This window comes from Miscanthus floridulus, chromosome 8 (genome assembly GCF_019320115.1).
Source record: "Miscanthus floridulus cultivar M001 chromosome 8, ASM1932011v1, whole genome shotgun sequence".
NCBI classification, from domain to species: Eukaryota; Viridiplantae; Streptophyta; class Magnoliopsida; order Poales; family Poaceae; genus Miscanthus; species Miscanthus floridulus.
This window is the reverse complement of record NC_089587.1, coordinates 151,771,719-151,841,606: the sequence shown is the minus strand read 5'-3', so window position 1 is coordinate 151,841,606 and position 69,888 is coordinate 151,771,719. Positions and strand designations below refer to the sequence as shown.

The window sequence follows — 69,888 nt, the reverse complement described above, 5'->3', positions numbered from 1 at the left end:
ATTAAATATAGATTAATTATAAAATTAATTACATAAATGTGGACTAATTTGTTAGTTGGAATGTTGGATTGGATCTAGACTAAAAACTGGCTCACTTATTAGTCTCCATATTTGGATGGATAAGAACTGTTTTTTTCCTACTCCATTCATTCTAAATTGTAAATCGTTTTTTTGTTTTAAGTCAAATTCTAAAACTTTGTTCGAGTTTATAAATGAGTTCATAAGCATCTACTACATCAAACTATACTTGTTATTAGATACTCCTTCCATTTTAAATTATAATTCATTTGACTTTTTTGACCAAATATTTAACCACTCGTCTTATGCAAAATTTTGTGTAGAATATCATTTCCTTTATTGTGACTTGCTTTATTAATAGAAGTTCTTCAAGTATGACTTAAATTTGCGAATTTTTGCATTTTTTTGAATAAAATGAGTGGTCAAACTTTCAGTCAAAAAAGTCAAACGAACTATAATTTAGAACTGAGGCAGTAGTTCATATAATGTTATTTATAGCAGGGTATATTGTAGGTGCTTCTTTATAAAATTGATCTAAATTAGACAAGTTTGGCTTACAACAAAGTCCAAACGGCTTATGATTTGTAACGTAGGGAGCCAGTCCATATGGTCCAAATAGCCTCTTAACACTATTTTAGATTTGCAACCTTTCAAGGACCTAAGGACGGAGGTAGTAGTAGCTAAATATATCAGTCTAGTCTCCCTATCTAGTAGAGAACTAATGTGCTCGCAAAAAAAAAGTAGAGGACTAATGGTTGGAGTAATTTCCACCAACTAGTTGTTAAAATATATTATAGTTGTCGGTGTTTCGGACCGGGGGGTCCTCAACCGACTAGTGAATTTGTTCTGCGTGCTCCCGATTCCGGATGGTGATGCAAAAAGACACAAGGTTTATACTGGTTCAGGCAATCGGCGCCCTACGTCCAGTCTGAGAGATAGAACTTGTATTCCTTGCACCGAAGTGCTCGTAGTAGGGGGTTACAAGCTAAGGGAGAGAGGGAACTTGTCCCAGGTCTCGGCAGGGTGTCGTGGAGCCAGTCTGAGACGTTGCTCTCAAGCGGCTGGAAGGTGTGCGTGTGTGTGTGTTCTCCGGGCGTCCCCTCTAAGTGGCCCAAGTCCTCTCCTTTTATAGTTGAAGGGGGGACAAGGGCAGTACATGTATTACTATGCGGCGTCGTGCCGACAGGGACGGCATGTCCAAGCCCTGTGGCCTGTTCCTGTGGCGGCGTGGTCGTCGGAGCGGCCCATCCTTGGAGTACTGGGGCGGCGTGGTCGTCCCATCAGGTCCTGTGCGTCGTGGAAGCCCCAGGAATGCCTCGGAGTGGACGTGGCGGCGACCATAAGCCGCTGTGGACGGACTATGCACGAGGCCGAAACTTGGTCGGGGCCGAGGCTGGTACTGCGGTGGGGGGGTCTCGGCGGGCGCGGACCCCAACATTGCCGAGGCCCTGATGTACAGTGCTGAGGCCTTGGTGTACAGCGCCGAGGCCTTGAGCGGGCGGCTGATCGTGGACACAGTGGTAGGACACAGTGGCCAGTAACCCCCGCCACATCCTGTCCTAGGCGCTGACGGCGGCTGATCGTGGTCACAGTGTTTGGACACAGTGGCCGGTAATCCCCGCCGTGCCCTGTCCTGGCCGGTATGGTGCTGATGCGACCTCGGGTCGCGTCGGTCCTTCTCCTGTCCTGTGCGTCGTGGAAGCCCCAGGAATGCCTCGGAGTGGACGTGGTGGCGACCATAAGCCGCTGTGGACGGACTATGCACGAGGCCGAAAACTTGGTCGGGGCCGAGGCTGGTACTGCGGTGGGGGGGTCTCGGCGGGCGCGGACCCCAACATTGCCGAGGCCCTGATGTACAGTGCCGAGGCCTTGGTGTACAGCGCCGAGGCCTTGAGCGGGCGGCTGATCGTGGACACAGTGGTAGGACACAGTGGCCAGTAACCCCCGCCACATCCTGTCCCAGGCGCTGACGGTGGCTGATCGTGGTCACAGTGTTTGGACACAGTGGCCGGTAATCCCCGCCGTGCCCTGTCCTGGCCGGTATGGTGCTGATGCGACTTCGGGTCGCGTCGGTCTTTCTGTGACGTTGAGCCGCTGTCCGGCTGAGATCACGGGAGTGGTTGAAAGCATTAATGGGACGTGACCGGCTGTCAGGGAGGGTCGGCCGAGGCGGGGGGCGATGGACCGCGGGCGAGCCAGCCTCGAGCGACACGGAGAATGGGGCCTCGCGCGAGACGGAGATCAGGCTCCTTGCCGAGGCTCCGCGCGAGAGGCCTCGCGCGGTACGGAGAACGCGCCTCTTGCTGAGGCCTTCTGTGGAGAGCCTCAGGCGAGGCGGAGACGGCGTTTCCTACCGAGGCCTCCCTAGGGAGCCTCGCCAGGCCGTCGAGACCTCCTTCTCGGGGCTCGAGGCGAGGAGGAGGAGGACCCAGTGGGCCTGGTCGCGACGGGGAGGGGCCCACGACTTATCCTTTTGCTTTTATCATCATTATTATTTTTTAGATGGGACTTGGGCAACCCATTTGACGTTTTGCTTGGGGTACCCCATTCTAAGGTACCCGACAGTAGCCCCCGAGCCTCGGGGGGAGTGCGTGCACTCCCCCTGAGGGTTTGCCGAGGCTTGTACTCCCCCGGAGGGTTTGCCAAGGCTTGGTTCATACCTGCCCCGTAGGAATTGGGGTTTGTTTTTTGAGGTTCTGGTGGGTGCGCGCGAGCGCACCCGCCGGGTGTAGCCCCCGAGCCCCTGGGGGAGTGGAGTTACTCCTCCAGGGGCTTTCTTCATTTCCGTGTCTGAACGAGTAGTTCTTATTGCATTTGCCAAGCCCCCAAGCGCAAGTTCGGGTTGCGGGGGTGTCGGCGAGGCTGCAGGGAAAAAAGGCCTCTAGCCTCTGCGCGGAGCAAGAGGTTTGTCAGGGGCCCCCTGACTTTGGGTATGATCCTCACGCTTCCTTTCGCTCGGAAGGAGGGGTGAAACGTGCCATGCTACCCTCGATGGGCACGAGCGTGGACACTTTCGGTGAGCTGTTAGCGGGTAGTCCGAGTGGAGGCCCGAGCCCCGTTCGCTGGGGGACAGCTAGTGGTCCAGGGATGCACTCCAAGAGTACCAGGGGGTTTCTCTAGTGGGTGCCGAGGCCGTTCGCGGGCCTCGGTGGCTCGGTGCCTCCCTACGGTGGGATCCCATTCGGATACTTCCCCGCCGGTCTCGGACACGACTTAGGACGCCCTGAGCGACCGTTCGCTCGGGTCTGGGCCATTCGTAGGCTCGCCCCAATGTCGTCCCTGACTCTGTTGCCCTGGGGCGGCTGTCGAAACCTTTTGGAGGCCCAGCCTTCGAACCCCTGGACCGTAACGGGCTCGGCGCCCTTTTATCGTGTTTGTAGCGAAACCTCTAGCGCGGTTTTGGACCGTTTGTCTTTGTCTTGGGTGTTCTGGCCCTTTCATCTGGTCTTCACGTGTCCTTTTCGTTCGGACAGAGGGTTAGTTTGCCGAGCCCATTCTGGTCTCGGCAAGGTTGCAGGAAGAGCCCCTAGCCTCTGCGTGAGAGGGCCGTCGGGAGTTCTCCTGACTTTTTATACGCCCCTCGCGCGTGAGGGTTTGTTTGCCGAGGCCCCTTTGGGCGCGAGCCCGGGTCGTGAGGTCTCGGCATACTTGCAGGAGGAGCCCCTTAGCCTCTGCATAGGGCGAGAAGGCCGTCAGGGGTTCCCCTGACTTTTTATGCGACCCTCGCGCTTCCTTTTCGCTCGGAAGGAGGGGTGGAACGTGCCTCGCTACCCTCGATGGGCACGAGCGGTGGCACTTCCGGTGAGCTGTTATCGGGTAGTCCGAGTGGAGGTCCGAACCCCATTTCGTTAGGGGATGGCTAGCGGTCCAGAGACACACTCCAAGAGTACCAGAGGATTTCTCTAGTGGGTGCCGAGGCCGTTCGTTGGGCCTCGGTGGCTCGGTGCCTCCCTACGGTGGGATCCCATTCGGATACTTTCCTGCTGGTCTCGGACACAACTTTGGGCGTCCCAGGCGTTTCGCTCGCTTGGGTCTCGGCCCCGTATAGGCTCGCCCGCAGTTGCCCCTGACTCTGTTATCCTGGGGTGGCTATTGAAACCCTTTGGGTCCAGCCTTCGAACCCCTGGATCGTAACGGGCTCAGAGCCCGATTCCTTCCTATGAAAGGAACAGGCCGCGGGAAATGTCCTCCCTATCGGCTCGGCCGCGGGTGGCGCGCCTTTTGAGGCGGTTTCACGGGGAGGCGAAACGACGCCTGCTGCCGTAGTGGGCGAGCGCGACGTGATGGATGGGACGTAACTGTTCACGCATTTAATGCGGGAGACGTGGGCGCGTGGGCCACCGAAATCGGCTCGTGGTTAACCGCGCCGGACGGGGAAAACCTCCCTGATTTCATCGCCCGTTCGTTTCACCTCCTCCCTGCATAAATACCCGAAGAGTCTCGCCCCTCCTTATCTTACCTTGCCTGCCTCCTCCGTCGAGCCGTCGCCAGAGCAGCGGGTGCCGGGAAGAAGAGGAGAGAAGAGCGAGTCTAGGGAGAAAGCGAGAAAAAAGCGAGAGCGTGGAGGGAGGGAGAAAAACTCACCGCCGCGCCCGATTCCTCCATCGCATTTATGGCTGGCAACGTCGTCATTGTCGAGGCGGACCCCTAGGATCCGTCGGATGTCACTAAGGAGATGCTCCAGTCGCTTATCGACGGTGGACTCCTCCGCCCGGTGACAGACCCTAGTAGGCCGGAGTAGATTGCTCCGTACGGCGAGCTGGAGCCGAGGCCCCACGACGGCTACGTCATGAGCTTCGTCTCCTTCCACGAGCACGGCCTCGGTGTTCCGGCGGACCGGTTCATGCAGGCGCTCCCGCATTACTACGGAGTGGAGCTCCACAATTTTAATCCCAACTCCATCGCTCAGGCGGCTATCTTTGTTGCCGTCTACGAGGGGTATTTGGGGATCGCTCCCCATTGGGATTTGTGGCTCCACCTGTTCTGGGCGGGGCATACTACCAAGTGACGGGCACGTCGGGCAAGAGGAAGGCGTCGAGGGCCGGAGGCTGCACTCTCCAAGTGCGTCAGGACTGCCTGCACCTCTACATCCCGGCCCAACTCGTGTCCTCCAACCACCGGTGGTACACGAGTTGGTTCTACCTCCGCAATGACGATGAGGGACTTCCCCCTTATACTGGGCAGATTGTGGGGAGTTGCTCGGAGAAATGGAAATGGGGCGTCCCGAAGGTCGACTAGCCCAAGCTGGAGCCACTCCTGGAGGGGCTAGCGAGGCTGCGGAACCATGGCCTCACCGTCGCTGTGGTCGTGGCCGCCTTCCACCGCCGGAGGGTGCTGCCGCTGATGGCTCAACGGTGGCGGCTGTTCGAGATGAGGCCGGGTGAGCCCGTCGAAGGCACCCGGATGTCTTCCTCCACCCTCTCTAACGAGGAGATTCACCGTCGGGTGGGGGAGATGGTAGATGTGAAGTTGAGGGGCGACAACCTGACCCCCTTCGCGATGCGACCGTCGCGGGGGTTTCTTTCGCTGGTAAGTCGAGTGCCGCTGCAGCCTCTGAGCCTCCTCAATCTCTCTTTATCCCTTGTTTCCTTATGCGCGTTTGTGGTTTGTTCAGGGGATGAGGGACGTGCGCTCCTCCCCGCCGCCCGTTCCCGAGGACGCGGGGCAGCGGGCGATTAACCGCGCTCACGCCGACGCAGCAGAAGAAGCGGAAGGATGCTAAGGCGGCGAAGCGCACAAAGCACATCCTTGCGCGCGAGGCATTGGATAAGCGCCACCGTTAGCAACGGAAGGAAGGTCTCCTGTTGGAGGAGTCCTCGTCGACGTCGTTGTCGACGGAGGCCTCGGACGGGAATGACAAGGGCGTGGTGGGGTGAGGCCCCCTAGACCACCTTCCGGACGTCGAGGAGGTGGCGCCCGGGGCGTCGGTAAGTAGCCCGGCACCCCCGGGAAGGGGAGAGGAAGTGGACCCGGGGCCGGTGGTGGCCCCCTTCGGGGCCGTGGCCGACACGCCGAGGTGCGGGCGTTAGGCAAACGCGCCGTCAGCCCAGTAAGCTCGGCGGTCGCGGTAGAGCCAGCGGTGGTGGAGGCGACGCCACCGGCCCCGTAGAGGGTCGAAGGGGCACCGGGGTCCGCCGAGGACCGACCGGCGCCGGTGGATACAGATGCGACGCCCCTGCCGCCGCCTCTGCCGTTGCGGAGGAGGTTTGCTGTGGTGAAGCTAGGGCTGCCCCGTTCAAAGTAAGTGTGTTTTTGGCGGGGTTATGGTGTCTTCCATTCGCTTTTTTGGTCTCGTGCTGACCCTGTAGGTTGATTTTCTTTAGTCAAAAGCAGCCTGCGGATGACCTCCCCTTGGCGCCCCTTAAAGCGCTTAAGGCGAGCCCCGGCTCCTCTGCCCACTGGGTGGCGGAGGCACAAGCCGCCATCCAGCGCGGCGCGGCATCGGCGAGGGTGGACCCACAGGAACCGGCTGCCCAAGGAAGGGTTGCCGAGGTGGCCCCTACACGGTCAGATGGGGCCGTCGTGCCCTTTGTTGCCAAGGCTCCCGGGGCCTCCGGGGCTGAGGCGATGGGGGCCCCGGCGCCCATGACCACCGAGACTGCAGTGTCCGCGGCCGGCGCTTCTGCGTCTGCCGAGGCCATAATGACGGAGGCCGGAGCCCACGAGACCACCGAGGCCATGACTGCAGAGGCCAGAGCCCCCGAGGTCACCATGGCCATCGTGATGGCAGCGAGGCCGTCTGTGCAGGAGGCGGAGATGTCGACGGCGGAGGCCTCGGCCGTGCCCTTGGCTCAGGGCCCACTGTTGTTGCGGGAGAGTGCCCGGGAGACGGAGGTCTATCTGATCTCCTCCGACGATACTTCCCGGGCACGGGAGGTGGTTGGCGCCGAGGAGACCGACACCGTGGAGCAGCCGGCGCTGCTCTTAGACAAGGGAAGCTTGGCCCTTGTGCGGGTGCGACCCGAGCCCCGTGGGTGGGATCACCCGCGGGTACTGTGGCGGAGCCAGGACGACCCTGAGGGGGAGCCTTTGTTCGCCCTCAAGGACACGGCCGAGGGCAGGCGCTGGAGTACCTTCGAGCAGTACCGCGAGCTGGCGGAACGGTCGCTATGGACGACGCTGTCCGTGGTGGCCGACGACCTGCCCAGAGTCGCTCAGGTTCGTGTTTTCCTTTCTCGCGCGACGTTGTTCTTTCCTTGGTTTTGTCGCAATCGATGACCTCTGCTCTGCCTCCTCAGGAGCTCGAGACCCGGTCCCTCGGGAAGTCGGTCTTCCTCTGGTGGGAGAGGGGAATCTGGGACCAGCTTCAGAGGCAGAGGGGCCTTCTTGCCGATGCTAACGAGCTTCTGTCGGCCCAAAGCGTGGAGGTGGAGGACCTCCGCCTTCGCTGTGCCGACGTGAAGGTCGAGGCGGCCACAGCCCAGACGCAGCTCGCCCCCTTGGCGGTGCGGATCAAGGAGCTGGAGGAGGAGCTTACCCACGCCGTCAGCGACCGGGATGCCTTCAGGTCCCAGGCTGAAGAAGCGACGACCTCGGGCAAGGCCCTCGCCGGGCAGCTGGGGGCAGAGGAGAGTGCGCACCGGCTGACCAAAGGTGCTCTGAACGAGGCCCTTGCTGCGGCTGAGGCCTCGCAATTCGAGGCTGTGGTTTTGAGGGGGACGGTCGAGGGTGAGTTTGAGTCCCCTTGTTTTGTTTTCTTCCCCTTATGTTCGCTTCCTAACTTCCTCGTATGACACAGAGCTGGGGAGTGAAGCCTCCAGGGTGGCCGAGGCCTCTCGAGTCGAGGCCCAGCGGTTGAAGGCGAAAGCCGAGGCCTACCAGGCCGAGACCCGACGCTGGGAGCTGAAGGCCAAGGGTGAGCTCCATGGGCTCCCGTCCCTAACTTAGGTTGTTTTTTCTCTAGCTCGACCTTATTTCATTTTCCGTGGTGCAGAGTCAGAGGCAGAGGTCATTCGGGCCACCGAGGCTTCCAGCGCGGTGCAGATGGTGCTCGAGACCGAGATCAGAGAGCACGAGGCGCTAAAGCGTGCTGCCCTTTCTGCCTATGAGGCCCTGGAAGTCGAGGGGGTTTAGTCGGGTAGCTCCCTGGGGAGCCGCTTGATTGCGCTGAGCAGCCAGATGCGTGAGCGGCTCCGAGGGGCGCTGCACACGGGTGTCAAGCGGGCGATGGCCGTCATCTCCTCTCACTACCTTGGCGTCGACCTCCCGGCCATCAGTGATGGCTACGTTCTGCCTGATGATGACGAGGAGGCCCACGCGGCGGTCGCGAAGCTGCTGGAGGCGGCGGAAGGCCCTGGCACGGCGCTGGCGACGCTCTTTGAAGATGAGGTGGTTCCTCCCCTACCCTCTGCCGGTGCTGGGGGCCCTGAGCCTTAATCTAGGCCCCGGGGGCTATGTAAAGATAGAATAGGGGTTATTTTTGTATCATAACGTTTGTGGCCGTCGAGGCTTTTATTTCTGACGTATTTGTGTTTCTTAGTTGTTTTTCTCATGTTTCCGAGCCTTTGCCCTCTGTTGCTCCTGATCCGACTTCAGTTTGCAAAACACCCCTTTGGGGCCTAAGCCGTCCCTTGAGCGAGAGGTAGTGAGGGAGTGCCAGTAACCCGGGGGCAGTAGGCCGTCTCGCGACTCAGCCGGCCTCTTGCTTAGGAAACAGACCTTGGTCCGAGGAGTCTCTACAAATGATTCGTCAGAGCCTGCTAGAGACTTGGCGTAGGAATTTTTTCGAAAAGCAACTAAAAAAGGCGCGTGGGACCTAGGGGAAGTCCCCCATCTAGCCCCCGAGGGAGGCTTGGTTCTGCTAAGGCAGAGCCGAGTCTCCCTTATTGTGTTTATTGTACTGCCGAGACCTACTGTGGGCTCGGGGGGTTTCTCGAAAAGTAAAGACCAACTAAAGAGCGCTTTTTTAATTGCATTTCGAGAAACGATATATACAATGCTTGGAAATTTAGGGATAAAAGCGACGTAGCTGTTCTATGTTCCAAGCGTTGGTGAAGATTTTGCCCTTCTCGTTGGCCAGCTTGTAGGTCCCGGGCTTCAGGACTTGGGCGATGATGTACGGTCCTTCCCATGGTGGGGTCAGCTTGTGGCGACCCTTGTTGCTCTGTGCTAGCCTCAGCACCAGGTCGCCTACCTTCAGGTCTCGGCCTCGGACGCGTCGGGCCTGATAGCGCCGCAGGCTCTGCTGATACTTGGCCGAGTGTAGTAGCATGACGTCTTGGGCTTCCTCCAGCTGATCGAGGGCGTCCTCTCGGGTTGTGCGGTTGCTTTGTTCGTTATAGGCTTGCAGCCTCGGGGAACCATATTCCAGGTCGGTGGGGAGGATGGCCTCGGCCCCATAGACTAGAAAGAAAGGCGTGAACCCCGTGGCTCGGCTCGGAGTGTTCCTCAGGCTCCAGATGACCGATGGGAGCTCGGCGAGCCATTTCTTGCCAAACTTTTTCAACCGGTTGTGAATTCTTGGCTTGAGGCCTTGTAGGATCATGCCGTTAGCACGCTCTACTTGGCCGTTGGTCCTTGGGTGTCCTATGGCCGACCAGGCCACACGGATGTGGTGGTCATCGCAAAACGTCAGGAACTTTTTGCCGGTGAACTGCGTCCCGTTGTCGGTGATGATGGTGTTGGGGACCCCGAACCGGTGGATAATGTCAGTGAAGAACAGCACCGCTTGCTCGGATTTGATTCGATTGATCGGACAGGCCTCGATCCATTTGGAGAACTTGTCGATTGATACCAGTAGATGGGTGTAGCCCCCGGGGGCCTTTTGCAGAGGCCCGACCATGTCGAGCCCCCACACGGCGAACGGCCATGTGATGGGGATGGTTTGCAAGGCCAGGGCCGGGAGATGTGTCTGCCGAGCGTAGTACTGGCATCCTTCGCAGGAGCGTATTAGCTTGGTAGCATCGGCGACCGCCGTCGGCCAGTAGAACCCTTGGCGGAAAGCGTTCCCTACGAGCGTCCGAGGCGCCGCATGGTGCCCGCAGGCGCCTACGTGTAAGTCCCAAAGCAGGGCTTGGCCCGCCTCAGAACTGATGCATCGTTGAAGGACGCCTGAGGGACTTCGCCTGTATAATTCGCCATTGTAGAGGGCATAGGTCTTGGCTCGGCGTGCAAGCCGTCGTGCTTCAGTTCGGTCATCGGGAAGCTCCCCCCGGTCAAGCCAATCATGGAACGGGACTCGCCAATCCGCGTCCTGATCATTCTGCGGAGGCTCGGTGTTGACTTCCATGACCTCGGGCTTGGTCGAGGGGGTCTCGGCAGCAGAGGGGGTGTTTGGCTTTGCCATGGGTTCCCCAGGTGGGCCCTCCTCTGTTGTCGAGGTGCAGCCGATGGACGGTTTGTGGAGGTCTCTGGCGAAGACGTTCGGGGGGACCGGGGCCCGTGCTGAGGCCATCTTTGCCAGCTCGTCGGCGGCCTCGTTGTACTTTCACGCGACGTGATTTAGTTCGAGACCGTCGAACTTGTCTTCTAGGCGTCGCACTATCTTGCAGTAAGCCCCCATTTTAGGGTCAAGGCAGTTTGACTCCTTCATCACTTGGTCTATGACGAGCCGCGAGTCGCCTCGGACATCGAGGCGCCGTGCCCCAAGCTCGATGGCGACTTGTAAGCCATTGATGAGGGCCTCGTATTCGGCCACGTTGTTGGAGGCGGCGAAGTGGAGCCGCACCATGTAGCGCATGTGTACTCCGAGGGGCGAAATGAAGAGCAGACCCACGCCTGCCCCGGTCTTCATCAGGGATCCGTCGAAGTACAGGGTCCAGCACTCTGTCTGAATCTGAGCAGGTGGCAATTGAGTATCTGTCCATTTAGCCACGAAATCGGCCAAGACCTAAGACTTGATCGCCTTTCGAGGCGCAAAGGTCAAGGTTTCCCCTATAAGCTCGACAGCCCACTTGGCTATCCTGCCCGAGGCCTCCTAGTTATGAACTATCTCGCCTAGGGGGAAGGATGATACCACAGTCACTGGGTGCGACTCGAAGTAGTGGCGCGGTTTGCGCCGGGCTAGGACCACGGCGTAGACTAGCTTCTAGATGTGGGGGTAGCGCGCTTTGGTCTCGGAGAGCACCTCGCTGATGAAATAGACCGGTCGCTGGGTAGGCAGAGTATGCCCTTCTTCCTACCTCTCTACTACTACGGCGGCGCTGACCACTTGGGTTGTTGCGGTGACGTAGAGTAAGAGGGCCTCGTCCAAGGTCGGGGGTATCAGAACGGGAGGATTGGTGAGCAGCCTCTTGAGTCTGTCGAGGGCTTCCTCGGCCTCGGGGGTCCAAGAAAAACGCTCGGACTTTCTCAAGAGTCGGTACAGAGGCAAACCTTTTTTGCCGAGGCGCGAGATGAAGCGGCTCAGGGCCGCAAGGCATCCCATGACCCTCTGTACTCCCTTGAGGTCTCTGATTGGTCCCATGCTGGTTATAGCCGAGACCTTCTCTGGGTTGGCCTCAATGCCACGTTCTGAGACTATGAATCCCAAGAGCATGCCTCGGGGGACCCCGAACACACACTTCTTGGGGTTGAGCTTGATGCCCTTCTCTCTAAGGCATTTGAAGGTCACCCTCAAGTCATTCATGAGATTTTCAGCCTTTTTGGTTTTGACCACGATGTCGTCTACATAGGCCTCGACGGTCTGCCCGATGTTGTCGCCAAAGACCTAGGTCATGCACCGCTGGTACGTGGCACCTGCGTTTCTGAGGCCGAAGGGCATCGTCACGTAGCAGTACATGCCAAACGGTGTGATGAAAGAAGTCGCGAGCTGGTCGGACTCTTTCATCTTGATCTGATGGTAACTAGAGTACGCATCGAGGAAAGACAGGGTCTCACACCCTGCGGTGGAATCAACGATTTGATCGATTCGAGGTAATGGGAAGGGGACCTTTGGACATGCTTTATTCAGACCGGTGTAGTCTACACACATCCTCCATTTCCCGCTTTTCTTTTTGACTAAAACGGGGTTAGCCAACCACTCTGGGTGGGATACTTCCTTGATGAACCCGGCCGTCAAGAGTTTCTGTACCTCCTCTCCGATGGCCCTGCGCTTTTCTTCGTCGAAGCAGCGCAGGCGTTGCCTCGCCGGTCTAGATCTAGCCCGGATGTCCAGGGCGTGCTCGGCGACTTCCCTTGGTATGCCCGGCATGTCCGAGGGACTCCATGCGAATATGTCAGCGTTCGCACAGAGAAAGTCGACGAGCATGGCTTCCTATTTGATGTCGAGGGCAGCGCTGATCCTCAGCGCTCGGTCGTCGGGGCATGCGGGGTCGACCGGGATGAGTTTGATGGTTTCAGCGGGCTCGAACGCCCCTACGCGACGCTTGGAGTCAGGCACCTCACCACTGAGTTGGTCGAGGTGGGCGATGAGGGTCTCGGCCTCTGTAAGAGCCTCAGCGTACTCGATGCACTCGACGTCACAGTCGTATGCATGTTCGTATGTGGACTCGATTGTGACTAGTATGCACTCGTATGCAGTCATATGCCATCCGGAGCCTGCTGGGATGATGAAACTGACACGCAGACGACCCCTACCTGGCGCACCAACTGTAGGTGTTTCGGACCGGGGGGTCCTCAACCGACTAGTGAATTTATTCTACGTGCTCCCGATTCCGGATGGTGATGCAAAGAGACACAAGGTTTATACTGGTTCAGGCAATCGGCGCCCTACGTCCAGTCTGAGGGATAGAACTTGTATTCCTTGCACCGAAGTGCTCGTAGTAGGGGGTTACAAGCTAAGGGAGAGAGGGAACTTGTCCCAGGTCTCGGCAGGGTGTCGTGGAGCCGTCTGAGACGTTGCTCTCAAGCGGCTGGAAGGTGTGCGTGTGTGTGTGTTCTCCGGGCGTCCCCTCTAAGTGGCCCAAGTCCTCTCCTTTTATAGTTGAAGAGGGGACAAGGGCAGTACATGTATTACTATGCAGCGGCGTGCCGACAGGGACGGCATGTCCAAGCCCTGTGGCCTGTTCCTGTGGCAGCGTGGTCATCGGAGCGGCCCATCCTTAGAGTACTGGGGCGGCGTGGTCGTCCCATCAGGTCCTGTGCGTCGTGGAAGCCCCAGGAATGCCTCGGAGTGGACGTGGCGGCGACCATAAGCCACTGTGGACGAACTATGCACGAGGCCGAAACTTGGTCGGGGCCAAGGCTGGTACTGCGGTGGGGGGGTCTCAGCGGGCACGGACCCCAACATTGCCGAGGCCCTGATGTACAGTGCCGAGGCCTTGGTGTACAGCGCCGAGGCCTTGAACGGGCGGCTGATCATGGACACAGTGGTAGGACACAGTGGCCAGTAACCCCCGCCACATCCTGTCCCAGGCGCTGACGGCGGCTGATCGTGGTCACAGTGTTTGGACACAGTGGCCGGTAATCCCCGCCGTGCCCTGTCCTGGCCGGTATGGTGCTGATGCGACCTCGGGTCGCGTCGGTCCTTCTCCTGTCCTGTGCGTCGTGGAAGCCCTAGGAATGCCTCGGAGTGGACGTGGCGGCGACCATAAGCCGCTGTGGACGGGCTACGCACGAGGCCGAAACTTGGTCGGGGCCGAGGCTGGCACTGCGGTGGGGGGGTCTCGGCAGGCGCGGACCCCAACATTACCGAGGCCCTGATGTACAGTGCCGAGGCCTTGGTGTATAGCGCCGAGGCCTTGAGCGGGCGGCTGATCGTGGACACAGTGGTAGGACACAGTGGCTAGTAACCCCTGCCACATCCTGTCCCAGGCGCTGACGGTGGCTGGTCGTGGTCACAGTGTTTGGACACAGTGGCCGGTAATCCCCGTTGTGCCCTGTCCTGGCCGGTATGGTGCTAATGCGACTTCGGGTCGCGTCGGTCTTTCTATGACGTTGAGTCGCTGTCCGGCTGAGATCACGGGAGTGGTTGAAAGCATTAATGGGACGTGACCGGCTGTCGGGAGGGTCGGCCGAGGCGGGGGGCGACGGACCGCGGGCGAGCCGGCCTCGAGCGACATGGAGAATGGGGCCTCGCGCGAGACGGAGATCAGGCTCCTTGCCGAGGCTCCGCGTGAGAGGCCTCGCGCGGTACGGAGAACGCGCCTCCTGCTGAGGCCTTCTGTGGAGAGCCTCGGGCGAGGCGGAGACGGCGTTTCCTGCCGAGGCCTCCCTGGGGAGCCTCGCCAGGCCGTCGAGACCTCCTTCTCGAGGCTCGAGGAGGAGGAGGAGGAGGACCCAGTGGGCCTGGTCGCGACGGGGAGGGGCCCACAACTTATCCTTTTGCTTTTATCATCATTATTATTTTTTAGATGGGACTTGGACAACCCATTTAACGTTTTGCTTGGGGTACCCCATTCTAAGGTACCCAACAATAGTAGTTTGTCAAATCCAACGAATTTGGAGTCCATTTACTACTACTCCCTCCGCTCCTGTTTATTAAGCACTTCATGTATGCCATTAGTCAAATTTTATAAACTTTGATCTATTATTTGGCCAATATTTTTTATTCTACAGTCATCAAACAAATCTCACGTCTATAGTCACAACCTAAACTACGTTCATTCCACGAAACATATACAGATAAAAATTACATTAAAAACGTACGCACCGAATTAACTCTCACTCATCTCTTCTTACCCAACCACATCCGACGGTGCGGCTTCGCCTTGCCCCAGCGACCGCCCGCGCCCAGCCCCACACGCCCGCTCCCGCGCAGCCACAGTTCGATCTAAGCCTGGGCGTTCGGGTTACCCGATTTTTTTCGGGTCGGGTAATTCGGGTAGTTCAAAATTCGGGTAATAAAAATTGCTACCCGATATTACCCCTGAAAAAACACTACCCGTAAATTCGGGTACCCGTAAATTCGGGTTCGGGTTCGGGTATTACCCGATATACCCAAATTTACAGAAAACAACAAACTACACTAAATTTCAGTAGCGATCTATACATAATTTCAGCAGCAATTTGTATAGAATTTCAATAGCAATTTGTAGAGAATAATATATTACAGTCACTCATTCAAATAGAGAGAATTATATTCTAATAAAGTGATAAGTTAAATGGTTCAGCTAACAACACATGATGAATACAAAGATAAAACAAATCTTTGGGTAGTTCGGGTAGTTTGGGTACCGGGGGATATTACCCGAATTACCCAAACTAATTTCGGGTAATCAAAATCGCTATCCGAATTTGGGATCGGGTACCTCGGGTTCGGGTAATTCGGATCCGGGTTCGAGTAATTCGGGTACGGGTAATGGGTATCGAGTATTTTGCCCAGGCTTAGTTCGATCCCCTCCCCCTCCTTTTCACCGGTTGTTTTTTTCAAAAAAAAAAATCTTCCTTGCGCCGCCCCTACCTCCAACCCTCCCCGTCCCGATCCGCGTCGTCACTCCGTCAGGATCCGCGGCCGCCGCCCTGAACCAGGCCCCCGACCTCGCCCTCCCCATCCCCCCCAACGAACGCGCGACAGTCGCCACCGCTCCTTCATAATCCACGCGCGATGCTCGCTGCGGCCTGGAGCGCGGCTCCTGCTGGCGCTGGTCATGTCCGGGCACTGCTCCACTGTCTGGACGCGCACCACCGCGGGCTGGAGCGCCGATGGCGGAAGCAGGAGATCCCTGATGCGCGATCTTGGGACCCGATGTGCTCGCGGCGGCGACGGCGTCGCCGGCCCAGCCGCCACCACTTGGCCGGTATCCTATGGGCGAGGTTCATGGCCACCACCTTCACGCGCATGTGAGTACTCCTTGGCCCAGATCGGTTCAAACTCGTGTGATTCGTGATTATCCATTTTGATGGATTCGTTTCCTTCGTGTGATTCACTTTCCAATCCGGATCAATCTACGTAGGAAGCCCCATGTGAATGTCGGCGCCATTGGGTTGGCAAAACCACTTTCACAATTTCTCTGATTATGCGCTTTTGTTTAGAAATATCTTTTTTATTACTAATCTTGCTAATTGTTTTGATTTCGTGTAGGTCAATATGCAAATTTATTCAGGGAACAGGCCTTTGCTTCTGGGAGTATTCCAGTACACTTTCATCAGCTGATCCACGATGCTGTAATTTGCTCCTCTCTTGCTGCTTCATTTAGTTATGGGCTTATGGCTCTATGCCTGTATGGTTTTTTAATGAGAGGATCCTACTAATGAATATGATCTATTATTTTTTTGCTGGTGCAACTCTACATGTTTCTTGTAGGAACTAATTACAGCTTTGAAATAATTCTGTTTTATATGAAAACAAAATGCTTAATGAAACATTTTCTTTCATTGTTGAACTGTCCTTTGGGTACCATATTTGTATAGATCCCATCAGAGCATCACTTTGCTTGCATTTTTTATCTGTTATCTTTGTCCTTTGGTTGTGCTAACGGGTCATCTTTTCTGATGTCGGTTCTTTCTGTTGGGTTATCCATCATATTGTTGTTAGCGGATGCGGCGGGCCAGCCTGCTCACGCTGCTCGGGATCTGCGCCTCCGCCGAGCGCCGCCGCGTGCTCGCATTTTTTATCTGTTATCTTTGTCCTTTGGTTGTGCTAACGGGTCATCTTTTCTGATGTCGGTTCTTTCTATTGGGTTATCCATCATATTGTTGTTAGCGGAAGTGGCGGGCCAGCCTGCTCGCGCTGCTCGGGATCTGTGCCTCCGCCGAGCGCCACCGCGTGCTCCGGTCCCAAGGGTGAGTTCATCAAAGGCGCCTCTTTTTTTTGACAGTTATGCCCCGGCGTGGGAACTGCTTGAGCTGAAATGTGTCGTTGGTTTACTCTTACATTGACAGTTATGCCAACACTGATGTTGTACTTCACTTTAAGTTAAAAGACAAAATACCTTGGTTAGAATAAGATGAAGGTGTGGGATATATGTTGTTCTGTCTGAACTGGGCTTGAATTCTTGGAGCAAGCTCTAATGGCAATTCATTTCTCTAAGTCCATCAGAATAGTTAAATTATTATTGAATTTGAGAACTTGTCCAGTTCTAAAGATGTTAGCATTTAACAAACACGGTATTAGATTTGGCACCTTCTTCCATTTTATTACTTATACAAATGCCTTCCTTTTCTTATATCTCGTAGATTGGTACAACAAATTATCGATGCTATTTTGGTTCTGGACATTGATGATCCTCCCTGCGCTATTGCTGCAGGAGCTCTTTTATTTGTTTTGGCAAGTGATGTGAGTACCTCTTAATCTCAGTCTAAATCCTGCATGCTGTTATGCTTATTAAATACCTCTCATCTCAAAGTCGCCTTCGCCTAGATGATTACAAGGTGGAGAAAAGCTATTAATTCCCATTGTGTTTTGTCTCTTAGCTGCAACCATTTCTTTCGCACTACAATGCCACTTGTTTCCACATTACGAGGCTGGCATGTCCTATGAGAAACGTTTGAGCTGTTCTATTATCAGGTAGTTCACTGTGTTGTTTCTGAAACAACATTTTTCAGTAACAGCAAAGACAAGCAGCACTCTTTTCTGTTCTTTCTGGTAGATTACCTGTCTGGTTTTTGTTTAATCCTTTTTGGTGTTTTGGGAGCAGTTCGATTTGCAATCTGCTACTATTCCATTTCTATTTCAGAATCAACAACAACAGCTGTATTTTTCTAGCATTTCAGGTTCAGTTCAGTAATGCAGTCTCCTCCTTTAACCTGTTAGGCTGACTGAAAGTTTTGATTCATCGTCTTTCTTCAATGGTTTAAGTTTAGTTTTTTTGCAACAAATTGTTTGGGTCAATTGCGCTTTTCATTGTCGTATGCAATAGCCTGTTCGTAAATTCATTAGCAGCTTATCTCAGTGGACGTCAATCAATAACAGAAGGACCCTAGCAGAAGCATATGACCAACAGGTACCAAGTAAGTGGCAAGGTTCAGTTTTCGTCCAATCAACTATTGCTTTCTTGCTTCACTGACCTGCCGAAGATGAATCCGAGGAAAAGACATTGAAGATGACGATAGCTTTGGAACAGGAAGCCGAGGTGGTGGCGGCTGCATCAAAGGAGAAGGTGTAGCAAGACGAACCGAAAGGTGAGAGGATTTCATTTCCCAGACCGACTTGCTTCTACTGTCAGATTGTTGGTGGACAGCTTTTTATGCTGATTTCGTTATCATGTAGTTGCTATCTCGGATGTGAAATGTGATGAGCCAAAGGAGGAGAAGGTGCAGCAAGAGGAACAAAAAGTTGAGGATTTCACTTCCCCAATTGCTTTGGTTCTACTATTCAATTTTTTTGGAAGGAGACAACAAAGAGGAAGAACTGGAGGAGGGTGAGGAAGGTGAAATTTATTTTTGCACTGTTATCCTGAAAGTTTTAAAGTTCCTTGTTTGCTCTGTAATTCGTAATTTACTGTTAGCATGGGCAAATCACAAGTTTCCATAGCCATCGGCTTCTTATTCCATCAAAAATTAAAGAAGACCACTAGATGGCATTGTCAAGCAGATGGCGGTCCTTTGATAAAATAATAGGAGAGTGAATCTAGAGCTAAGTTCCTTCACTGTTGGAGGACGACGACGATGAATAGTTGTACATTTATACGCTGATTACGTCATCAGTTGATTTATATTTTAGTTTTATGACTTATTTTGTTTAGATGCCACCATAGCGTTAGCACGGATAATATACTAGTTATAGTAGTTTGTCAAACCCAACGAATTTGGAGTCCATCTACTACTACTCCCTCCGCTCCAGTTTATAAAGCACTTCATGTATGCCATTAGTCAAATTTTATAAACTTTGATCTATAATTTGGCCAACCTTTTTTTTACTTTTGTAGTAGAAATTTAATACTATTAGATTTATAATCAAATATACTATCCGATAATTCTAAATTTGTAATAATAAACAAGCAATATAATATCAATGAATGGTTAAAGTATAGTTTAAGAAATCGTTCATGTTAGACTAGGCCTTATAAATCAGACCAGAGAGATTAGTTGTTAGTCCAAACTTTAGCTGACCAGTTTGAACCGAGCAATGACCCTCCACACCGTCCGGGGACCACTGTAAGCCTCATTGTGCGTCCTTTTTTTCTTTTAGCCCGTGTTTGGATACATATGTGCCAATCTCAATCCATATATGTTTAAATGAGTTGAAATGAAATTTAGTTTAAATTTTAACCCAATAAACTTCAACCCACGTTGATTGTAGATGAACCGTGAACCCTCATCCAGCATCAAGCATGCTGCAATTCCAATTTCGCGTTTTTTTCCTCCCTCGTGAACCGTGGCGAATTCTAGAACGGTCGTGGCCCGTGGGTCCTTACGGTTACGCTTACGCGAGGTGATGTGTGTTAGGCAGATGGGTGACACCCGATGGCCCGATCCCCCAGGCCCCCCGGTCGCTCACATGTTCATGTCTCAGGACCGAAGGGAAAGGGGTGAGTTCTGGGTTGCTTTACTTGCCCTGTTTAGTTCCACTCCAAAATGCTAAATTTTTTAAAGATTCTTCGTCATATCGAATTTTTGGATGCATGTATGAAGCATTAAATATAAATAAAAAATAAAATTAATTACACAGTTTAGACGAAATTTACGAGATGAATCTTTTAAGCTTAATTAAACTATGATTGGACATTAATTTTTAAATAACAACGATTAAACTATGATTGGACACTAATTAGTAAATAACAACGAAAGTGCTACAGTTATATCTCGCCAAAAATTTTGCCATCCCGGTACCTTGCTTGGTGCGGTTGTTTCCCCCGACGTCTTGTCCCCCGCGCCGGAGAAGTGCCACGGTTCCTTGGTTTCCTTGTTTTGGTAGGTTTCAGACGGGAGGAAGCCCATGACTGACGGCCCCTTTGTTGCTTAAGTTATGTGTATGGTGTTGGATAGAAATAGTGCCATATTGCTTACCAAAATATGTGTTTGTTCTATCTATTCTATATAATCAACTCATGTGGTTTAATACAGCTCATCTTTCCTGTTCCACGGACAGCATCATCGGATGGCTTGTTGACAATCCAATCGATCCCTGTTTTATTCATTAATTTTTATATTTTTCGCCTTGCGATTCTTCACACGGCCGGCTCTGCTCCCAGCTCGGGTACACGGCCGGGCTCTTTGAAGCTGTACATAGGATAGTCCCAGCTCGGGTATCTCATGGCAGCCGGGCTCTTTGAAGCTGTACATAGGATAGTCAGCCAGAGCTCTCTGACAGCGCAAATAGAGGAACCAAAGTGAGCTTCCTCTGGTGGTTGCTGCTCCTCTGCTCCTACCTGGATAAAAAGTGGTTGCTGCTCCTCACACAGCTGGGGGCCTACGAACCTGGATAAAAAGTATTGTGTTAGAAACATAAGAACTGACTAATATGGAACAAAATGGTTCATGATCTTTCCCGTTGTGCAAAAAAGGGAGTACTTTTGGTCTAAACTCACAGTTGGAAGCGGTATCGCTTGAGCAAATCGTATCCATAATCTACATCTTCGTCTCCTTTGAGCCAAATTTCACAGAGGGCAGTCAACAGATAAGCTATTGCAATTCTCTGCAACCAAGAATACATGGCATCAGTTACATACTTACCAAACACCAATTTTATACATTGTCAATGGACAAATACACAGCTCATAAAAAAACGATGCATTCCATATTCCAATGAGGTGAAGCTCTCTCAGACAGAGAAAGACAAAGAGCAGAGAGAGCAGAGACGAGAGAGGAATTGCAGAGAGAAGAGAGAGCAGAGACAAGAGACAGAGGAGTCTACAAACTTTCGTTTCTCCATCTGTTTACATTATAATTTATACAACAAAAGGGTGTAACTACTATCTAGATACTTCTAGATTGTAAAAGGGCTCTGACTTTGGTAGCAGTGTTTGAGCTCTTGCTCAATCTCAATGTCACCGATGCTTTTTGTGCTTGTCATGGAGGTTCTCAGCCATCTTATCTGTTGGCTGGACGTCCAGGGTTTCCTGTCATCCTTGGGGTCGTTGCGCTGCCTTTCAGGGTCAGCTTGTACGCTGACAACGTCGCCATGTTTGTAACACCAAAACTAGATGATCTGCTCGTCCTAAAGGGGGCGGTGGAGCTCTTCGGCCTGGCGTCTGGTCTGTTCTCCAACTTGAGTGTGGCTACTCCGATTGGCTGCTCGGAGCAAGAGTTAGAACTGGTGCGTGACACTTTATTATGCAAGATCGAGGCCTTCCCATGCCGCTACTTGGGTATTCCACTATCAATTTTCAAGATGAGGAAAGGCGATGAGTAGAAGCTGGTAGACTCTGTCGCGTCCAGGATACCACAGTGGAAAGGAAGATTGCTGAACATGGCCGGGAGGACAGCATTAGCCAGGGCTACGCTCTCGGCAATACCGACCCACATGTTGATAGCATTGTGTCTTTCGCAGTGGGCGATTGAGCAAATTGATAGGTGGTGTAACAGAACCGACCAATTATACGAAATTAAGTAAGAAAATCACCCGCCAGAGCAGACGATTTAGCAAACTTAAGCCCGTATAACCCGGTAGTCCATGAAATCACGAAGAATTTCAAACCAACTCACATACCAGCCAAGATCGTAATAAGTTTAGCGGTCACCATCACATATTACATAAAAGTTCGCATCACAGGTACATTAGAGTTTAAATATAGTTATTACAAAACGAGTTCAAATAGAATTAGCGGAAGTCATTTGTTCAAAACCACACACACTCACACGTAGTTCAAATACAATACCAGCTAATGATCATCTCCAACAAAAGCATTAGACGAGACGTAAGGAATGACCATGCCCATGGTCCTAAGCATCACTCATCGCAGGATAAAGGCAGTTGATACAGTAGCCATAGAACATCTACCCATCTGCAACAAGTGGGAATAAAACCCTGAGTACGAGAAGGTACTCAGCTAGACTTACCCGACATAACCAAAAGTAAAGTGACACCAAGGATTATGAAGGGCCTTATAGTAGGGTAGCTGACTCATTTGCAAAAAGAGGCATTTTTAGTATTTCAAGAACCTTTCCAAAAGCATTATTGTCAAGTTAATTATTATTAACATGTCGAATACATTTGCACCTATACTAGAGCAAGCATGTGATCAAGCAAATAATGATAACCAATGATCATTAACAACTTCCATAATGTCATATTCATTATAACTGTCTAAGTGTTCCATCAACATTACTACGATGAAGTCATTCAAGTCAAGTGCTCACTATCCAGGAGCGATGGCGATTCGAATCAATTCCTAATCAACTGGTGATTTATTCCTTACACAAACCTCACTCACCCGCTAAAGTGAGGTATCGGTCACCGAGTCAACTATCTAGGAAAAATCTCGAGTTTGCCAGGAACCACATGTACCCGGGGGCCGACCGACTGCCTTTCGGTCTTATCATCGCGCCCCCATGTCCTACCACACCTGCTTCGGTACAGTGCGCTGCGGGCAATCTACTCGGCCCGAATAATCTCCCAGTTTTGCGGTCGAAAGTACTTTATTCGGCCAGCTAAATATAAGGCATGCGTTCAACATGACTCGAGGCCCAACAATGGTCGGTCCTTAATCGACACGGACGGAAAGCACTACAGTCCAAAACCTTATAAGTCTCCATCCGGTCTCAACTTCAAATTAACACTTAGTTATACCATGACTACATAGTTATCCAAGCAGATCCAGGTAACCACCTATAGCTCGTAGGTGACAGGAAATCACCCGACTTCTACCGGTCTAAGCCAGCTAAGCATTGACTCGGCTGCGGATACTAGGGTAACAAGGATATAGTATAACAAAGGTAAACAAGGTATAATGCAGCATAGTTTGCAAACAACTCCTGAACGTAATGCATCAATTAAAGTAAAGCATTAATTAATAATCACAACCCGGGGAGAAAAATGCTCCGGAGCCTGCCTCTCTCGAAGGAGCTCGGGCGATGATCGGGGCACTCCGGAAGTTCCTCAACGTCCTCCTCGTCAGCTTTGGTCACTTCTTGCGGCTGCACCTCGAGCTGCTCCTCAGGCTCCTCAGGTATGACGATCGGGCTCTCAGTTTGCGATCCTGTATGATGCAGGTGCGTAAGTGCTTATGCAAAAGGTGCATCGGATGAAATGAACACAATGAATATGCTTGCATGCAAGGTAGTCAACATCATCCAAGAACATGTACTACAAGCACATGTTATCTACTGCATTCTCTTCTACTACTAATATGCTAAGTCAACATATCTCATTAAATGCTTCAAAGATACACCAAAGCTTCACTAATTTCTTAATCATGCATAAAGCAACATTTGATTAAACCCTAATTAATAATAGGTTTGAATAGCAACATCTATTTTTATTGCATATAAAAATCTTAGAAAATTACCATAGCACAGTACTACTCTAAGTAGTCTACCATCAGATTTTTATGGCATTTGGATAAGTGGAATAGCCTACACAAAAATGACAAGCTTGGACCTAATTATGAGCATGAAAATACTTTGTATTATGAAAAGTGTCAAACAATAGATTTAGTATTTTTCCTAGGTTCTAAATAGTAAATATTCACTGTATAAAAATTATCACATGCATGTTTTATACAAATTTTGCTCTCTAGCAAAAATAACAAAAATCAGCCACTAAAAGCACTTGAACTACACCTCATAATTTTTCTACAGGACATGCATGGCATATATTTTTCCTAGAAAGCACATTACACAAGAAGAGTAAAAATCTTGGAATCATATTTTTCTGATACATATAGAATTTACTAAACATTTTACAAGATATCAGCAATATCAAGAATTAAATAAAGTTCTACATTAAAGTATCTCGAAAATGACATGCACTATTTTTATCATGTAGATCTGGTAATAAGAAACCTAGCAAAATTTGTTTCAACAAATTTGGAGCTATTTTGAGCAAGTTATAAATTCCCAAAGCATTTAAATAGAAATCTGAAATCATTTCTTAAATCTTTTCTGAAAATCCATGTTCAAAACTGCTAGATCCACCTGGCTTTCTACCCAGGCTTGCACCCCTATGGCTGACAGTGGCCCCCGCGGGTCAACCGGCCCCACCTGCCAGCCTCTAAGGCAGAGGAGGCTGCGCTGACCGGCGTGAGCTCGCCGTCGGCGACGTGGCCGGCGACGAGGTCACCACCAACGTGACTACCTTGCCAAGGCGGACATGATAGTGCAAGCGGTAGGGTCGGAGGAGCTTGAGAGCGAGCTAGCCGGCGGCCATGGCGGCACGGTGGTGCGGCACACCAACGGCCGACCATCTCCGGCCGAGAAAGGGCGTGAGAAGTGGCGCGGGAGCTTCACCGAGCTCATGCGGTGCTCGTGCGTGTGAAGGGAGAGCGAGGAGGATGGAGGGGCGAGGTCCACGGAGCAGAGCACTCCGGCGAGCTCGGCCATGACTTCGGTGAGAGATTCTCGGGGAAGGGGAGCTTCTCGTGGCTTACCGAGGCGAGCACGAGGTGCTCGAGGAGGAGGTGAGGCTTAGGGCAAGATGGAGATGGCTCAGGCAAGCTAGAGTAGCCAGAACGGCCAACTCTGGTGAGCTGCTGGTGCGGGCAATGGCGGATGCAAGCGCTGCGACTGCTGCTGGTGCTGGCGGAGGCGAGAGGGCGAATTGGACGAGTGAGGAGGAGCGCAGCGCGGTCGGGCAGATGAAGGCGCGATAGGAGGGGCACGGGCAGGCCGACGGTGCCGCGCAGCATGGTCGCCGACGCATGGCGGCCACGCGGCGTGCGCGCCCTGGCGCGGTCGGGTGAGTGTGCGGCGACGGGCGCAGCGCGCGGGGGCAGGGGCGCGGTGCTGAGCAGGCCGGGCCGGCTTGCGCAGCTGGGCTGAAGGCGAGGCGCAAGGCCCATTTAAGGAAAAATGTTCTTTTTCTAATTATTTTCAATTCCTTTTTCTTCAAACGAATTTTTGAACCATTTCAAAGCAGTTTCAAAAGTTGGTGTAAAAATGAAAGTTGTTCCATTTTTCAAGATCTACAACTTTGCTTTTATGACCAAAGTCCAATTCCAAATAGATTTTGAATTACAAAATAAAATCAATATTAATTCAAAACCCTAATTTTAAAGAATTGTTTTTAAAGGCAAAATTTGGTAAAATTTAAATATGAACTTTGCTCCAATTCATATCCTAAATATTTATGAGCTATCTTAGTGATCAAAACAAGAATCTATGGCATCCAAACATGAGCATGACATTTCACATTGTTTTAAACATAATGAATTTCAATCAACTTAAGCACCACATGAAATGATACTTCATTTCTTTCGAAATGATATGCATGAATGATGCTTATGCATGAGGTGATGATGATTATGCTCATGGGATGAAATGGTAATGCATGCTTAACACCAAGGTGTTATAGCCCTCCCCCCTTATAAAAATCTCATCCCGAGATTTGGGTTATGAACCATTTGTTATAAAAATCTTCATAAGCTTTTTGTAGATATTCTCCTGTTTTCCAAGTTGCATCTCCCTCATCACGACGATTCCACTATATCTTGTATGTTTTCACCACACTATTCCGAGTAGCACGCTCTTTAGTGTCTAACACATGGACCGGTTGCTCACGATACACTAAATCTGATTTGAGTTTGATGCCCCGAGGTTCTATTCTTTCCTCCGGAACATGCAAACACTTCTTGAGTTGTGATACGTGGAAAACTAGAAATATGGTACTCATTGTCTTAGGTAACTCTATCTTATAAGCTACTGGACCTCTTCTTTCCAAGATCTTGTATGGTCCTACAAATCTAGCGATAATCTTTCTTCGGACTCCAAATTGTTTCTTCTTCATTGACGTGACCTTCAGATAAACATAGTCACCAACTTCAAACACAAGGGGTCTCCTTCTATCTGCATAACTTTTCTAACATGATTGGGCCGCCTTCATATTTTGTTGAATAATATGAACTTTCTTCTCGACCTCTTCTACAAAGTCAATGCCATAATACCTTCTTTCTCCTGGCTCGACCCAATTCAGTGGTGTTCTACATTTTCTGCCATACAAAGCTTCGAATGGAGCCATCTTGATGCTTTCTTGATAACTGTTATTGTAAGCAAACTCAGCTAATTGTAACCATGACTCCCATGATCCCCTAGAAGACAACACACATGCTCTTAACATATCCTCTAGAACAGCATTAACTCGTTCAGTCTGACCATCTGTCTGAGGATGATAAGCGGTACTATGAATCAAACTAGTTCCCAAGCCTTTGTGTAAATGTTCCCAAAAGTGGGCTGTGAACTGGGGCCCTCAATCAGATACTATAGTCTTTAGTATACCATGCAACCTCACAATTTCTGCAATATACTTCTCGGCATATTGAGGTAGTCGATAATTTGTCTAGACAGGTAAGAAATGAGCGGTCTTGGTAAGACGATCCACAATCACCCAAATCGAATCATGTCCCTTTTGAGTAGTGGGCAAACCTGAGATAAAATCCATACTTATATCATCCCACTTCCAACTAGGTATGGACAAAGGTTGCAACAAACTGGCAGGTTTCATATGAATGGCTTTCACTCTACAACACGTGTCACATCTGGCAACATAGGTTGTAACTTCTTTCTTCATCTTGGTCCACCAATAACGAGGTCTCAGTTCTTGATACATCTTACTACTTCCCAGATGGATAGATAGCTTAGAAAGGTGAGTTTCATCCATGAGTTTATTCTTAAGCTCTCGATCCTCGGGAACCACAAGACGGTCGTCAAACCACAACATGCCCTGTTCATCCACTCTAAAGTGCTTAGATGGCTCTGCTTTTATTTTCTCTTTGATGTGAAATATTCCTTGTCTATTTTCTGGCCTTCTATTATCTTACTCTCCAAAGAGCAACTAATCTGAATACTATGTAACACAGTAGGATGCATCAGATCGAACCCGTCTTCAAGTAATGGCTGCATATTCAAGCAATGTGACTTTCTACTCAAAGCATCTGCCACTACATTGGCCTTCCTAGGATGATACTGCACATTCAAGTTGTAATCTTTGATCAATTCTAACCATCTTCGTTGTCTCATGTTCAGCTCTGGTTGTGTAAAGATGTACTTAAGACTCTTGTGATCTATAAAAATATTGCACAAATTAACAAGTAGATAATGTCTCCAAATTTTTAGGGCATGCACAACTGCAGCAAGTTCAAGATCATGTGTCGGATAGTTGACCTTGTGCTTTCTCAATTGACGTGAGGCATAAGCAATGACTCTTCCTTCTTGCATAAGAACATAGCCCAATCCAGTTTTCGATGCGTCACAAAACACATCAAATGGTTTCTCAATGTCCGGTTGTGCTAGAACAGGAGCAGTGGTCAACAGTTTCCGCAAGGTGTGGAAAGCTGCTTCACGCTCCTCTATCCACATGAACTTATGATCTTTCTATAGTAGACTTGTCATTGGCTTGGCAATCTTCGAGAAGTCTGGTATAAAATGACGATAGTAACCGGCTAATCCTAAGAAACTTCTAACCTCAGGAACTGTGGTTGGTGCCTTCCAATCCATAACCTCTTGCACCTTACTTGGATCGACTGAAACTCCATTTTTTGACAGAATGTGACCAAGGAAATGAACTTTCTTCAACCAGAATTCGCACTTGCTAAACTTAGCATACAACTTATGACCTCTAAGTCTGGTCAAGACAATTCTCAGATGCTCTTCATGATCCTTCTTGTTCTCGGGGTACACCAGAATGTCATCAATGAACACAACCATGAACTTATCCAATTCTGGCATGAAAACTGTATTCATCAAAAACATAAAGTATACAGGAGCATTTGTCAAGCCAAAGGACATGATAAGATACTCATACAACCTGTATTGGGTGGAAAATGTGGTTTTTGGTATATCTTGGGGCCTAATCTTGATCTGATGATAACCGGATCTTAAATCTATCTTGGAGAATACCTTAGCCTTGGCTAACTAGTCAAACAGAACATCAATATGAGGCAAGGGATACTTATTCTTGATGGTTACAATGTTAAGTGGCCTATAATCCACACACATTCTCAATGTGCCCTCTTTCTTCTTCTTCACAAATAAGGCGGGACATCCCCATTCAGACTTGCTTGACCGGATAAACCCCTTTTTCGATAACTCTTCTAGTTGCTTCTTCAGCTCAACTAATTCATTCGGAGGCATCTGATAGGGTCCCCTTGAAATCAGAGCTATTCCGGGGATTAACTCAATTCCAAACTCAATATCCCTATCTGGCGGAAGATCAGGTAACTCATTTGGGAATACATTCAGAAACTCGCACACTACCGGAATCTAATGAATAGGAATAACTTCAGTAGCACATGTCACACTTATAAGGTCTGTTCTCTGAGGCAATAGTACTTGAAAAGTACCCTCACCCAGGGGATCCTTAAGGGTAAGCACCCGACTTCCTGTATCTATAATTGCTCCCCAATCCTTCATCCAATTCATCCCTATAATGACATCCAGAACTAGTTCAGGCATAACTATCAAGTTCACTCGAAACTTTCTGCTACCTAATTCAAGGGTTGCCCCTCGAACCATCTAATTGGTCAAAACATCAGCCCCTGCTGAACTTATACGGTAACCATAACCTAATTCTGTGCATAGTTGTTCATGTTTCTGTGCAAATGCTTGACTCATAAAAGAATGCGATGATCTAGAATCAAATAGAACAACTGTAGGGTGTTTGGTTGATAGGAAACTTACCAACGGTTACGGACTCTCCCTCAGGAATCTCATCCATAGTCGTACTATGCACCCGAGCAGTATAGGTCTGCTGCTTCTTCTTCGACTGATAAGGACAGAACCTTGGGAAGTGGCCGGGTTGATCACAATTGTAGCAGGGTCCCCTCACTATACCAGCAGATCCCACAGCTCCCTTGGAACTACCTTGTACTGCCATTGCGGCTGCCTTGTTGGATTGCACTGCCATCTTGTAAGGCTTCTATGGTCCTCTGAAATTCTAACCACTCTGCTGTGGTGGCCTGAACCTAGCGCCAGGTGTAGATGGACGATAGGGAGGACGACCTCCCGCAGGTGCTCTTGCTTGGGACAGACCACCTTCTAGTGCTCTCTTGCGAGTCTTCGCTGCGGTACTGGCGTTGTTGTTCTTTTCCTGCTTCAGACAATCACTGATAAAGTCATTGAATCTGGCGCGGGTGTTGGTACCCACATGCTTCATCATCTTTGGATTGAGTCCTCTCTTGAAACTAGCGATTCTCTTAGCATCGGTGTCAACCATGTCGGGAGCATAACGGCACAAGTTGTTGAAAGCATGTAAATATTGCGTCACGGTTTTGGTGCCCTGATTCAACGCCAAGAACTCTCCCAACTTCATCTCGGTCAGCTCGGGTGGAATATAAACTCCACGGAAGGCCTCAGCGAACTCTCTCCACGTAATCTGAGCATTTGGAGGAAAGGTGGTGTGATGGTGCTTCCACCACATTCCCGCTGGTCCTTGCAACTGATGTGCAGCATACTCAGTTTTTAATATCTCAGTCATCCTCAACACACGGAATTTATCTTCCATAGTGTTGACCCATTCTTCCACATTGAGTGGTTCTGTTGCTTCCTTGAATATTGGCGGCCTAGTGTCCATAAAATCTTTGAAGCTGTTGTACTGATTCACCCCATTGCCACCACCCTAATTGTTACCGCGCTGAACATTGTTGGCGATGGTACGTAGAAAATCCTCCATGTTCTTCTGGGATTGTTCCATGTTGCGCCGACTTCCGAGCAACTGTGCAAAGAACACCTTTGGGGTGAGCGGGAGAGGAGGAGGTAAATGCGGTTCATGGGGGGCTCATTGTTGTTGACGTGGTTTCCACCACCACCACCAGTCCCAGCACCATTAGCATCGGTCTCAGCGGCCTCATAAGTGGTACGGCGAGTATTTGTCATCTGCATATTTTAGCAACAAGTAATGATTGAGTGAAGTTGTAATAATTGTGAGTGAATGAAAAATTATGCCGTACTGAATTTACTGGAGAGAATAAATTCATACAATAAAACAGAGGCACAATAATCGCATCCCAATTAAAACAACATCACTAATTAAATTACTTCAAAAGCAAACATCGCATCCAATACAACCAAATTGTCAGCATACATACATTGGACTTTTATGCGTTCAAATATCGCATTACTAGTCAAGTTCTAATCACATGCCAAGTCTCATAAGTTCGAAGCAAGATACATTAGGTTACATGCCAACAAAAGAAAGGTCATCGCGATAGGACCTAAACACTAGCGCAAGGCAACTAGCCTACTCCTTGGGGCTGTCGTCGGGGTCGGAGACATCACCATCACCCCTAGGTGAAACTATAGGCTCGTCCTCCTCATCGTCGTCGATGTCCATGCCGGCGTCTGGAGGAGCATATGGGCCAACCCCATTGTAGAGCGCGTGAAACTCCTCGTGCAGGTTGACGTTGTACTCTAGCTCATCGACCCTCTGCAGCAGAAGGTCCCTCTCGTTCTAGGCTTCATTCCTTTCTTGAACCAACTGTCCAATCATGCGGTCTGCATTGTTGTTGGCCTGAGTCAACGTATGCACCCGCTGCATAGCTCTATCACCTCTCTCTACCGCCTAGTCCCGCTGTAAGCTCATATCAGCCAACTGCTCCTGCAAACTAGCTATAGTACGTGCCTGCTTCTTCTTCTGCTTTCTTACCTTGAGCTTATCATGACCACGTAAGCCAGTCAAAGTTCAGTAGGTACACTCAAGACCTTGATATGCTCTGATAGCGGCAAACATAGCACTCATAGCATGGTTGTCGCTAGCCTGTCCCTCAGCTGGACCTCTGACCAAAGCACTCCCCTAAGGCTGAACCCAAATGGCATCACGAGGATCATCCCTAGGAAAGGTGCCAGCTAGAGCTGCTGCAAGCTCACTGGGAAATCTGCTCATGATGTCCCTGATGACACGGAAAGCTGCTCCCTCTACACCCTCAATAGGAGTGCGACCCTCAAACTCCAAGTGCCAACCATCCCACTCTAGAGCATCACCAAGAGCAGGAACTATGATCTCTACCACTGCAAGTCCATCCTCTGCTAACTAGCTCTCATTCTAAGAGTACACCGACTCTTGACCCTCTGGGTACCCCACATCATGGAGCACTCTCCAAAGCAAGGTCGGCATGCCAAACTCGCTCAAGAAGGTGTCTGTGGTGTGGTGCTCCCTCAAGGCCAACTGACATCGAGGTGCCCTTCCTCCAGTGGACTTATGGGTAGTCTGCTTCGTGCGGGCCATCTATAGCAAAATTTCTTTTATTACCCCGTGGGAACATATTTTAGGTGATACAACTTTTATCAAAAGGAGATAATCAATTTATAAGGGGAGGAATGCATGACATGAATGAAATGCACAAGTAATATGATGTATGTACGTGCCGTACGTTCTCACAAACTTATGAAATAAATAATTTCTAGCGACGAATTCGGTGGCATACAATGATCTCTCAAATACGTATCTAATACGTTCTACACGATAACGTTGTTATGTACCTGTAGAAGATTCATTTCAGCCCAATTTCCAATGGATGCATAAAAGCAGTAAATTTTATCTATACGCTCTACACGAATCCCCAGATACATGTACAACGGTAGTAACTACCCGAACCATCGTCCTATTGAAGGCATCGCCTCAACAGACGGAATACCCACACATGAGATACCTTTGTAAAACATACGTAGACATGTCATTACTCCAGCATCATATAAGCATTCACCCTAGATCGGCGGTGTATCCGATCATGCTCTCACAACTCACACTTACCGAGGCGTAGAGGCAAATGATCCATACACTACCACTCAAACAAGTGGCACTCATACAATAGCACGCCGTATGAGTGACGAAAGAGAAATATGATGCAAGAACCCCAAGTCAGTACTTAATTAAGCCGCCTAGAGTTCTTAACTGGGCATAAAGGATATGACCACTGGCACACTTTTTAGTTTGGAACTCACGTTTTTCAAACGCCTTTTTATTTTAAATACACTTGTGAACAGTACCACACTAAACCATGCTCTGATGCCAGCTGTAACAGAATCGACCAATTATACGAAATTAAGTAAGAAAATCACTCGTCAGAGCAGACGATTTAGCAAACTTAAGCCCGTATAACCCGGTAGTCCGTGAAATCACGAAGGATTTCAAACCAACTCACATACCAGCCAAGATCGTAATAAGTTTAGCGGTCACCATCACATATTACATAAAAGTTCGCATCACAGGTACATCAGAGTTTAAATATAGTTATTACAAAACGAGTTCAAATAGAATTAGCGGAAGCCATTTGTTCAAAACCACACACACTCACACGTAGTTCAAATATAATGCCAGCTAATGATCATCTCCAACAAAAGCATTAGACGAGACGTAAGGAATGACCATGCTCATAGTTCTAAGCATCACCATCGCAGGATAAAGGCAGTTGATACAGTAGCCGTAAAACATCTACCCATCTGCAATAAGTGGGAATAAAACCCTGAGTACGAGAAGGTACTCAGCTAGACTTACCCGACATAACCAAAAGTAAAGTGACACCAAGGATTATGAAGGGCCTTATAGTAGGGTAGCTGACTCATTTGCAAAAAGAGGCATTTTTAGTATTTCAAGAACCTTTCCAAAAGCATTATTGTCAAGTTAATTATTATTAACCTGTCGAATACATTTGCACCTATACTAGAGCAAGCATGTGATCAAGCAAATAATGATAACCAATGATCATTAACAACTTCCATAATATCATATTCATTATAACTGTCCAAGTGTTCTATCAACATTACTACGATGAAGTCACTCAAGTCAAGTGCTCACTATCCAGGAGCGATGGTGATTCGAATCGATTCCTAACCAGCTGGTGATTTATTCCTTACACAAACCTCACTCACCCACTAAAGTGAGGTATCGGTCACCGAGTCAACTATCTAGGAAAAATCTTGAGTTTGTCAGGAACCACATGTACCTGGGAGCCGACCGACTGCCTTTCGGTCTTATCATCGTGCCCCCATGTCCTACCACACCTGCTCCGGTATAGTGCGTTGCGGGTAATCTACTCGGCCCGAATAATCTCCCAGCTTTGCGGTCGAAAGGTACTTTATTCGGCTAGCTAAATGTAAGGCATGCATTCAACATGACTCGAGGCCCAACAACGGTCGGTCCTTAATCGACACGGACGGAAAGCGCTACAGTCCAAAACCTTATAAGTCTCTGTCCGGTCTCAACTTCAAATTAACACTTAGTTATACCATGACTACATAGTTATTTAAGCAGATCCAGGTAACCACCTATAGCTCGCAGGTGACAGGAAATCACCCGACTTCTACCGGTCTAAGCCAGCTAAGCATTGACTCGACTACGGATACCAGGGTAACAAGGATATAGTATAACAAAGGTAAACAAGGTATAATGCAACAACGGTTGCAAACAACTCCTGAACGTAATGCATCAATTAAAGTAAAGCATTAATTAATAATCGCAAACCGGGGAGAAAAATGCTCTGGGGCTTGCCTCTCTCGAAGGAGCTCGGGCGATGATCGGGGCACTCCGGAAGTTCCTCAATGTCCTCCTCGTCTACTTCAGTCACTTCTTGCGGCTGCACCTCGAGCTGCTCCTCGGGTATGACGACCAGGCTCTCGGTTTGCGATCCTGTATGATGCAGGTGCGTAAGTGCTTATGCAAAAGGTGCATCGGATGAAATGAACACAATGAATATGCTTGCATGCAAGGTAGTCAACATCATCCAAAAACATGTACTACAAGCACATGTCATCTACTGCATTCTCTTCTACTACTAATATGCTAAGTCAACACATCTCATTAAATGCTTCAAAGATACACCGAGCTTCACTAATTTCTTAATCATGCATAAAGCAACATTTGATTAAACCCTAATTAATAATAGGTTTGAATAGCAACATCTATTTTTATAGCATAGAAAAATCTTAGAAAATTACCATAGCGCAGTACTACTCTAAGTAGTCTACCATCAGATTTTTATAGCATTTGGATAAGTGGAATAGCCTACACAAAAATGACAAGCTTGGACCTAATTATGAGCACTACGGCGAGCTCGGCCACGACTCCGGCGAGAGATTCCCGGGGAAGGGGAGCATCTCGTGGCTTGCCGAGGCGAGCATGAGGTGCGCGAGGAGGAGGCGAGGCTCTGGGCAAGATGGAGATGGCTCAGGCAAGCTGGAGCAGTCGAAACGGCCAACTCCGGCGAGCTGCTAGTGCGGGCGGTGGCGGATGCGAGCGCTGCGGCTGCTGCTGGCGCTGGCGGAGGCGAGAGAGCAAAGTGGGGGAGTGAGGAGGAGCGCAGCGTGATTGAGCAGATGAAGGCGCGACAGGAGGGGCGCGGTGCTGGCCGGCAATGCTGCGCGGCGTGCTCGCCGGCGCATGGCGGCCACGCGGCGTGCGTGCCCGGGCGCGGCGACGGGCGCGGCGCGCGGGAGTAGGGGCGCGGTGCTGAGCAGGTCAGGCCGGCTTGCGCAGCTGGGCCGAAGGCGAGGCACAAGGCCCATTTAAGGAAAAATGTTCTTTTTCTAATTATTTTCAATTCTTTTTCATTCAAACGAATTTTTGAACCATTTCAAAGCAGTTTCAAAAGTTGGTGTAAAAATGAAAGTTGTTCCATTTTTCAAGATCTACAACTTTGCTTTTATGACCAAAGTCCAATTCCAAATAGATTTTGAATTACAAAATAAAATCAATATTAATTCAAAACCCTAATTTTGAAGAATTGTTTTTAAAGGCAAAATTTGGTAAAAATTTAAATATGAACTTTGCTCCAATTCGTATCCTAAATATTTATGAGCTATCTTAGTGATCAAAACAAGAATCTATGGCATCCAAACATGAGCATGGCATTTCACATTGTTTTAAACATAATGAATTTCAATCAACTTAAGCACCACATGAAATGATACTTCATTTCTTTCGAAATGATATGCATGAATGATGCTTATGCATGAGGTGATGATGATTATGCTCATGGGATGAAATGGTAATACATGCTTAACACCGAGGTGTTACAGGCGGCGACGCGCTTTCATTTGGTGCGGCGAGCAGACGGTCACTGCATGCAAAGTGGCCTGGAAATCATGCTGCAAACCACATGATCTTGGAGGGCTAGGCAACATTGATCTGCGGCGTGCTGGGGTTGCACTGAGGGTCCGATGGGAGTAGAAATGTCGGGTTGATCAAAGCCTGAATTGGTCTGGCTTGCATAGGAAAAAAAGAAAAGATGGTGACTGCACTTTTCAAGGCAGCAACGGTGTCCATTGTTGGCTCTGGGGAATCGACTTTCTTTTGGACGGACAACTAGATTGATGGCACACGCATTCAGTCTATGGCGCCTGCGCTCTATTAGGCAGTGCAGCAAGGCGTCGGGGGGCGCTGGTATGTGATGCACTACCGTGTAATGCATGGGTGCGCCACGTCACCGAAGCACATACGGTTCAGGTCATCAACGAGTCCATGCTTGTGTGGCAGCAAGTTCGGCACTTTCAGCCTTGCAGGGAACACCTGATGTGTTTTGGTGGAGGCTCACACCGGATGGAGGCTACTCTTCGTCCTCGGCTTATGGAGCCATGTTCTTTGGAGCTTCAAGGACTCTTGGGGCAAGGGAGATTTGGAAGACCTCGGCGCCACCAAGAGTTTGTGCCTTCTTCTGGTTGGTAATGCACAGGAGATGCTGGACCACGGAACAGTGGTTTCGCCATGGCTTGCAAGACTCCAGCAACTGCATCACCTGTGACCAACTACCGGAGATTATGGATCATATCATCTTGGGTTGTGTTTACAGTAGAGAGGTCTGGGCCATTCTACTGCCAAACTTCATCTCCTGGATGTTGTGCTCGTCAATGAGGAGGATGTCATGGAATGGTGGCTGCGCAACAGAAGGTTCGTTGCCAAACCGGCGAGAAAGGGGTTCGATTCGCTCTTCTTCCAAGTTGGCTGGAGACTGTGGAAGGAGACAAACTCACGCACTTTTGATGGAGTTTCTACTGACGCGGCTGGTCTAGCTTGCTCGATCTTGGGCGAGGCCGAGGAGTGGTGTTTGGTAGGATACAAGCACCTCCTGTCCTTGCTAACACTGATGTAGTCTCCATGGGTCATTCCCGTCGCAAGCATAGTAGTATGTAAATCAAATTCGTTTGTTGCCCGTGGGCCATTGTGCTTTGGTAATCGATGGATTACCATAGCGTTTATTTGTAATTTCGAGTAAACTATCTTCTCCTACTTAAAGAAACACCGTGCCCGAGGCATGTTCGAGAAAAAAGCTCTCGCTCAATCTATAACCACAACATTAATAATATTTTTTTAGAGTTCAAGGGCCAACGCCCCCGTCTTTTAACATTCATTAAAAGACAGTTCGTAATCTCCATCGTACCTCGAAAACCAGATACCAGGACTATAACACTCCAGGCCCGGCATACGGCACATGCCCACTCTACCGAGGGGTGGGCCCCACCTACGTAGCAACCCGCTTGTGTTTTCATCCTCGTTTCACGCAAAACGGTTAACCGAAGGTTACTACGCGCCCTTGGCCTGGCTATTTAAGTCGGTCTGGCCGTCGTAGGATTTGAGTCTTGTTCACACAGTGTTTCACGACGCTACATTCTCATGTGAACAGTGATTGAGTAAACAGTGCTGCTCCGCTACAGGAACCTCAATTTTGGCCTAGCCCCCCACCTCGTTGCTACAGTGCCCCCCCACGGCTACAGCTCGGACCACAGCCCACGCGCGCAGTACAGTGCCTCGGCCCCAACCGGAATTCGGCCCATTTAGGCGGAGATGTTACAATCACCCCCCCTTAGGATTCGACGTCCTCGTTGAATGCCAGACTGGCTTACCCTATTCGGGACAAATGCTCAGGATCGACTCTCTTGGCCCACGTCCATATTCTCAGCTCTCCGGCCCAAGTGCCATGCTCTTGCAGAGCCATGCGTAACCTGTCCGAGCTCCCGAGCCATATGTCCGTGAAACCACGAGAGTTGGCTCTGATACCATTTGTAACACCCCAGGCCCACGATGGCGGCTAAGATCCACTCTACACGTTGAATGGACCACACCTATGTATTAACTCTTTTGCGCTTTTGTCATCGCTTCACGCAAAAAGGTTCGAACCAGAGTTAACATACTTTTCAGGGCAGGCTTTTAAGCTGGTTCGGCACCTCCTCTACTTCCAACGTGGGACTAAAGTCCCATAGCTACAGTACCTTTCGTTGCTACGGTAACCGGCAACCCGAGCTACAGTACTCAGCTGTTCGGCCCAGCCCATCAGACCGGCCCAACTTGGCCCATTTAGCGAGGTCTCACAAGGACTCAAACATATCAGCTACAGACTTGACTGAAAAGAGCAACAGGCCTTAACAGCTATAGACTCAACAAAACCACCTACAAGAACAACCCCATGCATTACATCCGCAGCAGACTGGTTCTCACGCCAGCCTACAGGAGCTCCAGGCTTGAACATCACCAGAAGGAACCAGCACCGGCTTCATCTTCAGCAAACTCTGCAGCTGGTCCACCATTAGCAGCTTATCCAGAGAAACGTCCACACCCATTGCCGTCTTCAGTTGGTGGGAGGAAGCCACAACACCATAGCAGCTTTCTTCTTGATCTCCAGTACAATTCTTGATAAAGTCTGTTTCTTGTTTTCCGGGCACAAAATTAGACAATTTTGCACCGTATAAGCCAGTTTGGTCAGCAGGATATCCATCCCTTTCCAACCTACATTCTGAAAGCAGATGTCATTTCTTAGCTTCCAAATATTCTAAAGAGCAGCAGCAGTAACTATATTCACCACACCGTGTTTTTATTACTACGCCAAAACTGGCCAATGGATTCAAAAGAACCCCCCAGGTTCACTTCCAGAATATTAGAAAGAACACGCCAGAGCTGTGCAGCTACTGCACACTCAAAAAACATGTGTAACACAGATTCCACCTCACAGCAAAACAAGCAAGAGATATCATCCAGCTTTTTCCTTTTCCTCAAGTTATCTCTAGTGAGAAGTTTGTTTTTAGATACCAACCAAAGAAAAAAAATGGATTCTGGGAGGGACTTTAATATCCCATACAGCTGACACAAACACAGGTTGAATACCTCTGAAGTTAATAACTTTGTACAATGATTGAGTAGAGTCTCAGATGCCATTTGAAGTAAACTGCAAAAATCAACAAAAGGATTGAGTACAACATTAATAATATCATCGAACTATTTTTTCTTAAGAAAAGAGTAAGGACTTTGTCTTGTCTTGGTGCAAGATACTAATTGAAAAGACGGTTACTTCTTTTATGATCCATGAAATAGGAGAGCAACAAAGAATGTTCATAACTTTTATTTAAATATGTTTCCCCATACATAGGTTCTGATTGTAAAAATCTTATATTTACCTCAATGATCACCTTTGCTTGGTGAGTAGCATTGTTTCTTTGATTAGTCACGTTGGTAATCAGCAGAGTCAGTCTCATTGGTTTTCTGTTAACAATTTTTTATGAATGATAGCTATTACTTATTATAAAGAAGTCTGTTGTAAGAGCAGCAAAACCATAGAAAAAAGTAGTACTTAAAAGAACTTTGAAAAGATCATGTGTGTTTAGTCTAAAAGTGAACTTAAATCCAATATTATAGACTGAAGATTTTTTTTGCTAGCATCCTAATGAGTATGATCTTTGATATCTTATCACTGAATATTTCCAGGAACTGCTTAAAATTTCACAACACACTTACTGGAAAATCTCTACTGAAAGGCTAAGGCCATGTGTGCCAAAATCATTTTATCATTTTATCCTAAACAATTTTTTAGTGTATGACAGCAAAACCTAGGGGTCAATCAGGCATATTTGGCTTTCATGTTTGCATGTTTTGTGTGCACAGATCCAAGATAAAAGTACTGAAGCAGTTCAATCACATTGACCCGTTCGCTGGTCTGAAACTTGGCTGAAACTGGCTGAAAAACACTGTTCCGGCTGAATTGTTGTGAGAGAAAAACACTGTTCTGGCTGAAAAAAGAAGCCAAACAAGCCGAATATGGGGTAAGCCGAACAGGACAGCAAGTAAAAAAAAATGTTTAGATCACAGTACAAGGCCTGTTACCTTTGTACCCCAATCTCACACAGGGTTTGTTCATAGAAAATCAAAATTGGAGAACTCAAACAATGATGTAAGCAATCATAAGAATCTGGTGCCGTCGCCTTGTTTTCCGTGGAGCCCGTAGCAAAAAACTGTAAAGGTTGGCTTAAAACTAAGCGGAATACAGACAATGATGTAAACAATATGTATCATAGTGAAATGATCATAATCTGTAAGTTTAGGTGTTACATGTTGGGATCAGGATTGTTTTAGGGGCTTGAATATAGCATTGAAAAATCCACACATTTTGTGCAAGCAAGCATCCACAGCAGCTTATACTTAATCAGAAACCAAAAAATATCATTGTAGCTTTGTAAGGCAATCTGGTGTTGCAACCTCTGTGTAGGAGCAGAAAAAATATAGAATCGCAAAATCAACCCAGCGGACTAATTGCGGAACTCATAGGTAACCACAGTCATTCAACTGCGAAGCTGACCTATTCCATAGTTCAGACAAAAATTCAGAGTTCAAGCTATATTGCATAAGATACATCAAGAAAAAGAATAATGAGTTCAGATTTAGATAGTGGAAAATGAACTGTTCCACCAAAAATCTGCGCATGACAACAAAAATGGTCTCATAAACAATTTAAAAACATATTAGGTTTACTGATGAAAACAACAATGATATCATAACAAATAAGCATGTAATGAATGACCATGAAAGCAGCTTCCATTTCCGAAGTGACAATAGCTCATACAAAAAGCAGGAGATGCAGTACTTGTGTTGACAGTTTCTTTATCTACAGCGTTATGGGATCAGAATCACACTCCAAGCATTATGTTCCACCACTAAACTGGAGGTGCCTGAGTATACAAGGGAAGAGGAACAATCTATAAGGATTAAGGAACTCGTTTTCTGAGCATCAGATGATCGAAGAGCAGGAAGTATAATGAAAATGAAGGACCAGAATATTTCCATGCATATCCAGGGAATATATGCATGCCTCCAATGCTCACCTCTGACCTCCCTCCGTGCGTCCTCCGCAACGCCCTTCCCTGATTCCAATACAGCAGAAACAAAATGCATTAATCACCAAAACGGAACCAAAGCAATGGCTGTAAATCGCATTAAAAAAACACGCGAAGTCTCTTTGATTGATGACTGAAACTTGATTAAGAGGAACTGATATATTCGAACGAGAAACTCATATCAATCACCTTTGAAAGCACCATGCAGTAAGGAATCCTTACGAGAGATCCGACGGCCCGGCGGCCGACGCTGAGGCGAGGGCTTAAAGATGAGACGCCGTGATCGAGCGAGTCAGCCACGCAGGCGGAGACCTCCTTCGGGTTGGAGGAGCCTTGGAGCGTAATGCCCGGGACGCACGTGAGACGGGACACTGCCAGGTGGTGCGAGGTGTCAATCCAGCGCCGCTCCGCTCATGTCTCTTGCGACGCACGGAACTGTCACCTGGGCGGACGCGCACGCACCCCCGTCTCTGACCGTCCGGCCATGCGCCGCTTGACTACCTCGGGACCGACGTGTCAGCAGCGAACGTTCTCCACGTTACTCTCATCTCAGGCACGCCGCCGATTAGAGAGACAAAGCCGCAAAGCCAAAGGGACCGCAAGCGGCAAAGCCGTTGGCTGCATCTAACTACCGGCGGGGGCCAACGACCTTTGCTTGCTATTGCTTCTCCTTCCCGCATGTTCTCATCCCCTCTCCTCTCCACTCGTCGTCCACCCCTCGTCCCTCGAGCTCTTCACCTTCAACTCCGGATCTGGAAGGCCGAGGAGCAGTCGCATGGTAGAAGAGAAACAGAGCTTTCGAGTCTCCGCTACAGCTTCTTGGTGAGTGCGAGAATTCGGGACGGAGGAGCCGCATCGCTATAATATAACCGGGAAAGCCTCGAGGAGAATTCAGACATGGATGGGTTGCCTAGAGAACTGTGCCTCAAGATCTTCCACCTCCTGGACCACCAGTCCCTCGCTTCTGCTCCCCAAGGTTTGACGCCTCCTCAAAATTATCGCATCCCAATGAGGAATTGGAAGCACGAGTATTGAAATTGCTCTGTCACCCCCCCCCCCCCCCCCCCCCCCCCCCCAAATTTCAGTTTCTCTGTAATTCTGAACTTCCCTTTGTCGGAATTCTTAATGTCCAATTTAGTATATATTTGGTTTCCGTTGACAATTCAGATTTTGATTGTGTATCTCTGTAGACCTCTTCCAAGTCTTAGATTGTCAAATCGGATCGGTTGTATACCCTGTGTTCTGTACAAGCTGAAGCCTGAAAACGTTCCAGGCGTTGCATCGAGTGATAGCTTCATAGCTGATACTACCAGCAGATAGCATGTACTCCGTAGTACAACGGTAGTGATATCTTTTTCAGGTGAGTTACGATGCTGCTCCTGGCTCAGTTTGCAGGAAATGGAGTGCGTTGACCTCCGACGATGAACTGTGGCGCAAGCTGTTCAACGACAGGTGGGGAGCGGACGCCGCAGCGTTCTACGCGCCGGAGGGCTCCAAGTCTTGGAAGGACGTCTTCGTCGTGCAGGACCGGTGCGACCGATACGGACTGTAAGCGACTCACCTCACCTATCTGTTCCACTGCTTCCGATGTTGCCAATTGGCAATCGCCATGTCGAGCAACAGTTGAGCCGTCTCCTTTATTTGGCCTGTGAGTGTGACCGAGCCGCGTTCTTTCTCAGGGGTGTCAGGATCATCAGGGAAGGGAAGGACTACTACCTGATCTACCAGGGCGAGATCCAGAGGTACTTGGGCTCCCGCCAGGACACGGACGGCGACTGCGGCAAGAACGCGCCGCAGCAGGACGCTGGGGACGAGCACCGGCAGATATCCAACCGGATCCTGTTCTTCCTTGGGGATCTGGAGAAAGCCTGTGCGGACGCCAAACGTGTCAAGGCCTGAGCCTGAACACGTGCTAACCTGTGCCCCTGACCATCAGCACATTGTTCAACGCTGTATGACTGTTGTTAATTTGCATAGCTCGTGCATAGTGTTGCTATACTACATGTTAGTATCTCACCTTCAATTCATGTAAGTTGAGCATCATGTTTACGTCAACCTGAAATTATAATTCGAGTCACAACCTTTGTTTGCATTCATTTTTGTCTGTCAATGCGCACACAGACTCTACCGGGCCACAAATGAATACTGCAAAAATAAAAACATGCTTGAGATATGGATGAGTTGCCAGGGGAGTAATAAGTTCCATCATTTTTTTCTGATAAATTGTCACATTCTAAGCATTACCAGATTCCACGAAACAAAGATCAATCGAGCTCGTCTGTAAGATGAGGATAACAGAAGATCAATGTAAGAATCAATGTCAGCTACAACTACGCGTCAATCACATGGGCCAAGGCGCAATTGCATCCTGTGTTGCTGATGTGTTTACTGAGACAATGGTAACATGGGTAGACTATTACTGGTAAGATGCTTTGGTTGAATCAGCATTTCAGAGCAGCTCTTGCCATTTCCAATGCTCCCTCATAGGTCTTGTTGCCCCCAATGAAGCCACTCATATGGACAAACACACAACCAGGAATGCCGGTTTCTGCAGAAAGTCCGTCGTCTCTCATGCCCCTCCACTTCTCTGGCAGAGCCTTTCGGCTCTCAAACCTGTCAGGAGCAACTCCGACTGCTTGGACTCGCCAACTCTTGCTCCTCTCATCCTGCAATTAAGCAGTGAAAATCAAATACATGTAGCAATGATATTGGGTTTTGAGAAGAAAAGGTAAATAACAAGGCTAAAAAATCTACGGAAGCAATTTAAAATTTTATCAGTTCGGACATAACAAAGGAGATGTTACCTTGCTTATGAGATTGAATATGGAGCTATTAGATCAGAGAATACAAAATGTTGGGGAATTCAGCAACAAGTAAAAAAAAAATGTACACTTAAATAAGAGTAGTCCGCTACCAATAGAAACGAGTATACACTTGAACGGTCAGGAACCAGTAAAAAAGTAAGTATACAAAAGCCTGCTTTCCTTTAGTGGCCGAGAAACAAATCATTTCAGGGTTACAGCATAGACTGCTACAAATTGCATCATGTTTGTCTTTCAATAGCATGAGAACTAAGAAGCATCATGAAATTCATGTTGAATTGTAGTCTAAGAAGGGAAGACTCTTACCTGATACAGCACATACTTGGTCAAAGGATCAGTCTTCAGCTCCTCTTCAAGCTCAAATAGATGAAGTTTCCACTGTTGTTGTAGGATAAATGGTCAGCTTACATGTTCGATATGGCAGTCAATCAAAGCACTTTGATAAGCAAGTTCAAAGATATAATGACTAAATTAAATAGCTTGTTACAATCACCAAACATAGGTCAGCCCAAGTTTGAAGATGGTACCTAAAGCACAAACCATGTATTTTCCCTTTTAGGGGGTGCAACGATTTTCAAATGTCTATTTTTACAACACAAGAGCACATGATCTCAGGTCGACATCACAAAATATCATGCACATGAAAGATGGTAAAATAAAACAACCAGACAAGCATAACATTCATGGCTTCCTTTAAATTTAGAAACCAAGCCGAAAAATTGAGTTGTGAACATTGGTGAGATTCATTTTGATATAACACAAAAAGGTCAAGACTTTACCGGGCAGAATCTATCCAAAACCATGATTTCTCCACTTGGGTCAATATTTCCTCTTGATAACAAACACTCCAGGACAATAGACCTTGCCGGTAACCATGATTTAACATGGAAGCGAACACTCTGGCAATGAAGATAGATAATATTGTCATAACAAAAGAGGAGCGATAGCAAACACACAGTCAACCAAGACAGATACTATTGTCATATAAAAAAAGGAGTGATAGCAAACATACCACATAATCTACTAAGCCACTCAGATGGACATAACCAGACAGATAATATTATCATATAAGAAGTGGAGCGAGAGAAAACACATAATCTACTAATTCCTATGCAGTGAATGAACTTAACACAATATGGCACTAAGGCATGAGTCAAAAATGTCAAATACCTCCATAAATTCACTTCCAGCTAGTATCATTGCCTGTTCAAATGCTGCATTCTCCTTCTCAGGTGACTGGTCTGGATCAGTCCAGTCCGGATTAAGGCGCCCAACGCGTGAAGACAAGTGTGTACTGTTCACATACTTTGGTGGTTGATCTGTGTCATATTGATTGATTCCGTTGTCAATCGCATCAAGTGCCTGTAACATGACCAAGGTATTGGGTACTTTAGCACATCGAACAAAAATTAAAAGAACTCATAAACATGGAAGAGAAAAACAGTACTAGATGTGTCTCAAACAAGATTGATGTCAAAAGATGGTCGAGGGATTGAAGCTAGTTAAAGTGGTAATCGAAGAAGACAACTAATGAATTGTATAATTGGTTCATTAACACTTCCTTTTGGACTGAAGAAGTCGATAAATCTCGTCACCTGAATAAGCTAAAAAAGTTTATTCTAAGTGGGACTTCAATAGACATATGTGCATAAACAGATGATGCGTGTTTTACATTGAATCCATCAAAAATTAATTACTAAGCCCACAATTTCCCAACAATGAGAAAGAATATCTGCTGGTATTTCTTCCATTCATAAGATCCAACCAAAAGAATGAATGCAGAAGGTGGGAGAAAACATAATCTAAAGCCTCAATAAGCAAATGGATGCTACCATAAAATTTCCCAGTAGCCAATGTCAGATAAAAGCTTGGGGTTGATGACAGTCACCAATTTTTTATTAAAACAAATTAAAAAGACAGAACAAGGATTAGCGTAGACGTTTACTCATGATACACCCAAAAAAACTACACTGTCAAGTAATCAGATTCACACCTCAACAAAGCTTTTATATATTGAGAGATACAAACGGTGAACATCTTCATGATCTTCATTAACCCCAAGCTCCTTTGCAATTATCTCCTTACCAAAATGCTGCAAAATTAGAGCAAGTTTCAACTATAAGCATTCCATTTCTGTCAGAAATGAAGATAAAACAACTACAAGAATACTAATAACAATCTCCAATGTGCAACTTGTAAGCCTCAATAACTTAGAACATCAAGGCAATGCTGTGCATACAAAATAAAAGCTGTGCGTCCCGTCAAGGATCCACCAGGTGATGTGGTGCAGTTGAAAACCCAACAGCAGATGTTACTTAACTTCATAACAAAATCTTACTTCTCGGGGGATTATATGCAAGTGTTATTGCTGAGGGCAATGGAACTTTGTAGAAAGAAATTCAAAATTAGCATTGTCCATGGGAAGTACCTTGTAGACAAGTCCAGCACTGCTAAGTTTTGTGTTGAATCCATGTCCAAAAACCTCACTGAAGCCCTTCTGGTGATGATCATAGCGATGCCGACTGGGATCATAGACACCCCCAACATCAAGAACAGCATCCAATGTATCAAGGATCTATATCGAACTTCAAGAAATGGAGGCAAACACATGAGTGCAGTTGCAGGATGCAGCCCTATTATTGCACTTATATACCAACAATAGACTTTAGGTAATGAACAAATGGATTATTTACCATGTGTGCAAAGGCAATTCAACAGTGTATTAAACCAATCGACCCATTTAGCAAAATAGACAGGTTGAATTTATGTCCCAGGTGACAGGACGAAGTACACACATTCACTAAATTTCTAAGGTTTCAATTCAGACCTTGTAATATAGCGGTATGAAATCTAAGGGGGGTGTTTGGTTCAAGGAATGGATTTTGGTGGAATCAATACATAACTCATGCCTCGACTAATTATTAGCTTATGAGGACTAATTATTAGCTTGTGAGGATGAAGTGGTGATAGATCAACCCATCCATTCCTCAAACCGCACAAAAAAGTGACAAGTGAGAAGATCCCCATTCCTCAAACCAATCAACACCTAAGCAAGTGCATGGGTACAGCTGATGTGTTAGGGAGAGGGAAAAAACATCCTTATCGATTATTCTGACGGTATTTTTGCACATGAGCTTACGAAATTTGGAGATATCAACACCATTCAGCAACATAAATTCGCATCTAGGGACGTGTGGATAGTCCACTCAACGTGTAAAGTCTATGAATGCTCGCATACAGACCTCAGAACCAGCCAACACTCACTGTCACCGCCCCAAAGTCATTCGAGAAGTTATTTTTTTTTAAAAAACATGAAACTGGGGGGGAGCACGCAAGAATGCTAGGATAATCGAGCCGGTAGCCGCGAGAAAGTGACCTGGGAGTCGCGGGTGCGGACGACGTCGGCGCCGGCGAACTGGGAGGTGAGGCGGATGAGGAAGCAGCCAAGCGCCTCATCGCAGTGGAAGCTGCCGTTGTGGGTCCCCACGCGCTTGCCGCTCCCCGCGCCGTCGCCGTCGGCGGCGGCGGACGAGTAGACCCTCAGCCTCTTCGGCGAGGCGGCTGCCGGCGAGAGAGACGCCATGGTGGAGAAAGGGTTTCGGATTTGGGATCGCGCGATGCCTAGGAGAGGAGACGTGACGGCTCGCTGCGACAGCCTACAGGCGGCGGCGAGCATACTAGTCTTCCCCGTGAGATGCGAGCGATGGGATGAGGTAGGGTTTTGTAGGGGCTTTTCGCTATGTGCTATTTTGATGTGCTCCCGTTTATTTATTTGTTTATTTTTATTACAGTATTACTAATGCAAATGTCTCACTGTTTGCAATAGAGCTGCAGCGCATGGAAATATTGTATATTTCGAAACAAATAAAAAAGATGATATTTTATCACTGAGTTAGGCATTTCTTCTGCTCAATTTGACAAAGAAATTAGCTAAAAAAGCAAAGGTGTACTGCTTAATTCTTAGAAGAAAGTGTTCAGTTGATTTTGCATGTCGCCATTTCTGCATTGCTAATGTGTTCCCATGTCATTTATTTACAAGAAAAAACAAAATCAGGTTGTCTAAAGCTTATGCAAAAAGAAATTCGTGAAAGCCAGCATTACCCAGCCCAAAAAAGTGTCCGAGCATAACAACCCAACATGAGATTCAAATAAGGCCTATATTCTCATCAATTTCGTGCCTTGTTGTAAATGGGCTTAAGATATGAGGTCCACCCAACCCATTTACATTCCCCTAAAAAAAATACAACCCATTTACATGAAGGTGCATGATCTGTTCGGCCTTGACATGAAGCTGAGGTCCACCCAGCCCATTATCATGAAGGTGCATGATCTGTTCGTCCTTGACATGAAGCTGAAATTAGGTGGGAAAAATCTATCCCACCTATTTGGACTGTCATCGTATTATGATTTTTCTCCTTGAACTCTAAAACACATCTTACTGTCAAGACCATTTAAATTACTTTTCTTTCCTGATTTGGAGTGGTTTTGAAGGTTGTTTGTCTTTTTATTGAAGAAATTCAATAAATACTTGACAAGATCTTTAAAACACAAAAAATATCTCTAAAAAATTCAACCAAAATCTTAGAAAAAGTTTGGAACACGAAATCAAATATATTTTTAGAGCTCATGAAAATATCTCGAGATGCTTCAAAAAAAATATTTAACTCTAGAAAAATGAAAAAATAACAAATATATATATATATATATATATATATATATATATATATATAACATTCTAATTGACATTTAAACGTGTTTTAAAAACTTTAGCAATAAAAAACATAATACGCAACCAGCACTGATGCATATTCGCAAAAAAACTATGCATTCAATATTAATGTATGTGTATTTCATATTTTTGTCGAGCAAAGTTTTAAAACATGTTTATACATATACATCAATTAAAAAAATTGAGAGTTTTCTAGAAACTTTCCTGTTTTCCTAGAGCTTAGTTTTTGAAGTTTCAAAATATGTTTTTATGAGATTTAGATGTTTTTATTTGGATTTATCGTAACCCATTCTATCTCTAGATTTTTTCTGAATTTTTAAATCTTAGAGACATTTTTTGTGCTTTAAATTCTTATCACTTACCAAAGTTTTTAACTAAAAAAGAACAAAACTGCCTTCAAACCTACTCCAAAGAAAGATAATTTGAGGGGTTTTGAGAATCCAAATCAAACGGTAAGATGTTTGGTTTTAGATTTTGAGAAGACAAAATTAGAGTACGACATTAGTTTAAGGAAGACTTTTTCCGAATTAAGGTCACTCGGGTCCAACCGTCCAAGATCCAAACAATGTATGAGCCCTGGTTTAGTTCGCGAAATTTGGATTTCAGGGCTACTGTAGTACCTTCGTTTTTATTTGGCAAATAGTGTCCAAACATTGACTAATTAGGCTTAAAACGTTCGTCTCGCAATTTCCCACCAAACTATGCAATTAGTTTTTCTTTTCGTCTACATTTAATGCTCCATGCACGGCCACAAACATTCGATGTGACAAGTACTGTAGCAACTTTTTGGATTTGGGGTCCAACTAAACAAGGGCTGAGACTCATTCATGCAACACTCGTAACTTTTTCGCGATCGTGTGACTCCTAATTACTTTGATGACCAATGTATCAGGCTAACTGCTGAGATACGCACAAACTGACTTGATGGATCAAAACTTTCTGATTTCTGATTCGGATTCAACTATCCACGATTCGTTATCCCACCAGTGACTTCGATTTTTTGTCGTATACCGCTTCCCTTTTCTCGCCTACCCGGCTGATACTCCGACACTGTGCGTGTGCTACAGTCCGAGATCTAGGCTGGCCTAGGTGTCGGCTACAGTAAGTTGTCAGCCGGCAGCAGCAGCCAGCAGAACAGCGCCTTGTTTAGATGGGGTTAGGAATCAGTATTTAACACTGTAGCATTTTCGTTTATATTTGATAATTATTGTCCAATCATGACCTAACTAGGCTTAAAAGATTCGTCTCGTAATTTATAATCAAATTATATAATTAGTTATTTTTTTATCTACATTTAATACTACATATATATATGTCCAAAGATTTGATGTGATAGAAAGAGTGAAAAAACTTACAATATAGACAAGGCCAGGCTCAAAGGCAAACGATATTGACGGCGACGGACTGACGGGTGACCACTGATTCCGCCTGCTAGCCACTGTTTCTGCCACTGCCGCTGCCACCTTTTCTTTAGTGGAGCAGCTGGAGCCAGTGCACCGGCACGGCGGCACCGACCGGCGCCCGGCCGCTCGGGGTCTCGTCGTGTGTGACCAATCGAGCATATGGCTCGATCTCGGCAGGTCGCACGTCTCCTTTTCTCCGATTAATCATGCACCCGAGCGTGCTGCGCCAAGGGCATGTGTACGCTCGCCAGCATGCATGTCGGCAACTCGGCGTGCACGGGCGGGCGCCTGTGATGCGTTTGGCGGTCCCTCCCGGTTAATGAACAGCTGATGATGCGACGCAAGAATCAAGAATGTAACAGCGGGCCCTGCTCTGTTTTCCCCCAGGCGCGTTTTGTTAGCTGGTTACCGTTCGGCTTGCCCATATTTCGACTTTAATTAGAACAGTGTTTTTCTCTCACAATAATTCAGCCAGAACAGTGTTTTCAGTCAGTTTCAGCCAAAATTCAGATCAGTGAACGGAGCCTGGCTTAGCCGCGTGCTCCCACCAAGCCAATTTTCTGGCTTTTTGGTTGTCTATGCTTTCTACTACGTAGGTCTGACTAGTCTCAGAGTGTGTTTGGTTATCTGGTTTGTTTTTTATACAGTCATCTCTTCTGCGAATTGGTAAGGTTATCCGTTTGAGGCATTTCATCCAACAAGTCACGTTCCTTGTTTTGCAATTCAGTTCACTCAGTAATTCTACACCATGTTTTCACTCACAAAGTAAAAACCTTGCTCCTGTGACCTCCGAGAACGGCATAATGACTGCATAATGTCAAGAGATCGATGCAATGCTGTACAAACTTAAAGACATATGGCCATGTTCGGTTTATCCCATATTCGGCTTGTTCGACTTTTTTTTTAGCCGGAACAATATTTTTCTCTCACAACAATTCAGCTGGAACAGTATTTTTCAGCCAATTTCAGCCAAGTTTCAGACCAGCGAACGGAGCAATTATGCATAATGTCCCCAGGCCGAGGAGCGGGGCGTGGCCAAGGAGGCTGCCGCCATGATTCGTCCTCCTTTGCGTGCCGTGTTGTCGGCCGGTAGGTGAGGGGCGGGGTGGTGAGGAGAACCAACACTGGGCTGGCTCGGGCCTGGCTCTAGAAAAACGCCCGACTCCTATGTTTTTTTTAGCCAGCCAAGACACCCGAGTGACTTGCTAGAGTCTGGCTAGGAGGTATATTCAGCCAACTAAACGGACTGAAATTGGCTCCAGCAAGTCTGGTTAGGGGATGGCCAGTGAACCAAGTGATGCCCCATTTGTTAATAGCAATCGGTTAATTCGTTAGTGATCAGATTGGTCCACGTAGTCTGTTTGCACGAGCCGAATGGATTGAAAATTGAAGGATGATGGTGTCTGAACGGTTAAGTCAAAACTGTAGTGCACGACCAAAATATAAATAGAGTTAAATGCATGGTGGTTCACTTAGGTCCATCAACTTTGAAAGTGGGTTTTTGGGTTCATAAACTTTTAAAATAATTCGATACAGGTCCATAACTATTTATTTAACCTTAAATCCAAAGTACATTTGCAGAAAACCCCTGCCTTTTTTTATCTTCTGACGTGGTCGCCGAACATCGACCGGCCGCTGGTGACGATCTTGTCGGTGTGCGCCTGGACGGGCATCCGGTGCAGCGCGGCCGGGCGTGTGGTCGCCGTCGACATCGCCAACATGAACGTGTCCGCCAGCGGCGCGGCGCCCGTCTCGGTCCACGTGACGGGGCTCGGCGCTCTCGAGAGCCTCTCGCTGGCCGGGAACGGCATCGTGGGCGCCGTCGCCATCGCGTCGCCGCTCCCGGCGCTGCGCCACGTCAACGTGTCCGGGAACCAACTGAGCGGCGGGCTCGACCTCGACGGCGGCTGGGACTTGGCGTCGCTTCCCGTGCTCGAGGTGCTGGACGCCTACAACAACAACTTCTCGTCCCCGCTCCCGCTTGGCGTCGCGGGACTGCCGAGGCTCCGGTACCTGGACCTCGGCGGCAACTACTTCACGGGCGAGATCTCGGCGGCATACGGCGCGATGCCCGTGGTGGAGTACCTGTCCCTCAACGGCAACAACCTGCAGGGCGCATCCCGCCGGAGCTCGGCAACCTCACCACGCTCCGGGAGCTCTACCTGGTGGTACTACAACATGTTCGACGGCGGCATCCCGCCGGCGCTCAGCGCGCTGCGCAACCTCACCGTGCTGGACGTCTTTAACTACGGCCTCACGGGGCGGGAACCCGCGTAGCTCGGCGCGCTCGCATCGCTCGACACGCTGTTCCTCCACATGAACCAGCTCTCCCAGCCCATCCCGCCGGAGCTCGGCAACCTCACGTCGCTCACCGCGCTGGACCTCTCCAACAACATGCTCACGGGCGAGGTCCCTCGCTCGCTGGCGTCGCTCACCTCGCTCAGGCTGCTCAACCTGTTCCTGAACCGGCTCCATGGCCCAGTGCCCGACTTCATCGCCGCGCTCCTCTCGTGACTCGCCCATGTCGCTCATCGTGCTCCAATTGTCGATACGGGACCCACAGGATACCCCACAAAGGAGAGAGAAGATCTAGTCTAACTAGGATTCTTCCCTTGTAATCCTAGTAGTAGTACTATTCAGTAATCCTACTAGAGAACTCTCATTGTAAACCAACTAGGACTCTGGCCTCCTGACTATATAAAGGAGGGCAGGGCTCCTAGGCGGGAGGACGACGGTACAACACAACATATCACAATCAATCCAACGCAAAGGCTAACGCCGATTGGACATAAGGTTATTACTCGATCCACGATCGAGGGCCTGAACCAGGATAAATTGACTGTCTCTTGCGTTAACCATCGAGTTCAGCATACGCCGAAGCCCGAACATACTGCCCCGGGTACCCCCGTGGCAGGCTATCGGTGGTAAAACATCGACAGCTGGCGTACCAGGTAGGGGTTTTTCGGTGACTTTGCATCCGAGAGCTCGATGGACCTCGATAACATGATCTTCCCGACGGGATCAACTTTCATCTTCGGCTCATGGATCTGCGAGGCGGACAACTACGGCAGGCTTCAAAGCCATCTCCTCAAAGATCCAGATCATCATGAAGAATTTCCTATTTCGACAATTACGACGGATCAGCTCACCAGAAGATTCGCGCAGCTCATAATATCCGATTCGAATAAGATTTCACGGCTACGCGCATCCGACTCGAATTCAAGCTCCGTGTCCAAGATGAAGCCTTATTCGAGTGCTTTCAAGAAACCGAGTTCTTTTTTGGCAGGATTCCAGAGCACAACCCAAAACAACTCGGATTACTCTCAGAGTTCTTTCAAAAAGTCGAGTTCTTTTCCATTTGGGCTCGACAACATGACAAAATCCTATCAGGGACAGATCGAAAGGTCTTTCAATCCAATGCTTGGGATACCACTGACAGGAGCCCAGGAGGGTCTCGTGCTAACGATAACATCGCAAGACTGTATCATCCACTGGCCAGGTTCCATTCCTGAAGATAGCGGAACCCAACTAGTTGGCACAACAACAACAGCTATTCTACCTTACCAAGAAGGAGACTCGATCTGCGACATCGAGGCATCTACTGAAATCATCAGCAACTCTATGAAAACTAACACCAATAACAGGATGGCTCACGCACGGGAAGTACTCATGGTTCGACGTCCTCGGTCACCATTAAAACCCCCAGAAGCACCTGATGTCAGGTCGTCAGATGAATCAGAATCCAACATATCACCCTTTGCCTAGGGCTACGATGGAGAAACCGAGAGTCAGAAACAGGCTAGAGAAAGGAAAAACAAGTTGAAGCAAGGGCGCCAAAACCGCGCTAGGCAGCGCAGGGAAGCCTGGATCAGATACGAGTCAGATTTGGCTAAATACGACAAAAGAAAATCACAACAAGAAGTCAAAGAAAGACGCACGGTGAATACGCCTTACGATAAGATTCGAGAAGCATTAGAAGAACTTAGGGCAACTTCACATCACAGAGAGAAGTATGAACAGCTCCAGGACTTGCTCCGGTCGACGATCCCAAGAACGCATGAAGAGAGAGCCCGATCAAGACTACCCGCCAGATCAACAACCCACAGGCAAGAAGATCAAAATCAAAGGAAGTCCGCTTTTGAAAGACTTGGGCCAGGTGGAAGCCATAACGGAGAAAGTAGGAAGGAACATAATCAAGGCCACCAATTTGAACAACCAAGAAAGACCAGGAGTAGGGTGCCTACCCAGACAGCCTCGCAGACTTATTCCCATCAAAACAACACTTGGCCAGAAGAAGGAGCCGAATCCGAATTCAAAGAAGCCGGAACGCACGACAGATTCCCCTGTTTCGCAAACAGGTTGGCATCAGTACGATTACCTCACAAATTCAAACCGTCTAACCACTCCAAGTATGATGGCAAAACCGAACCAAGGCAATGGCTCAGAATATATTCACAATCAATTGAACTAGCCAGAGGAGACGGTGATATCAAAACCTTGTTCTTTCCCATGGCACTAGAAACTATGCCCCTCCAATGGTTCGACAAGTTAAATCCAGGGTCTATCAGAAATTGGGAGGACTTGCAAAGAGCTTTTTGTGAAAATTTTGCAGGAATCATTACACACCCAATCACTCATGCAGAACTGAAAGGACTCAAGCAAAAGGGAGGCGAAAGTCTTAGAAATTACTATCGACGATTCGGCGAATTACGGGCTCAAGTGCATGACATCATCGAACGAGAAGTAATTGAAGCTTTCTCTCACGGAATCATGGCTAGGTGGCAATTTCAAGATTTCTGCAAAGAAAATCCAAGAAACAATGAAGAATTCAGGCGAACAGTGGAAAAGATGATTACTGCAGAAGAAAAACACGAGAGAGGTTTTCGGATAGAAGCAACCAGGACAACCCGGACAAGCAAAATCATCGAAACAGCAGACATCAAGAAAGGAAACGTAGACCAGACAATACCATGGCAATGGCCGACAAATCAAAGAAGTTTTTCAAACCCAGAAGATATGATGACATTGAAAACATACGTTGCCCATTGCACCCTAATGGGAGGCACACCATCGGAAATTGTTACACTTTCAATGATCGATACGCAAGAAAAGATAGTAAGGAGAACACCAAAGAGGACAATCAGAAAAAAGACGAAGACAACCACGAGGACAAAGGATTCCAAAAACCCAGGGGAACGGTAGCAGTGATCTTCTCAGGGGCTCCAGATTGCAGAAGCAAACATCAAGAAAAACTAGCACTACGGACTATCATGACAGCAGAACCAGCTACACCAAGATATCTCAATTGGTCACAGTATCCTATCCAATTTACCAGAGAAGACCAATGGAGTAGCGTGGGAAACGCAGGCCATTATCCACTGGTGCTAGATCCAACTATTGCTGGTATGACTGTCACCAAAGTATTAATCGACGGGGGAGCCGGACTCAACATCATCTTTTCGGAAACACTAAGGAAGATGGGACTACAACTCGCCGGGATGATCACACCAACAAGCACACCTTTTTACGGAATAGTACCCGGCAAAGCAGCCATGCCGCTCAGACAAATTACTCTACCAGTCACTTTTGGAACACCCTCAAACTACCGTACGGAATTCATCAAATTTGAGGTGGCGGACTTTGAGTCATCATACCACGCGATTCTTGGACGACCAGCACTAGCGAAATTCATGGCGATACCGCATTACCCGTATTTGCTGCTCAAGATGCCAGGACCTAATGGAGTACTTTCCCTTCGAAGTGACTTGAAACGCGCCTTTGACTACGATGTTCAAGCAATCCAGATTGCAGCTAGAGCACAAGATGACCAAAGTAAAAAAGAAATAGCCACAATTGCTGTAGAGATAAGCCAAGAAGAATTAGAAATACCGGCTAAAAAGCCCAGCATCATCATGCCACCAAAAGAAGCCGATGTCAAGCAGATCGACCTGGGTACTGGCGATACCTCCAAGACGGCCACTATCAGTGCTCACCTCTCGGCAAAATAGGAACGTGCGCTCACCAACTTTCTTCGGGACAACAAAGATATCTTCGCTTGGAAGCCGGCCGACATGCCAGGTGTCCCAAGAGAGTTGGCTGAGCACAGAATTGATGTTAATGAAAGCTCCAAGCCTATAAAGCAACGGCTACGACGATTCTCACCCGACAAAAAGGCAGCGATTAAAAAGGAAATCACAAAACTGATGGCAGCCGGATTCATCAGAGAAATCCTTCATCCAGACTGGCTAGCAAACCCGGTCCTTGTGCAGAAGAAGAACACAAACGAGTGGCGTATGTGCATTGACTACACAGATCTCAACAAACATTGCCCAAAAGATCTGTTCGGGCTACCACGTATTGACCAGATAGTCGACTCAACAGCATGGTCTGCACTATTATCCTTTCTCGATTGCTATTCAGGATATCACCAGATCGCATTAAAAGAACACGACCAGAGCAAGACATCTTTTATTACTCCGTTCGGTGCTTACTGTTACAAGACCATGTCGTTTGGACTAAAGAACGCCGGCGCCACATACCAAAGAGCTATCCAAACTTGCCTTGGGGATCAAATCGGTGAAAATGTGAAGGCATACGTGGATGATGTAGTGGTGAAAACGAAGAACTGAGACACTATGATTGAAGATTTAGAGCAAACATTCGAAAACTTGAAGAGATGGAGATGGAAGTTGAACCCAAATAAATGTGTATTCGGGGTTCCTTCAGGACAACTACTCGGATTTTTGGTTAGTCAGCGCGGGATTGAAGCCAGCACTAAGCAAATTCGAGCTATAACAGAAATGGGCCCACCTAGAAGTATCAAAGATATGCAGAAACTAACAGGATGCATGGCGGCCCTCAACCGTTTCATATCAAGACTCGGCGAAAAGGGGTTACCTTTTTTTAAACTACTAAAAAAGACAGACAAGTTTGAGTGGACAAAGGAGGCCGACGAAACCTTCGAGAAACTTAAGGCATACCTCACATCCTCACCAATTCTCACACCCCTAAGGAAAGACAAAGACTTGATGTTATACATTGCGGCGACTACTGCTGCGGTCAGCACGGCAGTAGTCGTAGAAAGAGAAGAAGAAGAATGCGTGTATAAAGTACAACGACCCATGTACTACATCAGCGAAGTATTATCTGAATCAAAAATACGGTACCCGCATGTACAAAAACTACTCTACGCCCTATTGATCACTTCACGCAAGCTTCGTCACTATTTTGAAAGCCACTAGATCACAGTAGTGATAGACTTCCCGCTCGGGGACATCTTACACAATAGAGATGCAATAGGACGCATATCAAAATGGGCAGTCGAACTCGGAGCTCTTAACATCAATTTCACCCCGCGGAAGGCAATCAAATCTCAAGCCCTTGCCAATTTTGTGGTCGAGTGGACAGAGATTCAACAGCCTTTATCAGATACAATCCTTGACCACTGGAAGATGTACTTTGATGGGTCACTCAAACTAGGCGGAGCCGGTGCAGGCGTCCTCCTCATTTCTTTAGAAGGAAAACAACTCAAGTACGTCCTTCAGATATTATGGCAAGCTACAAATAACGAAGCAGAATATGAAGTCCTCATCCACGGGCTACGAGTGGCAATTACCCTCGGAATAAAAAGATTACTCGTATATGGCGATTCAGCAGTAGTCATCAACCAAGTCAACAAAGATTGGGATTGCACCAAAGAAAACATGGGTGCTTACTGTGCTGAAATACGAAAACTCGAAAAACATTTCCAAGGATTAGAAATTTTACACGTCCTATGCGATTCCAACATTGCAGAAGATGTCCTTGCCAAGCTCGGATCAGACAGAGTGAAGGTTCCACCCGGCGTATTCATAGAAGAGCTATCAGTTCCCTCTATCAAACAACTCGATAAAACAACACATGAAATTCAGGCTAAAAGCATTCAAATCTTGGTAATCAACACTTCATGGAGCTAAGTTTTCATCGACTATTTCAAAGAAAATAAATTGCCAGCAGATAAAGCAGAAGCCACCCAAGTTGTTCGTAGAAGCAAAAACTACGTCCTAGTAGGAGATAGACTTTACAGAAGAGCAGCATCATCAGGAGTACTCCTAAAATGTGTCTCATTTGAAGAAGGCAAAGAGATCCTAGACGAAATACACTCAGGTTGCTGTGGAAATCATGCCGCCTCAAGGACACTGGTTGGCAAAGCATTTCGCACCGGATTCTACTGGCCAACCGCTTTGAAAGACGCAGAAGAACTTGTCAGAAAATGCAAAGGTTGCCAAATGTTTGCAAGACAAGCCCATGTACCAGCTCATAATCTTATCTGCATCCCACCCGCTTGGCCTTTTTCCTGCTGGGGGCTGGATCAAGTAGGACCCCTGAAGAAAGCAAAAGGCGGCTTCGAGTACATCTTTGTAGCAATCAACAAGTTCACCAAGTGGATTGAATACAAACCACTCGCGAAATACAGCGCAATTAAAGCAGTCAAGTTCATCCAAGACATTACGCACCGCTTCGGCATGCCCAATCCAATCATCACAGATCTAGGCTCCCCCTTCACAGCTATAGAATTTAAGAGCTGGGCACAAGACTGTGGTTTCAGTATAGACTATGCGTCTGTTGCACATCCAGAAGCCAACGGACAAGTAGAAAGGGCTAATGGACTCATACTAGCTGGATTAAAACTAAGGTTATACGAAGAACTAGTGGACTATGGGTCCAAATGGATTGAAGAATTACCAAAAGTAGTATGTAGGCTACGAACTCAAATAAGCAGAGCAACAGGCTACTCACCCTTCTTCCTAGTTTACGGGTCAGAGGCCGTACTGCCTGCCAACTTGATCTAGACATCACCAAAGATAGAACAATACGATGAAGAAGAAGCAGAACACACAAGAAGATTAGAACTCGACAGCTCAGAAGAAGTCAGAGTAAACGCCACCCTCAAATCAGCCAGATACCTACAAGGTCTAAGATGACACTACAACAAGAGTACCCATCCTCGATCACTACAAGTCGGAGACTTAGTGCTAAGAAGGATACAAAAGACTGACGGACGACATAAGCTACTCATGGGAAGGTCTGTTCATTGTCACAAAAGTCACCGGACCAGGCACATACAAGTTAATAACCGAAGATGGAAAAAAGTCAGCAATACATGGCACATCAGCCAGCTAAGAAGATTCTACGCGTAAAAACAACTCAAGAAAAAACAGATATGCAAGCCACAAGGGACCAACGTTCACAATCGACGAAGGACAATATTCTTCAACAACATATGTATTAGTTTATATTCATGATCAATAAAGATGATATTCATCCACAGCATGTCTTGTCATGACTCCCAACGAGTTGTTTTCACGAAACAAAAAGCAAAATGGCTGAAAACATGCCTGAGCATCCTGGCCGAAAGCAAAATAGCTGAAAAGACGCTTGAGCCCGCCAATAAGGGTAGCTAAAAGCTAACACCCGAAATAAAAAGCAAAATGGCTGAAAACATGCCTGAGCATCCCGGCCGAGAGCAAAATAGCTGAAAACACGCTTGAGCCTACCGATGAGGGTAGCTAAAAGCTAACACTCGAAACAAAAAGCAAAATGGCTGAAAACATGGCTGAGCATCCCGGCCGAGAGCAAAATAGCTGAAAAGACGCTTGAGTCCGCCGATGAGGGTAGTTAAAAGCTAACACCCGAAACAAAAAGCAAAATGGCTGAAAACATGCCTGAGCATCCCGGCCGAGAGCAAAATAGCTGAAAACACGCTTGAGCCCGCCGATGAGGGTAGCTAAAAGCTAACACCCGAAACAAAAAGCAAAATGGCCGAGAACATGCCTGAGCATCCCGGCCAAGAGCAAAATAGCTGAAAAGATGCTTGAGCACACCAATGAGGGTAGCTAAAAGCTAACACCTAAAACTAGTCGACCGAAATTGAACTTCAAAAGACCCTCCAGCTCTTCGTTCCGAAAAGCAAGAGGCTCGGGAGCTACATCCAGATAGGAATACTTTTTCCTCAGAAAAGCACAAGCGCCACTCAAAAAAGCATTCGGATGCCGAAGTTCATCAAGGCAACATTCTATGCTGAGTCATTTTTACATAGCGCGGACGAAAGGTTGTCAACACAAAGATTTACATCTAACAAGTCATAGCGTGGACAAAGCACTCGACGGATCACAAAAGAGGAAGAAAAGAAAAGTACTCGACAAATCGAGGGGTCTCGTCAGGAAAACGCACAGAGTTGTTTTGCGGAACAGAGACGAAAACGGGACAAAGTACTCAGCAAGTCAAGTAACTTCGACCACACCCAGGCAAAGAATACATCAACGAAAATAAAGAATCTTCATTTAAAGTGGAGTGTAATATTACAAGGGGCTGATCAATCGGATGAGGCATTGTCATCAGGAAGGGAAATGTCAATATTTAGACTGTCTACAACCCTACTGGCTAAACCTTCGACCTCAGGCTCCATCCTCTCAACGACGTCAAGGTATTCTTGGCTTTTAGCCTCCTCTGCTATCTTGGACAGAGGTGCCTCTGGAGCAAGGACCCGGACCTAGGCCAGCACATTCTTGGTACATACTTGAGCACACTTCTTCGTGAACTCTTGGAAACGAGTCGGAATCCGGGGAATGAACTACGCCCAAGATTGCCCGTCATCCGCTAGAGTCCAGAGAACATCGGCTACTCAACGAAAAGATTTCCACAAAACATTCCAATTTTCAGTAGCCGTCGCCAACTTCCCGGACAAGCCTTCAATAGTTTTTTGGGCCTACACAAGATCTCTATCAGCTCCACGCCTAATCAGCTTAGCAAGGGCGAGTTCTTCCTCAGCATGAGTAATTACCTCCTCAGCCTTATTATGACTAGAGCGGACAAGAGCCTTCATTTCATCGATACTCTCCGAGAGCTTCTGCTTCTCAACTCGGAGAACTAGACAAGACACCCAAAAGCAAGTCAGCGAAAAAAGAAGTCAAAATACAAGAAGAAACAGGCAGAACCCGTGGCACCTTTGCATTCATTCTTCGTAGACTCCACCGCGGCATCTCTCTGCTTCTCCGTCTCCACTACCCGGGCACGAAGGGTCTTCTCCTCCTTCTGGTGCATTTGACGCTCTATCTCCAACTCAGCCCGGAGAAGGTCGAGATCGGCTTTCAGAGCGTCCACCTCAGAAGACAACTTTCTCTCATTTTCAGATGAGAAAAAGAAGCCAGAATGATCACGAGAGAAAGACTGAGCAAAAAGAGGCAAAGAGAAACAAGACGTAAGGACAGAAGAAAAACAAGCACGCAAAAAAGGAGTGGCAGTAAAACCTACCTGGAGCTTTTCACCAAAAGAAGTCATGAGGGTCGACAAGCTCCCCCAAGCTGTGGTCAGCTCTGACAACCGATGGGTGGCATCGAACTGTTGCACCATGTCATCGGAAAAAGAGGGACCGCCGGAAGCAAGAGAAGGGGAAGGATAGGCCGGCTGGGGCGAAGAAGGAGCGACCAAAGCAACCTCCAGGGAGGCCAGAGCCAAACCCTCAGAAGGACCCGGCACGACGGCCACAGTCACCTCCGGAGCGGCCAAGTCCGCAACTTCGCCAGGTAGCTCCGAAGCCCCCGCAGCAACTTCATCAACAGAATGTTGTGAGTCCTGAGGCTCAGAACTCGTTGGCACGACGGGAGGCAGAGAAGAAGTCAATGAAGAAATGAGAGAAGACGAAACACTAAAAAGTGATAAAAGGAAGCACCGATAAGAACCAGAAGAAGGAAGATAGAAGCCAAAAAGATAAAAGCCAGAATTTGCTCACCCGACCACTTTCTTTTTCGCAAAGCCAAAAGAAGGCCTCGTAGGGGGAACCACGACGGTGAAAACGTCCCCACCACCTGGCGATGGGAGCAGGATAGCCGACAACGGAGCCGCGGAAGAAGCCGGCGCGGGAGCCTCGGAAGAACTCACACCCGACCTCCGATTACTTCAAAAAGTTCAAGACTAAAAGTCAAGACAAAGAAGAGAAATTCAATGCAACAGGAATATGAAAAACAACTCACCGCCACATGATGAGGGGTACTTCATCATCCTCTTCTCCCTCAGCCAAGGAAACCAGAGCACCTGCTGAAAAAAAAAGATAAAAAGTACTCGGTTCAAGAGAGAAACAGGAAAACAAAGGAACAAAGAGTATTAAATGTACTCACCTAAGAGCATGCTAGCAACAACTGGAGTACCTGAGGGAGTACTTGGTTTGCGTGGCTTCTTGGAGACAGGCGGGCCAGATGAAGACCCATCCGTTCGCCCCCTCTTCGGGACACTACGAGGACCGCGAGGGACTAGACGAGGAACATATTCTTCATATACATCAACGAATCTGGAAGAAACCCTAGGAAGGGCGGTAGAGGTTTGGGACTTACTAGTTGCAGAAGTTCCAGCAAGTTTATCCCAGTCTCCGCCACGACGGGGAGAACATCAAGAGGGATCGGGTCAACAAAGTTTCACCCAAGCTCCTGCGAAAAAGGATAAAACACCGAGACAAAGAAGAGCTAAGCAAAAACGGATGCAGCAAGAGTACATAAAGTACTCAAACAAAAAGATAGACAACTCACAGCTAGGGGCGGGTTGTTGGCTGAGAACTCAGAGACAGCAGGAGGAATGATGCTCACTCCTTTCAGCATCTTCTGGAGACGCTCGAGTACCTCCTCACCGGTCAGCTCAAGAGCTGGGACCATGCGTGAAGGATCCTCGGCCCCAGAATACTCGAAGCCAAGGTGCTCCCGCTCTTTCAAAGGCTGAACCCAGCGACGAAGAAAGCTCGAAATGATACCGAAGCCGGTCAAACCCTGCTGTTTCAGCATACTAATCCTATCAAGGAGTGGCTGGATCACTTGAATCTCAGCAGGTGACTCAAGTTTCTTATCCCATCGGTCATTCACCACAGGACCAGATCCAGAGTGAACGACAAGGGAAGGGATCAAATTGACAGCGTAAAACCACTCGGCACGCCAATCTTTTACAGAATCGACTAGGTCATAGTAAAAAAACTTAATCTTGAGACCCTGGCGAAACTGAATCCCGCAACCGCCAAGAACGCTGGTTTCTTCACGGCGGGGTTGAGTTTTCAGACGAAAGAAAAAGCGAAAAAGAGAAAGAGAAGGAGGGATTCTAAGGAAAGCTTCACAAAGATGAACGAAAACAGAAAGATGGAGAACGATATTAGGGGTTAGATGGTTCAGACTAACCCTGAAATAACCAAGAAACTGATGAAGGAAGGCGGAAGCAGGAAGGCAAAGTCCGGCGCGGACAAAGGAAATGAAGAGGACAATCTCACCAGGACCCGGAGCTGGAACCCGATGCTCGCCGGGAACTCTCCATTCAGCGATGACTTTGCTTTGGATCAAGCCGTCGCTAACGAGCTCGCGCAGCTGGTGTTCGCTTGTTGTTGGAGCCGGCCAAACCTTCTGAGCAGCCCTCATGGCCACGAACTCCTGGTTTTCGATCAAAGAAAGGGATGACTCCTCGTCCATGAAGGTCGCCTGGGACTTGCTTGCGGTTTTCTTCTTTCCCATGAACTGGTGGAAGCAAAAAAGGCGCTAGGGAAGATGAAGCTAGGATGATGGTGCTCGGGTGACAGCGACGATGACGACGACGGATTTCTGAAAGCTAGGGTTCAAAGGCAAGAGCTGGGCAGCAAGGGAAAGGAAGATAAAAGGTCTTTAAATAGATTTTTTAGTAATAAAAATGGCCCACAAAGCCCGTTAAAATACAGTGTGAGAACGCAACGGTCCATTTACCGACGCAGCTAAAACGACGGAGGGCACAAATCCACACAACGGTACAAACCAACGGGCAGATTTCAGACTTATCCGTCCAACACCATGGCAGGGCTACCAGATCGCTACAAGAACAACTCGTCGAACCAAGAAGAAAGAAAGGGCTACCTCACAAGGAACGAAGGAACCCGGTTATTTAATAAAGAACTCGGTAATCTTATGAACGAACAGGGATCACAGCAGAAAAGTAAAAGACAACTCAGAAGACAAGATTCGTTCCATTACAAGTGGCTTCAAAAATAGAAGATTACAAATCTTACAAGACCCAACAAACTCGGTACCACGAAAAGCAAAGTAGCAAAGAGGAACACGGACACGGCTAGGCTCTGGAACGACTACGTGTCCCAAATTGCTACTCGGAAGGACAAACCGCCATCAGCTACACTGTTTTCTTCAAAGGACGGACGCAGTGCATCCAAGGCGGAAATCGGCAGCACAGCAGGGCAACGTGGAGCAGAGAAGGCCGACGGGCATCTGTCTACCCAAGACCGATGTGATGCTGGATATGGTGTTAATCTGCACCGAACAGTCTCAAGACAGGCGATGAGGATCAACCCAGAACTGCCAGATGAAGGAACGAAGCCCACATCACAAGACTTCCTCCAACTACCCGCCACGTACATCGTGGCACAATGCTGTCGCGAGATTAGCCTACCTCTAATCCCTATCACAAGACTTCCTCCAACTACGACAAGACACACAGGAACTACAAAATATGCCCGGGGGCTGCTCTACTTCATAAACTACCATGTTCATGACCACGAAGGTTTCAACAGAATGTCCAATGGATGAAAACAGCACTCTAGGACAGTATTTATAGATCAAAGGAACGGTGCACGTGGACTAGGAGTACCAACGAAATAAGACTAACAAAGGACACAGTGAAAAGACAGGACTCAATAATGGATGACTCAAGCGAGAAGGAACAGTACTCGAAGACGGGCATATTCGGAAGAATATACCGGCACAGTACAACCCGTGAACAAAAGGCATTTACACTCAACTACCACCATACAACTACATCTGACAACAGCAGACTATCAAAGAATACTCCAAGACCTCGCATCCGAGTTCTTCCTGAATAAAACAACAAGGATATACGCTTGGAAGCTGCATGCTACGAAACTACTCGGATAATGGTTTAATCCAAGACTAAAGGGCTGCTTCGGAAAGATGCCGCAAAACTACTCAAATGATGACATAATCTAACTTTCAGGAACTACTTCAGAACATAAATTCTAATACAACATAAAGATTCAAGACCCTCCAACTTTTTGTTCCAAATAGCAAGAGGCTCGGGGGCTACACTCAGTGAGTGCCCTTTTTCTTCGAAAAAGCGCACGTCACCAAAAGACTTCCTCAACGCAGACCACTTCAAGACATTACGACAAAAAGAACCCGAAACGAGCCATATTCGAGTTCTTTTTTGATAAAACTTCAACGAACAAACAGAGCAACTTTAAGACAAGATCCTCCAGCTCCTTGTTCCAAATAGCAAGAGGCTCGGGGGCTACAACCAGATGGATGTACTTTTTCTTTAAAAAAGCACTCACCACTCGAAGGTCCCAAGAAGCGCTACAAGGTTTCACTCCAAAAAGCACTCGGATGACGTTTGTTCCTACTCATCAAAACCTAAAGGAGCAAAGCAAGACTTTCCGAGCTCAACCATGAAGTGCTCGGGGGCTTGTCGATACGGGACCCATAGGATACCCCACAAAGGAGAGAGAAGATCTAGTCTAACTAGGATTCTTCCCTTGTAATCCTAGTAGTAGTACTATTCAGTAATCCTACTAGGGAACTCTCATTGTAAACCGACTAGGACTCTGGCCTCCTGACTATATAAAGGAGGGCAGAGCTCCTGGACGGGAGGACGACGGTACAACACAACATATCACAATCAATCCAACGCAAAGGCTAACGCCGACTAGACGTAAGGTTATTACTCGATCCACGATCGAGGGCCTGAACCAGGATAAATCGACTATCTCTTGCGTTAACCATCGAGTTCAGCATACGCCGAAGCCCGAACATACTGTCCCGGGTACCCCCGTGGCAGGCTATCGGTGGTAAAACATCGACACCAATGCACGGAGCTCGTCGGCCACGCCGCATCCGTGCTGAAGCCCCACCGGAAGAGCACGAGGTCGTCCAACAGCGGCGGCAACCCGACGCCGTCGGACCGCATCGTGAAAACGTTTCGGTACTTCGAGCAGCAGGCGGCGCTGGGGGCGGTGACGGTGAGCCCGTACGTGGCGCAGGCGCCCTTCAGCTCGATGCACCACGACGTGTGCTCGCTGGCGCACGGCCAGAAGGCCAACCTCATCCTGCTCCTCATCCACAAGTCCTCCGACGGCGCGTGCAGCTTCACGTGCTCGCGCCGCACTCGGCCGCGTGTGCTCACCTGCTGGCGTGCGCCATTATTCTCTCCCTCGGTGCGTTGACCGTTGAGCAGGAAGGGTGAACGCGTAGAAGATAAAGAAAGTTAGGGGGGTTTCTGTAAATGTACGTTGAATTTAAGGTTAAATAAATTGGCATCGACATGCAGTGAACCATTTTAAAAGTTTATGATCCAAAAATCCACTTTTAAAATTGATAGACCTAAATAAAACTAGAGCGTAAATTGATAGACCACCCATGCATTTGACAAGTATAAATAAGCACTAGCATCACACTGGTCAGTATTCCTGTCAGCATCCCAGTGTGACGTGTCTCCAGCTAGCCACCACCTGCCCCCGCTCTGTCCGGTTGCATCAAATGACCACACGACACCGGCGCGGTGCCGTAGCTCCAAACTTTCTTACACGCGATAATAATAAGGGAAATTTTGCTAAGAGACATTGCACAAACGTCTAATATGTTGTTGGACATTGTCAATGTCGAAATTTGCTAACGGACATTACAAATTTCTTGTTCTTTGTCCGAAGACACCGTACCGATTATTTATATATTTTTCAGTTTTGGAGAGAGAGAATGTGGGGAAATATCTAAACTGCCCTCGTCTTCAACCTCTGGCACCTCCTTCCCCGAGCTCTTCACCACACCGTCTTGAGTTTGACTGTGCGCCACCGCCACCATGTCCAACACCGCGCCGCGCCCTCATCCCCGGTGAGGCCGCGTGCCCCTGGCCAGGTCCCTGTCCCCCGGTCGCGCCCTCGCGCCCCTGTCCTCACCGTCCGCCATGGTCGCAACCCGTCCACGGCGGCCGCGTACCCCCGACCATGTCCCCGTCCCTAGCCGCGCCCCCATCCCCCACAAGAAGAGAAGACCGGTCGCCGCCAGAGTCACGCTGTCCCTGCAGGAGAAGGCAGGCCTGGGTCTCCACCGACGAGGACCGCGTTGAGCTTTTCCAAGCTCCGACGTTGGCCGCGGCGAGGCGGAAGGCGAGCACACGACTGATGCCGTCTGAAAGAGCCCCACCGCATGCACCTACGCCTGCACCGCCGGATATGTAGGAGACGGACGAGGACGAGCTTGTCCGGGCTCCGGTGAGCCCGCCCTCGGCGAGGCCCCGCCCGCCCCCGGCACGATGTCGGCAAGGCCAAGGATCAGATGGAGCAGGCCACGAGCGGGAGGCTTGCAGCTCCGCAGGCTAGTGGGCGCCTGGCCGGAGCGCCTCCCACCCCCACCCCCACACCCAAACGTGCACAGCACTGAGCCATGGCAGACAGACAGAGGTGGAAGATGACTCGCAGGGGCAATTTCGTTTATTCAGTGCCCTTTCTCTCTCCCAAACCATGAAAAATGAATATTTTAATGGATGCGGTGTCCAGCAGCCAAGAATCACGATTTCATAATAGTACTGGGCATATTTTAGAGTTGGCGGTGTCCAACAGCATATTAGACCTTTTTGCAATGTCCCTGAGCAAAATTCCCCTAATAATAACCATACGTACAGATAGAGACGGATCAACATTTCTTAAAGCAATGTACATACAGCGTCTCCACATCACGCAATGTTGCACTAGTCATCTTTATTGATTGATTATTTCCTCGTTGTAATCTTTATTGATTGATTATTTCCTCGTTGTAGATAGACTAACTAATAACGCTATGCATACGTACGTGCAGTATACATGGACCAGACCACCAAGCAATGCAACATTGCAACCAAGAACCAACACGCCAGAGGATGATCCCCAAGGGGTTTTCAACAAAAAAAAAAAAACACACAAACCCGTGTACACGAAACTGACGACCTCCGGTGGCGCGTCTCCGTCTCGTAATCTACTAGAGAAAAGAAAACTGCCATGCCCGTGCGCAGGCAGACAGACTCGATGTCCTTGAGATCCTTGAGCTGAGAACTTTGGTTACAGGGCCTGGATGGAGCCGGCCCGGACCTTGCCGCGCTCCTGTGGTGGGCCTTCCGCTTCCCTGGCGGGCAGGGCCCCACGTGTCACCGCCTTGGCCCTGGCCTTCCTCCTCTCCGCCGCTTCGTCCGCCGCCATCTGCGCGCTCCTGCACTCGTCGCTGCAGAACGCCGTGTCGCCTCTGTTCGCCGGCATGCATGCATGGCTGGTGAGGGCGCCGTTTCGGAAACAACAGGGGAATGAAGGGAGGGAGAAATAGCGGTGCCGGTACCTGTACATGAAGATGTCGCGGTTGCTGGCGAGCGGCTTCCGGCAGAGGAAGCACGCGTCCAAGAAATGCACGCTGTGCCCCGCTCCTCCCATGGATGGATGGATCTCTGTTGCCCCGAGCACCGCCTCCGGCTAGCGAGCAATCCGGATCCGGCTCCACGCGCGCGGCCGCGCCCGCACCGCCGCACGACACCCGGCGAGACGATTGGGGGCTCTCTTCCTCCTCGCCTGAGCAGGCTGCAGCTGCAAACTCGCCCCGTGCTGTTCCCCCGCCCCCTGCGATTCTGCTGCCACCGGCGCTTGCTTCCTCGCGCGTCCGCGTCAACAAATGCGTGATGATGCTTGGTGGGGAGGCAAGGCAAGGCGGGGGGAAGCTGCTGCCGTTTAATAATGCCGGAGGCAGCAGCAGCAGCCAGGACGAAGGAACCGCGTGGATGTCGTTCTGGGCCCACCCGTCAGCATGCGTGGAGGTGCAGGAGGCCGGCGCGCTGGTCACGGCCGGGGACCGGGGTGGCGAATCCGCGGGTCCCACGCTGACGATTCGTCCACTTGCTGCGCTCCAGCTTTCTCGGCAGAACTGTCTCGGTGTCGCGCGGGCCCCTTGCAGTAGTTGGCCCACTTGCCAGCGAGATCTGGACGGGTCCTCGGCTGTTGGGGAGGTGACGACGACTCGGCGGACTCGCGAGGAATCTTCTCGTCAAGTAGCCATACCATATGCCTCGTGTGGTCGTGTCCGTCCGTGGGATCACAACAGCCGTGCAATGCACGCTCGCTCGTTGGTTTCGGTCAACTTATCAATTAGCGATTTTTTTCTAACAACAAACTAGCATTAATCGAACTTATCAATCATTCTAACAACAAACTAGCATTAATCAAACTTATCAATCAAAAACCAACTGGCGCCGAAAATAAAGCCCTAGATTCTCTTTGGCCTGCGAATCTCCAGCCCTGCCTCGAAGAGCTCGATCGCGCAGCTGGTACAGGAATGCATTCGCATAGTTTCAGCTTGGAGTTGGAGGCCGTGCCGCCTTTTAAATTTTCCACATGCGCCTGCCGTATCAATGGGGGATTTGGGGATTCATTCATCTAACTCGGGGCCTCGTTTAGATTGTAAATTTTTTCACTCTTTCTTCATCACATTAAATCTTTAACACATGCATAGAGTATTAAATATAGATAAAAATATAACTAATTACATAGTTTGATTGTAAATTATGAGACGAATCTTTTGAGCCTAGTTAGACCATAATTGGACAATAATTGTTAAATACAAACGAAAATGCTACAATATCAAATACTAATTCTTAACCCCCAATGTAAACAAGGCCTCGCTCGAGAATTTTTCGGGAGGACATCTGGCGGCACCACACTTGAGCGGGAAGAGAGGCACAGATTCGTCGGCGTTCGGTGCCACATGGACCCCAAGAGACTTTACGATCCAGCGAAGGGTGGGAGGCATTTGCCTGACTAATTGAGCTACTCGCACCGGCCTGCACACGGAAAGCGCTGCACTGGGCCACTGAATGCTTTGCACGGTGCCCTGAATTCCCGAAACCCTGAGAAGACCTTGACCCACGAGTCCCTCGATCAGGACCGGCCATCCACGGCATGGGGCGTCACTTCTCTGGCACTTCTCCAAGGAGGCGAGGATCTTTCTGTGGCAGTGCTTTTGCATGCATGGTTGATGGGTTGGACTCGTTGACTTGTACGAGCGGCATTCACAGTGTTTTTTTTTAGACGAAAGGTTTCCCCTGCTTTATTTGCATAAAGCACTCCACATCGTTCGGCACAGCGTATCAGGCGCGCCCGCCAGAGTTACAGTTCTAAGACAAAACGAAAAGCCTAATGGCCAAAACGTCAAAGACGAGCGCCCAAAAAACACTCGTACTAATTATTACACATCTTCTCTTGCGTCTCCTCAGACTGAATCACATTTATGGAGCCCAGAGCCGAAGATTGCAATGCCAATGTCTCCAACCTTGATCTCTTTTCCCCATTCCAACAGTCCCCTGGTGGCTGGCTCGCTTTTCTCTCCAGGTCCCTCCTCACTGAGTCCACCATGGTTTCCAGGTCCGCTGCCAACTCCTCCTTCCAATCGATCTGTGCCGGGCGCCTCGACACTTCTTCTAGCCTGAGTATTCTGTCCTCCAGCAACACTCCAGTGTCCTGCTTGAACATTGGGAGCCAGCCTCTTAGCATCTTTGCGATCCTGATCAGCACCATCTTTGTACCTAGCCAAAACACCCCCTGAAAGCAAATTTCATTTCTTAACTTCCATAAGGACCACAAAACAGCAGATGAAATCACATTAGTAACCATATGTTTCTTATTCGCAACCCACAACTTAGCTACAGACTCATAATCAGCACCGATATTCTCCCCTAACACCTCAGCAACCAAACTCCACACATTCACAGCTACACAGCATTCAAAGAAAACATGCCGAATGGATTCCTGTTCACTACAAAATAGGCAAGTGGGATCCAAAACATCCCTTCTTTTTTGCAAGTTGTCCCTCGTAAGAATTCTATTATGCGAGAGCAACCACAGAAAGAACTGTACTCTAGGTGGAATCACAAGCTTCCATATGGCGTGAATATAAACCGGAAACACACCTCT

General features: G+C 48.3%; 5 protein-coding genes and 1 long non-coding RNA gene across 16 annotated transcripts; 3 read left to right on the top strand and 3 right to left on the bottom strand.

Moving 5' to 3' along the window:
* The first annotated feature begins 15,276 nt into the window (after nt 1–15,276).
* Nucleotides 15,277–18,349, top strand: LOC136477372 (uncharacterized). Of its 10 annotated transcripts, XM_066475520.1 has the most exons (8): nt 15,277–15,678; nt 15,792–15,821; nt 15,920–16,002; nt 16,541–16,620; nt 17,014–17,113; nt 17,697–17,787; nt 17,854–17,958; nt 18,047–18,349. In XM_066475520.1, the coding sequence occupies exons 2-7, from the start codon at nt 15,806–15,808 to the stop codon at nt 17,940–17,942; spliced, it is 459 nt and encodes a 152-aa protein (XP_066331617.1). In that variant the 5' UTR covers nt 15,277–15,678; nt 15,792–15,805; the 3' UTR covers nt 17,943–17,958; nt 18,047–18,349. The 10 variants fall into 10 exon arrangements, 6 of the variants coding, with proteins under 6 accessions (XP_066331617.1, XP_066331615.1, XP_066331613.1 ...); XR_010764000.1 differs by having other exon boundaries at nt 16,373–16,620; nt 17,014–17,787; XR_010763998.1 differs by lacking the exon at nt 15,792–15,821 and having other exon boundaries at nt 17,730–17,780; nt 18,047–18,076.
* Nucleotides 18,350–38,776: 20,427 nt separating this feature from the next.
* LOC136477376 (uncharacterized) lies at nt 38,777–40,440 on the bottom strand. Its single transcript, XR_010764001.1, has 4 exons — nt 40,144–40,440; nt 39,943–39,981; nt 39,705–39,789; nt 38,777–39,075 (listed from the first exon to the last, which is right to left on the bottom strand). It is a non-coding gene; the product is annotated as an uncharacterized lncRNA (long non-coding RNA).
* Nucleotides 40,441–40,630: 190 nt separating this feature from the next.
* Nucleotides 40,631–42,048, top strand: LOC136477375 (F-box protein SKIP31-like). The gene is made up of 3 exons (XM_066475521.1): nt 40,631–40,930; nt 41,343–41,502; nt 41,634–42,048. Exons 1-3 carry the CDS (start codon nt 40,852–40,854, stop codon nt 41,851–41,853), a joined length of 459 nt encoding a protein of 152 aa, XP_066331618.1. The 5' UTR covers nt 40,631–40,851; the 3' UTR covers nt 41,854–42,048.
* Nucleotides 41,971–46,494, bottom strand: LOC136477371 (uncharacterized). 2 transcript variants are annotated; one of them, XR_010763996.1, is made up of 8 exons: nt 46,153–46,494; nt 45,205–45,351; nt 44,770–44,868; nt 43,947–44,138; nt 43,556–43,675; nt 43,083–43,154; nt 42,199–42,620; nt 41,971–42,099 (listed from the first exon to the last, which is right to left on the bottom strand). XR_010763996.1 is itself a non-coding variant. In XM_066475514.1 (7 exons), exons 1-7 carry the CDS (start codon nt 46,450–46,452, stop codon nt 42,396–42,398), a joined length of 1,155 nt encoding a protein of 384 aa, XP_066331611.1. In that variant the 5' UTR covers nt 46,453–46,494; the 3' UTR covers nt 42,136–42,395. The 2 variants fall into 2 exon arrangements, 1 of the variants encoding a protein (XP_066331611.1); XM_066475514.1 differs by lacking the exon at nt 41,971–42,099 and having other exon boundaries at nt 42,136–42,620.
* A 4,133-nt stretch (nt 46,495–50,627) lies between these two features.
* Nucleotides 50,628–51,185, top strand: LOC136470014 (leucine-rich repeat receptor-like kinase protein FLORAL ORGAN NUMBER1). Its single transcript, XM_066467994.1, has one exon. The coding sequence runs from the start codon at nt 50,628–50,630 to the stop codon at nt 51,183–51,185; it is 558 nt and encodes a 185-aa protein (XP_066324091.1).
* A 15,410-nt stretch (nt 51,186–66,595) lies between these two features.
* On the bottom strand, nt 66,596–67,630 carry LOC136473717 (FCS-Like Zinc finger 1-like). Its single transcript, XM_066471362.1, has 2 exons — nt 67,271–67,630; nt 66,596–67,180 (listed from the first exon to the last, which is right to left on the bottom strand). The coding sequence occupies exons 1-2, from the start codon at nt 67,360–67,362 to the stop codon at nt 67,000–67,002; spliced, it is 273 nt and encodes a 90-aa protein (XP_066327459.1). The 5' UTR covers nt 67,363–67,630; the 3' UTR covers nt 66,596–66,999.
* Nucleotides 67,631–69,888: the final 2,258 nt, after the last annotated feature.

Bases quoted from the DNA above. Each gene is read 5' to 3' on its own strand.
- LOC136477371 (XM_066475514.1), bottom strand. From the start codon at position 46,452: ATGCTCGCCGCCGCCTGTAGGCTGTCGCAGCGAGCCGTCACGTCTCCT. The intron at 45,352-46,152 runs GTCACTTTCTCG...AGTTCGATATAG, and splicing joins TCCGCACCCGCGACTCCCAG to ATCCTTGATACATTGGATGC. The intron at 43,676-43,946 runs GTATTTGACATT...CTTCATTGCCAG, and splicing joins CTGGAAGTGAATTTATGGAG to AGTGTTCGCTTCCATGTTAA.
- LOC136477372 (XM_066475515.1), top strand. From the start codon at position 15,486: ATGTCCGGGCACTGCTCCACTGTCTGGACGCGCACCACCGCGGGCTGG. The intron at 16,003-16,540 runs GTAATTTGCTCC...TATTGTTGTTAG, and splicing joins ATCAGCTGATCCACGATGCT to CGGAAGTGGCGGGCCAGCCT. The intron at 17,788-17,853 runs GTAAGTGGCAAG...GACCTGCCGAAG, and splicing joins ATATGACCAACAGGTACCAA to ATGAATCCGAGGAAAAGACA.
- LOC136473717 (XM_066471362.1), bottom strand. From the start codon at position 67,362: ATGGGAGGAGCGGGGCACAGCGTGCATTTCTTGGACGCGTGCTTCCTC. The intron at 67,181-67,270 runs GTACCGGCACCG...GCCGGCGAACAG, and splicing joins CGCGACATCTTCATGTACAG to AGGCGACACGGCGTTCTGCA.
- LOC136470014 (XM_066467994.1), top strand. From the start codon at position 50,628: ATGAACGTGTCCGCCAGCGGCGCGGCGCCCGTCTCGGTCCACGTGACG.
- LOC136477375 (XM_066475521.1), top strand. From the start codon at position 40,852: ATGGATGGGTTGCCTAGAGAACTGTGCCTCAAGATCTTCCACCTCCTG. The intron at 40,931-41,342 runs GTTTGACGCCTC...CTCCTGGCTCAG, and splicing joins CCTCGCTTCTGCTCCCCAAG to TTTGCAGGAAATGGAGTGCG. The intron at 41,503-41,633 runs GTAAGCGACTCA...GTTCTTTCTCAG, and splicing joins CGGTGCGACCGATACGGACT to GGGTGTCAGGATCATCAGGG.